Source organism: Chenopodium album, chromosome 5 (genome assembly GCF_948465745.1).
Source record: "Chenopodium album chromosome 5, dcCheAlbu1.1, whole genome shotgun sequence".
Taxonomy (NCBI): Eukaryota; Viridiplantae; Streptophyta; class Magnoliopsida; order Caryophyllales; family Amaranthaceae; genus Chenopodium; species Chenopodium album.
Window position 1 is genome coordinate 69871914 of NC_137838.1, and position 72089 is coordinate 69944002.

At 37.5% G+C, this 72089-nt stretch overlaps 1 protein-coding gene across 2 annotated transcripts; it reads right to left on the minus strand.

The window, feature by feature from the left end:
• Nucleotides 1-27995: 27995 nt before the first annotated feature.
• Nucleotides 27996-40080, minus strand: LOC145632205 (cyclin-T1-3-like). 2 transcript variants are annotated; one of them, XR_014112522.1, is made up of 8 exons: nt 39905-40080; nt 39567-39793; nt 36981-37062; nt 36699-36833; nt 35582-35757; nt 35348-35499; nt 33989-35122; nt 27996-28250 (listed from the first exon to the last, which is right to left on the minus strand). XR_014112522.1 is itself a non-coding variant. In XM_081684520.1 (7 exons), exons 2-7 carry the CDS (start codon nt 39776-39778, stop codon nt 34086-34088), a joined length of 1794 nt encoding a protein of 597 aa, XP_081540646.1. In that variant the 5' UTR covers nt 39779-39793; nt 39905-40080; the 3' UTR covers nt 33493-34085. The 2 variants fall into 2 exon arrangements, 1 of the variants encoding a protein (XP_081540646.1); XM_081684520.1 differs by lacking the exon at nt 27996-28250 and having other exon boundaries at nt 33493-35122.
• Between the last annotated feature and the right edge of the window lie 32009 nt (nt 40081-72089).

Below are 72089 nucleotides of genomic sequence, written 5' to 3' on the forward strand. Positions count from 1 at the left end.
TGAATTCCCAGAGGGTTATGTCCATATGTAGAACACATATGGGTTACAGAAAAGTGAGAAAAAATTCAATCAGGAAGTAGGATCGAGCAAACAATACGAAAAACCGGTCGAAATTAGAACGCATATTTCTGGCTCGGTATTGGGGGAAATTGGCGCCAGCAAACAGAGACTGGCGCCAATACTGGCGTCTGGCGCTACGACTAAAATGCTGGCGCCAAGCTTTGGCCCCTGATGCTACTTCCCACATGCCTCAGCAGCTTTCTGTGCTCGATAAAATTTTCCAGTTTCGCGCGGTGTTATTTCAGTCCTAGTTGTGAAAGATATTTCTCAAATTTCCTGCGTGTAAAATCCTATGTTTTTAACTCATTACGGATGGTCTTTCCAATGAGATCTTTTTTATGCATATGACAATAATGTTAATCAAAATTACACACATGAAATACTTAGAACGTTTCGAGTCTCATCCACTTATTCTAAATCATTGCCAAAACAAATTCAGGAATTAAAATTGAAATCCTCCCCAGTGGAGTCGCCAAAAACTGTAGGGAATAATTTCAAGCTTTAATCCCACTAGCTTGAACCCCACTGTGATCATACACTAAAGTATGGTGGTGTCCAAAAGGGAAGAAGATAGAGCAAAAGAGTCGCCAACAAGTTTTAGGAACTTGTAAACTGTTCACGAGGTGAAGGTTACACCCCTTAACGATCCAAGAGATCGTCAACTCCATAAGGTCTAGAACCAAACACTAGTAGAAAAATTGCATTTGGCACCCCCCATATGGCACCGGTTCAGCCCAAACCGGTGCCAAAAATCAGCCCAAAATTGGGCGGGTTTTTAAAAAAAGGGAAAAGGCACCGGTTCAACTCAAACCGGTGCCAAAATTTTAAAAGGAACCGGTTTGAACCGGTGCCAAATGAACCGGTGCCTAATTCAAACAATAAAAAACCGCGTCTTTCTTCCTTCTTCCTTCTTCTTTCTATTTCTCTTTTTTTCATTTTCGCTGTTCGCTCTTCTTCACTGTTCCATTCTCTAAACCCCTCACCTCACCTACGAAACCCCTCACCCCTCACCTGCACTCTTGCCGCAACAGTCCCCGGCCACCATCACCGCCGCCACCCCTGGCCTTCTCTTTCTCCCCTGACATTCTCTTCTCCCCTGCCGTGGTGTTTCTCCCCTCAGCTCAACCCCCTCCACGCCGACCTCATCTCTTCGACGCCGCACCACCGCACCACTGACCACTACATTCTCAATTTGAGTGTTTTAGGTATAATTTTTTTTTTATTCTCAATAATTTCCCATTTATGAACTTATATTAATTTGTTTTGCATGTTGAATAATTGTTAGGCAAATTAAAATTTAGGTTAGAATATAATTTTACTTCAATTTGTTTCAATAATTGGTTTTTTTTTTATTGGGAAATTGTGAAAATATTAGAAATTAGTAACTTTGTTACTCATTTAGTTGGATATTAGTATGTTTTAATGGTTAATTTAATTTGTTTTGATGTGTACTTTTGAATAAAGTAGAGAATATTAGCCTTGTTACTTAATTAGTTGAATTTTGGTTTGGTATAATGGTTAGAGATTAGTAACCATTTTAGTTTAGCAATTTTAAATAATTAAAATGAAAAAAATTAGAGATTAGTAACCTTTTTATTAGTTTAGCAATTTTGAAAAAAAAAAATGAATTTTGAACAAATTAAAGTAGTGAATACATAGTTTAGCAATTGTTAGTTCGATGAATGATGTGTTTTAGCTTAGAAATAAATTAGTGAATTGACATGTTATGAGAAGTACATACATAATATTTAACATAATTTTTGTTTTTTGTTTTTTTAATATATAGATTCATATGTGAATTGACGCAAGAGTTTAATTAGCTTGAGGACTACATATTGAGCTCAAGTGGGTAGTTGCTATATTGGTATGACTACTAAACTTTACTTAGCTATATTTCTTTCTATTCATCCATTTAATAAAAGTTTATTCATGAAATTGCAACTTGTGTATTGTTTAATTGCAAATAAATACAACAATATATAGAATACTTGAATTGCATCATCATATGCCTAGATACCCGTTCAAGGCTTTCTCATTAGGAGAAAGTCTTGAATAGTCCCTGGTTGGGACTGTTCTTGAATGTGTACTCTCACTTAGGTGGTGAATGTATGTTTTCTTTTCAATTTTAAGGAACATCTTGGCTTACCATTTCCTCACTATGTTCTCTGGGTACATATGTGGGTAATTAATTATCTACATCGTGTACTTAGAGAACTAGGGGGAAATGCTGCCGGATTTTCCTTAAAATTGGAAAGTTGACATACATTCACTAGTGAGAGTAGACATTCAAGGATGGGTTAGGTTGGAGTGATAAGGACCCTTTGGAAACATGCATTTTTTCACTATATGAATGGTATATTCACGTTTTGTACTTGAATTTGATTTACATAAAATATGTAGCACTTACACATTATAATTATATGGTGCTATATATATGTTTAGAGACAATTTACTAAATGGAGAAGGATCGTGGTTGGATGTATGGTAGACGCGATACATTGGAATTTTGGAATGGGGTTCAAGAGTTTTGCGAGAGGGCTTTAGCTTATCAACGCACACGCACACTGGGAGGCAAAGGCCTTTATTGTCCTTGTGTTGATTGTAATTGTGTGAATGTGGTCGATAGTGTTGAAATCATTAGAGATCATGTATTATGTCGTGGGTTTAGGCAATTTTACCATGTGTGGATTTGGCACGGAGAAAGTGGAGAGTACAGTGGGGATCTTGATCGGAATGATGTGCGTGTTAGAATCACTGAGATTCATGTGGACGAGGAATACGAGAATGATGAGTATATTGTTGATAATGGTGAGGATGGAGCTGATGAAGATCAGGCGGATGAGGTCGAGGATGAACAAGTGGATGAGATGTTGCAAGGTGTTGAAGGTGAAGTGTTTGAATTATTATTAGAGGCTTCCTAAAAGCCTTTGTATCCCGGGTGCAAAAAATACTCCAAACTATCGGCCGTGCTAACACTTTTCAACATTAAGTCGAAGCATGGGTGGACGGACTTCAGTTTTACTTCTTTGTTGACTGCATTAGGTGATATGTTGCCTGATGGGAATGAAATTCCTAAGTCTTATTATTACGCAAAGAAGCTCATGTGTCCCTTTGGTTTGGAGTATAAGAAGATACATGCATGTCCTAATGACTGTATTTTGTATCGAAATGAGTATGAAAAACTGCAGGAGTGTCCACGATGCAAGCGGTCGCGGTACAAGCGCATGAGTTGCAATCCTGGCACGGAGGGACCTCCTGCTAAGGTGTTGTGGTATCTTCCCATTATTCCAAGGTTTAAGCGTCTGTTCTCAATACCAAAAGACGCTAAAAACTTGAGGTGGCATGCAGAGGGAAGAAAGAAAAACAGAATGTTGAAGCATCCAGCTGAATCTCCACAGTGGAAGAACATTGATTTGAAGTTTGAGGAATTTGGTAATGAAGTCAGAAATTTAAGGCTTGGGTTGTGCACGGACGGGATGAATCCATTTGGCACTCTTAGTACCCAACACAGCACATGGCCGGTACTTTTAGTGATTTATAATTTGCCTCCTTGGCTGTGCATGAAACGTAAGTATGTAATGCTTTCATTGCTAATAACTGGTCCTAAGCAACCTGGAAACGACATAGATGTTTACCTTGCGCCGCTTATTGACGACTTGAGAAAGATGTGGGACGAAGGGGTTTCCGTTTTCGATGCTCATCAGAACGAGATGTTCACATTGCGTGCAGCCCTTATGTGGACCATGAATGACTTCCCTGCATATGGCAACTTGTGTGGGTTCAAGGTCAAAGGGAAAAAAGCATGCCCCATATGTATTGATGACACATCAAGCGTATACCTGACTCATTCTCACAAAGATGTCTACCTACGGACTCGAAGGTTCCTTAGGCGTGATCACCCGTACCGTAGGCAGAAAAAGGCTTTCGATGGAACCGTGGAAGAGGATACTGCGCCTAGAACATTGACTGGTGCTGAGATTAGTGCTCGGGTGAAAGGGATACAAACGGTGTTTGGAAAATCAGAAAAAATTGTGGTCTCAGCTGCTCTGTTTAAGAAAGAATCAATCTTTTGGAAGCTGCCGTACTGGAGAGAACATGACGTTAGGCATTGTCTTGATGTGATGCATATAGAGAAGAATGTGTGTGATGCTCTTTTGGGGACGCTTATGAATATCCCAGGCAAAACAAAGGACGGAAAGGGTGCACGGTTAGATTTGAAAGAGATGGGGATTCGTCCAGAATTTTGGCCTCAAGAAAAGGTTAGAAAGGGGAAGGAGCCGAGAATAGAAGATGAAAGTGTTTCGAAAAAAGGGAAGGAGAAGAGCAAGGGAAAGGGAAAGGCCAAAGATGCGTCAAAGAAGAAAGTTAAGGGTAAAGGGAAGGATGAAAAGAATTATTTACCCCCGGCTTGCTATACATTGTCAAGGGTAGAGAAACGTATGTTTTGTGCATGTTTGTACGGCATTAAGGTTCCATCAGGGTACTCATCTAACATGAAAAGATTTGTAACCTTAAATGGAGAATTGAAGCTGACAAGTATGAAATCCCATGATTGTCACATTATGATGCAAGTATTCCTACCGATTGCAATCCGTGGTATTCTACCGAAACACGTGAGGGAAGCGATTACAAGCCTTTGTTCGTTTTTCAATACAATTTGTAGCAAAGTTCTTGATCCTTGTACACTAGATGCTTTGCAAGCAGATGTGGTTGTGACTTTGTGCAAATTTGAGATGTATTTCCCACCCTCATTTTTTGACATAATGGTTCATCTGGTTCTTCATTTGGTGCGTGAGATTAAGTTGTGAGGTCCAGTGTTCATGAGGTGGTGCTACCCTTTTGAAAGACACATGGGTACATTACAAGATAAAGTACGAAACCGAGCTCACCCTGAAGGAAGTATAATGCAAGGGACAATGGGTGAGGAGATAGGTAACTTTGTGGCGGACTACATAGCCCTTGCTCAACCTATTGGTCTTCCTACTTCTCGACATGAAGGTAGACTTGATGGTCATGGCACAATTGGGTCGAAACAAATGTCACCAGACCGAGATCAGTTCTTACAAGCACACCTTTATGTGTTGCACCATGTTTCAGATGTGCACCCATATTTAGACGAGCACATGGCTTGTTTGCGTGCCGAATTTCCATCCAAAGGTGAAAGGGCACTTATGCAGTTGCATAATAAGAAATTTGTTGATTGGTTTCGTGAACGAGTAATGAGTGGATTGAATGATACTAATGTGACCGATACAGTACGGTGGCTTGCGTATGGTCCTAGGGATGATGTCCGTTCATTTGAGGGATATGACATCAATGGGTACACTTTTTGGACCGAGGCTCGTGATTTGAAATCTTCCTCCACCCAAAACAGTGGTGTAACTCTTGTGGCATCGTCAAGGGAGTTTGCAAGTTCTAAGGATAAATCACCTGTCGATGCAGAGTTGTCATACTATGGTCGAATTCAAGAAATATGGGAGCTTGATTATTGTGACTTCACGGTTGCTCTTTTCAAGTGTAAGTGGGTTGATAATATCAGGCGTAACGTCAAACATGAGGACTTTACTCTTGTAGATCTTGGCCACTTGAATGATAGTGCGGAACCATTTATCCTTGCATCTCAAGCTAAGAAAGTGTTCTACGTAACTGACCCAATGGATTCAAAATGGTCTATAGTGCTAGCTGGCAAAAGAAGAATCCTAGGCATTGGAGATGTTGAGGATGAGGAAGAATATGATGCGTTTGATGATTCAGCACCTTTCACTGTTCCTAGACCTGGAGTACTAAATGACATAGACAACGAAGCAGGTTATATGCGATCAGACCACAACGAAGGAATTTCATAATGAGGTAGTTTGATTAAAAGTTAGTAATGGTTTCATTGCAAATATAGTTTAGTTATCATGTATATAGGAGCATAAGTAGGCGAAAATGATATATTTGTAGTTTAAAATTGCCTAAGTGTAGTCATTATCATGCATATACAAGGTTATAGGACCATAAGTAGGTGAAACTGGCATAAATAGCTTCTACTTAACCCAACTCCTTTGTTTTGTGTATGAACTAACATTTATTCATTCTAACAACCTATTTTCCATATGTAGATTGAAATTGGCATTTTGTACTCATTATCATGCATATACAAGGTTATAGGACCATAATAAGTAGGTGAAAATGGCTAAAATAGCTTCTACATAACCATAATAACTATCATGCATATACTTTACTATACACTAATATTGTTTTATGATTGCTTTGACAGGTGCTTATATCTCATGGCGGACGATCATGATCCTCGTTTGGTAGAGGACATTGACGATGATGAGTATGAGTACGAGTACGAGGATGACGACTCCGATGATAGTGATGCTCCTTATGATGTGAATAAGGAGGATGACTTGGGTGAGCCAGAGGATCAGGCTCAAGATGAGTTCGAGCGTAGGCTTGACGATTTTGAAAAGTCAGTTGAACGTGCACCGGCCATTGTAAATACAACACGTGAGATTGTTGGTGAGAACCCGACTCCTGAAAGTCAATGCCAAGGACAAGATGAAAACAACACAGGTGGTGGAGGGGGGGAAAGGCACCGGCTGAAAGAAAAAGAAGGGGTCCAACGAGAAGCTTTAAGAAACCGGACGGTCCCATGGTCTTGGAGTATGACAACAAAGGCCAACCCGGGCCCAAATGGCGTCGACAATATGCTAATCAAGTTGGCTTATGTTCGCGGAAAATCCCCATTACACTTGTAATGCGGCAAGTACCTCCGGGTTTGATTCAAGCATTTTGGGATGATACAAGGGTAAGTGTGTTTTTGGCACATTTAGACAATTTAAGATACCTTAACCTTATGATTGTTTTTAAATAGAAACTAATAATCGGTTTTAATTTGTGCTTGCAAAGGCAGTTTTCTATTCCTAATGATCCGGAGAAGAAAAGGGTGTTTGTCTCTTTATTAGGGGAAAGATTCAGAGGCTTTAAGACCAAGTTGACTAATCGGTGGATCCATAAGAAGAAGAAGGTGCAAAAAAAGAAGAAGAATGCCAAAGAGGATAACCGTCTCCTGTGGCAAATATGGCCGACCGTGTCAAAAGATGATTGGGAAGAGTTCGTTAGAATGAAGAGTCAAAAGAAAGCCATTGTAAGTTTGTGTAAATCTGATGTCAATTGAATAATAGCTTGACACTTTTTGTATTAATGAGACTAACATTTTTTGTTTTGTAGGAACTTCGAGAGCAAAATCAAGCGAATGCAGAAAAGAAGGAATACGTCCATCGTATGGGTCCTAAGACTTTTGCTGAAAAGAGACCTGAGTGGGCCGCTTCGGGTTTATACCCTAAAGCGCTTCTAGTGGCATCGAAGGAACCCTCTAGTTCCACGATCACTACATTGGTGAGTCGTGCCGGTGATTTCTTTTGTTCTCTCCATTCGTTTGATAAGAAAACCGGAAAATGGTTCATCAAGGGTCCGGAAGCCAAAAAACTGGCGGATAAGCTAGTAAGTTACCTATGAATTGTTGAAATTAAGTCACTTTTGCATCTAATCACTGTACAAACCATTAACTGTTTTACTGACCTTATTTTTCCTTATGCTATAGCTTGAGCACACTCAAGAGATGGTGGAGGGCAAATTTGAACCAAGTGTGGAGAATGACCCTTTCACCATGGCTTTGGGAAGGCCATACCATCCAGGACGAGTAGTAGGTTCAGGAGGGTCATTGCTTAGATGGAATAAGGTGATGGGTCACGAATACACAAAATCGGGTAGATCTCGAGCCAGTGTTAACTCACCGGGGGAGTTGGATGCCAAGGTGGCATCAATTAAGGAACAAGTACGCAACGAGTTAGTTGGTGAATTGAATGCTTGGGCGAAGCTGATGAACTTACCGACTTTGCCGTTCCTCACTCGTACCCCGGCCGACTCATGTTCTGAACCAAAAGGACAAGGAGAAGGTGATAGACATGGAGGAGATGAGATACGTGGTGAAGATGTGCCACCTGAGGTAAAATCAATTGGGTTATTAAAAGTTTTAAAATACCGAGTTAATTGAGATTTTAGGTGCAATGATTGATGTACTGTTGCAGGTTCCTACTCCTACACATGCGGACTCGAGGGAGCTTGAAAATCCAACACCGCATGAATTTCCAGAGTTACAGGTGATTTGTAACCCTCTACCTTAATGAATTTTGTTATATCTATGTTGTTATAAAATTCCTATTTAACTATCTTCTTTTTATATATATACTTGTGTAGGAAGACACCCGGTGTGCACTTCTAGCCCCGGGGCATGCAAATAGTACCGTGTTGAGTTTGGTGGCGTATGGTAGTGCCCAACCGACGACGGGTGCTACGGCGGGGCCACATCATTACTCGGTTGGGATCGATTCAGTGGTTGCGGGGTTCGAAGACATCCCACTACCCGTACCGATAGAGGAGGTTGAGATAACAGCGCTTTGGCAAGCTGTAGGTAGCTTCGTTGATTGGCCACGTGCATGGGTGAAGTTGATTAATAAGGAGGTAAATTATTTACTTACTTGCCTATTTTCTTCATTTCTCAACTTATAAACTCCTTGCATCTCAAAACAACTCATAATCACATATTTATAAGTGTTTGTCATTTGAAATTACATTAAAATCGCTAAGTTCTAAGGTTTTGGGTCCAATTCATCAAACTAAAGCCACTTTGAGCCGAAATGGCTACTCAGTTGCCTATTTTCTTCATTTCTCAACTAATAAACTTATACATTCTCAAACCATATCATAAATACATATGTATAAGTGATTGTGACATGAAATTGCATAAAAGAAGCAAACTTCTAATGTTTTTGGCGCATTTCATCAAAATAAACCCAATTCGAGCCGAAATGACTACTTACTTGCCTATTTTCTTCATTTCTCAACTTATAAACTCCTTGCATCTCAAAAAAACTCATAATCACATATTTATAAGTGTTTGTCATTTGAAATTACATAAAAATCGCCAAGTTCTAAGTTTTTGGGTCCAATTCATCAAAATAAAGCCATTTTGAGCCGAAATGGCTACTTACTTGCCTATTTTCTTCATTTCTCAACTTATAAACTCCTTGCATCTCAAAACAACTCATAATCACATATTTATAAGTTTTTGTCATTTGAAATTACATAAAAATCGCCAAGTTCTAAGTTTTTGGGTCCAATTCATCAAAATAAAGCCATTTTGAGCCGAAATGGCTACTCACTTGGCTATTTTCTTCATTTCTCAACTACTAAAATTATACATTCTCAAACCATATCATAATTACATATGTATAAGTGATTGTGAGTTGAAACTTATTATTTCTCAAACTATTTCAGATTTCCAATGGAAGCAAAACTTCAAAGAGAAAGAGGGTGGAGAAGCCTAAAAGAATTGATCAACCTAAGAAGAAGCTAAGTGAACAACAGTCCAAGAGTGAACAAGCGTCGAAGTTGCACTCTTCGAAAGGTTCACCCATGCCACCTACTCCACTTGTTGAAGACATTGTTCTTCAATCGCTCTCTACTGACATGACCTTTCTTCACAACCGTGCTTGTCATTTGGTCGATCCCATGGAAGTTGCACTTCCTAAGGCAATGTTCCACTATGATGAGGATGCAATTGCATGGATCAGCAAAGAAGATGTGAAGGAATTTCTACGTGGTGCAAAGCTTAACATTTCCCTCATTCAAACATTCATGAGGTACTTCAATGCCCACATAATCTATACTTTTTTCAAGTTATTTAAATTGATGGTGATTATCCTACATCTGATAAATTATTCAATGTTCATGCACGCATAGCACTACAGGAGCACTTAACTGACACTGATTCTCCTTGTAAAGTTGGGTGGTTATGCCCCGAGCAGTTATCCACTACTAAAATCATAGGCAACCCCCATGACGTGTTGTACTATGTTGAACAGAGTATAAGGGAATCAGTGCGTGCGGGAGACAAGTTCATATTCGCCCCATGTTATAGAGAGTAAGTCTAACCATGTCAAATTCAATCGATTTGGCCTCATTATATGTTGACTCCTAAATATTAATTACCTTGTCTATTGTGAACTTATGTAGGGAGCATTGGAGCCTCATGGTGATTTGTAATTCCACTAACACAATTTATCACCTTGATTCAGCTCAATCATCGGAGAAGTGGCTCGTGAAGTCTATATTGCAAAAGTAAATATAAATAGAAACCTATAGTGATGATTATTGCTAATAATAACTAATTTAGTAATCATACGACTAATCAAATTTGAATGTATTTTTTTATACTACAGTGTTATGAAGAAGCTACATTGTCGTGCTCCAAAGGGTCCAACATGGAAGACACCGTTGGTAATTTACATGATATTATTGTGATTATCTTGAAAATCTATGGTAGTAAATATTTGCTCATTTCCTTTGCATGTTTCACTGATGTGATTTGTTTGTCATATGCTAGTGCGCACAACAAGAGAATGGACTTGATTGTGCTTTGTATGTGATGAGATTCATGCTTGACATTGTGACTCATTGTACGGACACTCAACAGCTTGATGAGGTAAGTCCTAAAACTTCTTGAAATGCTATATTGATGTGATTTCACGCCTTAGACACCTAATATTACCCAACAATGGCATGTTATGAGAAACAAAAAAGTTATTTCACAAGAAAGGTAGAAAATGAGCTGAATAGAAGTCATATGGGCCATGTTAGGGCCATTTTGTGTTAATATGCTCTTTTGATGTGATTTCTTTCCTTATACACATATAACTAGATAATATTGACATGTTATGAGATAAATAAAGTTCATTTAATAAGAAATGTAGGAAATGGGCAAAGTAAGGTCATATAGGCCATATTCGGGCCATTTTGAGTAAAAAGTGTCATAAACCTTAATAAAATGCTCTCCTATACAATTTTAGGGCTTACACACATACAACTACCCAACATTGACATGTTATGAGAAAGAAATAGTTCATTTGATAAGTAATGTAGAAAATGGGCTACATAGAATTCATATAAGCCCTATTTGGGCCATGTTGAGTAAAATGCGTTGTTAAACTTCTTGAAATGCTATATTGATGTGATTTCTAGCCTTAGAAACCTAATATTATCCAACAATGACATGTTATGAGAAACAAAAAGGCTATTTCACAAGAAAGGTAGAAAATGGGCTGAATAGAAGTCATATGGGCCATATTAGGGCCATTTTGTGTTAATATGCTCTTTTGATGTGATTTCTTTCCTTATACACCTATAACTAGATAATATTGACATGTTATGAGATAAATAAAGTTCATTTAATAAGAAATGTAGGAAATGGGCAAAGTAAGGTCATATAGGCCATATTCGGGCCATTTTGGGTAAAAAGCGTCATAAACCTTAACAAAATGCTCTACTATACAATTTTAGGGCTTACACACATACAACTATCCAATATTGACATGTTATGAGAAATAAATAGTTCATTTGATAAGTAATGTAGTAAATGGGCTATATAGAAGTCATATAGGTAATATTTGATAAAATACATATTGTTTGCCTAATTAATTATTTTTAAAATAATGTTTTTGTATTTCAAGTTTTGCAAGGTCCAAAAGGATGGTCCGTTGACAATCAAGGAGCTTAATGAAGTTCGTGACATGTTGGCGTCTTTCATCACCTTCAACATGTAAATGGCATTGTAATTGTAAATTATTTATGTTAACTTTTGAACTATATATATAACTTATTATTTATTATATATGTGTACTTACTATTATTTGTATATGTAAGCAACTTTTTTTTTTTTGTATTGCGTTTGGGAATATTTATATCTATATATATAATTGAATTCTTGTTTCTAATATTATTTTTGTATATTTTTGTATATAATAATTAATAATATTATTATTAGTTATTATAATAATAAAATTATTAATTATTATATTTAATATAATTTCTGGAATTACAGGTTATTATTATTGCAGGTTTTTTTAAAAAAATATTATTGCACCATTGGAAAAAAAAAACGAAAAAAAAAAATTACATAAAAGGCACCGGTTAGGCAGCAACCGGTGCCTAAACTATCCACCACCAAAAAAAAAATTGGCGGGAGAGCAGTATTAGGCACCGATGCCAAAAAGCATGTTTTTGGCACCCCTCAAATAGGCAGCGGTTCAAACCGGTGCCTTAGACCGGGTTTGAACCGCTGCCAATTGCCTTTTTTCACCTAGTGAAATAAGGGTTCAGGGATGAAGGTACAAATCCAACCTAAAAGAGATTGAACCTGCCCTAATAATAGGCCTCTACTTTATTCTGATCGTATTCATGTGCGCTTTTCAATTAACATGCAATCAATAGGATTACCCCAAACCTGTTTAATCTATGTTGGTTGAATTTAATGCACAAATAAACTATTATTGGCGATCACTTGAATTATAATCAAATTAACCCTAACAAGATTATTAATTATCTTATTAAGTGTGATTACAAGTACCAAATTCCCTTTAACCATGCATAAAAGGTGTGATCAAGCAAAAAATATAAATATCAAGCAACATAATAAATAATCAATATCATCACAAATATAATTAAGAATAATCATCATGAATTATAACAATTATAATCATAATCATGTTCATGTTAATATTAAAGCATAATAATAGCAAGATCCTAGGCATGATACTAACAAGATTAATAACAAACCCTAGCATGTCACTAAGCAATAAAAATCAAATCTTTAACCCTAACATGATACTAACAATCATAAATGTTAGGAAGAACATAAGAAGCATCATAACAATCATATTTAATATTAAAGTTACCCTAGACATGATACTAGGAATAACATAATAACAATGTAAGCATGATTTCTACATCATAACATCAATTAATCAATCAAAGTACTTACTTTGATGCCTCGTACCTCTTTCTAATAACAAAATACACACGTTAGTAACTTCAAGGAAAATAATAAATCAAACAATTAAATTAAATAATTGAAAGAGAGATTTGGGACCAAACCCTCAGAAATTAAACCTTTCACGTCTAGGGCGAAGGCAACTTCGAATATGACTAGGTGTTTCTAGATCTTGTGAATGCGGAATTTTGTATGAAAAGCAAAGTAAGAAAAAGAATTGAATGAATGCTAATTAAAACTAATTGTAGGTGAATGATGGATGTAGATGATGAGAATCGGTGAATGATTAGTGAGAATAGGTGAATGAAAACGGAGTTTTTACTACGATATTTATAGAAAAAATCAGCCAAAAAGATAAATTAAACAAAACAGAGTCTGACGCATAGAAAACAGAGCTGGCGCCAACCCTGGCTAACTGGCGCCAGGCACCAACACTAGCGCCAGGCGCCAAGGCCTGAGGTTAGACGCGAAGCTTAAATTTAACGCGTTTTCGAAAATCAGATAAGTTTACCGTACTGGAGGATAAAATCATATAATTTCCTCAAAAATGCTATTTGATTTTGATTAAAATTCTGAAAAGTCAACAAAAGTCAATTTATCAATGCTAATTGAATTAGGAATGAAATGAACCTTCTAGAAGAATCTAGAAGACTAAAACCATTCCTAATTGCATTAGGAATGATAAATCATATTAGGCCCTCCCCTAGATCATTGGGCCGTACATAAAGCTCAAACCGGGCCCAGTTTGGTAAATTGGCCATAATTTCCTCAATATTCATCGGAATTGGGCTTATAATATATCGTTGGAAAGGTCTTTGCAAACCCTATCCAACTACACTACTATTGGACCCATATCATGGACCAACCAAACTGGATTGGCTGTTTTCTTAAAATAAGTTTTCAAAAACAGAGAGAAGCTAAGAGAAAAGAAAATTAAAACTTTCCGCAACACTAGACTTTTCCACACTTTCACTTCATTCGATTATGATTCGACGTGAAAGGCACTCATCACTGGGTTTGGTTTTGGGGAGACACAAATGGGTGTCTACAGTGACCGAAGTACCGTTCTCAGGTCCGAGGTTCACATGGAGTAACAAAAGGGAACAAGATGGTTTGATTTTGGAAAGGCTTGATCGAGCCTATATTACGGAGGATTGGTTCCATCATACTCCGGAGGGAAGAATTTTTCATGAGCCTATAATATGTTCGGATCATGCAGCTATCACATACATTCCGCATCCTAGTGCTATGAAGTCTAATAGGCCGTACCAAATTGATAGTTGGTGCCTTAAATTTCCGGAAGTCAGGGAATTGGTGGTTAATGCTTGGAAGATAGAAGCTCAAGGGTCATGTATGTTTCGACTATCCAAGAGTTAAGGTTCTTAATAACTAAAATTCAATATTGGTGTTTGGATAACAGGAAATTCTGGGGTATTAATTGGAGGGTGCTAACTAAAGACCTCAATAACTCAAAAATGGGTGTTACTTCGGTTCAGGAGGGAGAAAGTTATATGTTATCATATTAATAGCCGTATTCCTGAGTGTCAATTGAATTTTGATTATTGGAGGCAGAGAATGAAATCTAAATGGATCAAGTTGGGGGATTGTCCTACTTCTATGATGTACAGACGTGTGAAACAAAGGCAACTCAACAAAGAAATCCTCACGATAAGGAATGATGAGGAAATTTGGGTGGAGGGTCAACATGTAGTGGAAGAGGTAATTTTAAATTCGATTAAAGATGTTTTAAATCCCAACATCCTTAATAATCATGAAGAAGACATTGATTTACTTCTTTGACAATTGGATATTCCGGTGATTTCGTCAAAAGATAGGGAATGGCTTGATAGGCCATTTACATATGAAGAGATTAGGAAGGCTATGTTTGGTATGCATAGGTCTAAATCTCCGGGGCCTGATGGTTTTACAACTGATTTTTTCCACATTTACTGGAAAGAGGTAGGGCAACTGGTAGTGGACAATGTTCAACAATTTTTGAGAACATGAGTTATGCTAAAGGAGTGGAATCGATCTCTGTTAGTCTTAATTCTGAAGGTCAAGGTGCCAAAACTCGCGAATCAGTTTCAGTCTATCAGTTTGTGCAATACAGTGTACATTCAAGTGCATTTCTAAGTGCCAGGTAAATAGACTCAATACTATTCTACCAAGCATTATCTCTGAGAATCAACATGCCTTTATCCCAAGAAGGTATATGGAAGATAATATTCTTCTAAGTCATGAGCTTATGCATCTTATAAACTCAAAGAAGGGCTTTAACTTCACAGGGGTGAAGATCGATATGTCAAAAGCTTATGATATAGTCGACTGGCCTTTTCTACTTAAGGTATTACAGGCTTATGGTTTCTCGGCACATTGGTTCAAGATGATTGCACAGTGTGTCTTAATGGTCAGCTTTAAGACTATCATCAACAGGAAAATTACTGCAGCTTTTACTCCGCATTGTGGTCTAAGGCAAGGGGACCCATTATCGCCATATCTTTTCATCTTTTGCATGGACATTCTTCCAAGAATGTTAACTCTGGCTTAAGATATCAAACAATTCAAAGGGTTAAAGGGTGTCAAGACGCTCCCCTTCTATTTCCCATCTTTTCTTTGCAGATGATGCTATGCTCTTCTTCAAGGCAACTGAGGATTCTTATCGATGCATTAATGACATTTTTCACAGATTTGGTAAGGCTTCTGGTCAACAACTAAATCTACAAAAGTCATTCGTGAAGTTTTCTCGGAGTTTAGATGAGGGAACGAATTGAAAGTGGTTTTAAAAGGTATTTATACATATTTTTATTCCCCGTCCCACATTCATATTTGTGCTTATTTGAGCTCTACGGATCTATTTTTATTACTAATATACGTTTTTTAGTATATTTGTACAGTTGGTATTATTTTGTGGGAATTTGCAGATTTATGACAATTCCTGAGTTTATTAGCCACTACAAAGACATTTGAGTCGGATCGTATTTTTTTTATCCAATAGTATCTTCCCAATACCGAGATGAAGAGATTTAATTTGATGATTAAGGGCTCGGTTTGTTTGGAGTACTAATTTTATTAGTGTAATACTTGGATATCAAGAAGAAGGAAATTGGGCCAATTTATATAAAATCACAAGCTACAGATCCGAGTATCAAAGCAGCCCAACACGTTGCCCAGTTGACCAGGCTTGATCGGATAGCACACTGTTGTGTTTGGTCCGTTATATTTTAATTGGGCTTAGATGTAAAAAGCCTGCGTATTGCGGATGTTGGACGCAGTTTTACTTCTAGTGGGAATAGATGTTGATTAGGAGTAAAACTCATTATTCCTATCTTATTTTAAAGAGGGAGTTACGTAGGAGTTAGGCAGTAGGTAGTTTTCTTGAGTTTTAGTCTTAGTTTAGTTTTGTTTTACCATTAGTTTAGTTTAGTTTAGTTTTAGATTAGTTTTTAGTTTAGTTTTCTTTTCTCTTTCTCTCTCTCTCTCTCTCTAAAACTTTTCTCTCTCTCCTTTTAATTAAACTCTTAGAATTATTTCTCTTGTTTTCTATATATACACTTTTGGTTTATGCAATTTTATATTTCTTTTGGTACTATCTCTTCTCTCCTTTATTACTTATTTTCTTTGCTTTGATCTTAATCATGTATCCTTTAATTGTTTTGTTTAGTTTAGATTTAATTATGTGTGAATAGTTTTCTTTCTAGGGTTTGTGGGGGTCCATAAATAATATGAAGGGGTGACTTATTGTTGTTGATTGTCAATTCTTGAATAATTTCCTATTGATTGATTTAATGCTATGCAACTAGATTTGCGCAGATCTTTTATGTATGAGTTTAGCAATATTGATTCGAGATTCGGGAGATGAGAATTGATATTTAGGCTTAGTTTCAATAGGCAGGTTAATTTATAAATGGTTAAGTCGAGATTCGAGAGATGGGATTTAATACCGATAGATTAACTCTGTGATTGTAATACGTAGCGAAAGCCCTTTATGATCTGATTAATTGATGCATTGATGATTGATTATTATGTTTTACCCTGAAATATTATTTATTGGTGAACCTATACCCTAAGCCTTTATTAATTTATTTCTCCCTACTTTTATCTCCTTTAGTTTAATTTTATTATATCTATAATTTAGTTATTCTATAATCTAGATTATATTAATTAATTATAAATAGAAAGACTCGTTTCCCTGTGGATTCGACCCTACTTCCCTATCTATTTTAGTTAGTGGTTTTAGGAATTACTTTTGATTAGATGATAAGACTTTAACCTGTTAGTATCCTCTCGATAACTAAGACTAATAACATGGGAACTCATTTTTGGGCCCCAATTGATATACAAGGAAGGAGGAGAGACTTGTTCCAATATCTGGTTGACAAGGTTTCAAAGAAAATTCTATCTTGGGCTTCTCTTAATCTCTCTTAAGCTGCAAAACTAATTCTTATCAACACAGTTTTGGTAAGTATTTCAGCTCATGTTATGAAATGTCTTAAGTTGCCTCAGAGTATAGAAAGCAAGATTGATTTGCTAATCACAAGATTTTGGTGGTCAAATAACGGAAACAAGGGGTTGCACTGGGTTAGTAGGGTTGTTACTCAGCTTCAAAAGAGCATGGGAGGTTTAGGTATTAAGGGTTCGACCACCCTAAATGATGCCTTGCTTTTTAAACAAGCAACGAGAATGCATCTTAATCCGTAGTTGCTACTTTCAAGGGTTCATGAAGGGTGTCAAAAATGTGGCATTTGCAATATGGCAAGGCCATATAAGGGCTTTGGTCATCCCTCCTTAGGCAGATCTAGCCTCCATAGATCCATTGGCTCCTTCAAAAAGGGTTTTGCTTGGAAGGATGGTAATGGTATCAGTATAAAGGCTATGAGATCACCTTGGGTTCAAGGAAACATTCCGACTGTTAACTCAACACAAACCTTGAGAGCAGCAATGCATTGGAAGGTTAGTGATTTCATTGATACTGGTACTATGACTTGGAAGGTAGGGAAGGTAAGAGAATTCTTTGAGTGGAAAAGTGCTAAGGCCATCTTATCAATGGAGCTCCATCCAAATCTCGAGGATGACTACATTTACTGAAAGCATCATCTATCGGGGAATTACAATGTGAAAACATGATACTATTTTCTCTCCAAAGGGAAGGGCCTAGAAAGGAACAACTTTTTGTCTATAGATCAGGACTTTGTGAAGCTGATATGGAGGTTAAACGTCCAGCCAAAATGGAAGCTTTTCATGTGGAGGCTTTTTCATGATGGTATAGCAGTTAAGACAAACCTAACAAACAGGGGGATACATGTTGAGGAAGCCTGTGATTTTTGTGGGGTGGAAAGAGAGGAAAGCCAACACATCTTTCGGAGTTGTGATCTAGCAAAGGAAGTCTGGGGAAATGGCTCCCTGACTATTTGCTCTAAGTCTCCTAAGTTCAATTCTGTACGGAAATGGATTCAGCATTATATCCTGCTCTTTTATAGCGAAGATGGTAGGCATAGTATGCGCATGACGACTTTTATCGCGACCCTGTGGGGGGTTGTGGAAAGCCAGAAATGAGAAGGTCTTCAATGGGGCAAGGAGAAGTACGAGCCTGGCTACGAAATTCATCAACAGGGCCTTGCAAGACCACAAGACCTTTGTTTAGTCAATAGAGCATGAGAATGGGTTAGATGGTGATACTAGGAATGAGCCTAGTCACCCCTCAGGTTTCTTTCAGGTAAATTTGGGGAATGACAAGAGTGGTTATGATAGGTTCATCGTGGAGGTCGATGGTGCATGGGACAAACATTCTATTAAATCAGAGATAGGATGGGTTGTCACAGGTAATGGAAGCGCCAATACAGTCATACAAGGGAAAGGCAAACATGGGGCTTCTTCTTCTGCACTACAATCCGAGTTTTTAAATCCACCCAAACCATGGAGTCGAGTTCGATTTCATCACGAACTCGCGGAGCCGCCCGTTGGCATACACTCTCAAGGGAGGCTTCCTTGCTAACGCGTCCAAACTCTTAACCATGGTACCCTTTGACACCCAAAAGCTTGACCATAGTCGAACATAGAACTTGACTTTAGGTTGCGAACTTCATTGCATCATGCGTGACAATATGCTTATATGTGCATTTTTTTTATTGAATTTTTTTAATTATTCTTTTTCTCTTATCAAACCCTTTTTATTTTTTTTTTATTTTTTTATTATTAGAGTCGAGCCATAGATTTTGTTTTAATTTTTTAGTCACCCGCATTTTTATTCCCGTATACTGCACAAGAGTCAACTTGTTTTGGTCATAGCCGGAGTTCTAGAAAGAGTTACGTGTCGTGCAGCCTATGGATCTGTAGCCCCGGGTTTTATCTTTCATTTGAAGTTGGTTTCGTCTTAATCAGAGTCACAGATCAAAAGTTATAACCGATATACTACAGCCTGTCAAGTTTAGATGTCTTTTTAGCGTTACCTTTTTTTATTTTTTATTTATTTTTTTTTTAAAAAAAAATTCGTGTCAAGCTAGTATTAGCCAAGTCCTTTAATCTGTGTCAACTCGTATAACATAGGATTATAGATTTTTTTTTATTTTTTTATTTATTTTTTTTATACCCATGAGTCATAACTCTTCTAGAATTCTAGTCCTCTTCCTAGTTTCTTGTGATCGATTTTTGTGTTAACCTTAACATGTGTTCTTTGTCTTTGATTGTGGTTGATCTTATTTATGACTAACGATTGCCAATGGACCGTTTTCACCTAGTAAATAGCATAAACATTAAAATTGGACAAAATTAATCAAGTTAGTTTGTCTTTTAGTCTTTCGTGCTATTTGGTCATTAGGTCCTTTGTTTTTCACAACGTCCTCATGTCTAGCCATGCGATCATACCACGAGTCTTAATATACTCACCTAATCACACATGTTGAGTCATTGCACATACTTTGTTTTCGAGTAATGCACTATATTGTTTATGATCGTATACTAGGACCATGCATGCATCGTTTTCCGTCGTAATAGGAATGAGTGGAGTATTTCTCATAAGTTTTCAAAATCGTTTCATACACTCTTCCTTTTCAATCCGAGTATTGAGTGAATGCATTAAGTGAGTTCTTCTTTACACAATATTTGAGTCTAAAATCACTAGGCAATAGTTGGAAGAATAAGGGGAAGGGGGAACGTCACTCCTTCCTTCTTTCCTTCCAATCAAAGCATCAACAACAAGAAACTTTTTTCCTCAGCAGGTGGCAAGAAGTAACTCATAAACAGCCATGAAGACAAAGCACGATTCAAGATTCTCACCAAGATTTCATGTTTTCTTCTTCTTTTGTTTCAAACTGTTCCCCTTAAAAAGTCTAGCATAGGTTCTCCTTATCCATGTGTCTATGCGTCACATTTCTTACCTTCTTCATAAATGAGCATCTCTTTCTTACATTTGATCATGTGATTAAAAGAAAAAAAATCAATTACCGAACTAAACACAAGGTACACCAATGATTTTAGGCACCTTTGCAACCATATCATTCCCTGTTAACCATTCAATCACATTCCATTTCTTCATCAACCACTTTGAGCCTCGTCTAACGTTTGGCCTTCATTTCTTCAACCCACATTCACTTAACCTTGGGATTGGAAGATGTGTAATTGTATAACATTCAAAAAGCAAGTAAAAAAAAAAGAAAAAAAAAGCAGCAAAGCAACAATAAAACAATGTCTAAAGGCAAGTGTTCCAATGTCTTTGATATGAACACGTCTCAAATTGCGTCTCTCATCGAGTGCTTGGTACCGTGCCTGATAAACATGAATGCTAAGTGAGTGATGGACCGCATGATCTGAGATTGCCTACATTGATTCAAAAGAATGAAAAAAAATTAAAGAAAAAATATATGAAAAATAAAACTTGCAAAGTCTAATACACAATTACACATCTTGGGGGCTTCTCTCGGGTCTTGAGCCTTTTACCCCTTTCTTCCTTAAACCTTCAGCTTAACCACATTACAACCCTTGAAAGACCTCTTTGAGGTGTACACACACTTGTGCAAAGTTCAGTTAGAGCTACGTTCGGCCTGATTCCTAACGGATACGTAGGCAACCTCACATCGAGGTGCGGCCACATTCATATCCATGCATGATCGAATCAAAGAATATTTAATGCTTACCCCTACCCATTTAGAGCTAGACTTGGGGGCTTGAACCCACATCATTTAGCCTACTTAGCCTAAAGAGTCATCATCTTTGACTCTTCTCACATCTCTTTCCATCGCCATAACCCTTGCAGCCAGCCTTAGTATCACATTCACACACTTCACTCACACATCCATATCCATATCAATCATCCTTCCCTTTAAGAGGCCTTTATCATGAAATCTTGTTTCAACACTGTGCATGTTTCATCATATTTAAAGACAACATTCATTAGAAGAAACATTGTATACTTGCTTAGCTTCCTGACCTGAGCAATATTCATTGTTTCATGCATCGCATAATGTGCTGAGAAACATTTATATATCAATGATTTGTAATCATACAAAGCATATCGTTCTTAGCTCCTTGACCTAAGCAACATTCATTATGCAATAATCACTTCATCTATATACGTGCTTAGCTTCCAGACCTAAGTGACGTTCAAGATCGTTTCTTTACACCATATATGATGCTTAGCTCCATGACCTAAGTTCATTCATCTATAGTGTCACATGATGTAATTGTCCTCGGCCTCCTGGCCTAAGAACATGCATCATGCATACATTATTTTCAAGACAAGCAATTCAATCCATACGATTCATTTAGTCTTGCTCAAGGAGGAAGTTCAATACTTCTTCCCCTTTTTCATTATTTTCTTTTGGGGAAAATCAAAAAGTTTTTCAAAATTTTTATAGAGGGAAGTTCGAAAATAAAACTTCATTTTTCACGTCTTTCTTTTTCGGGAGAAAGTCGATGTCCTCCACTCATGACAAAAATTGACGGAAAATTTTTGCTTTTGCATCTTCGTTTGCTTGTGTCTGCACACACACTCACAAGTCATACACATGTCATGTCACATCAAGTCAAACTTGGTCAAGTCAGTCACATGTCATGTCACATCAAGTCAAACTTGGTCAAGTCAGTGGTCAAGTCAATCACAATATATACGAGTCCATTGGAAAATTTATTTTTGCAGGTCTCATCTACAGCCGACGTTCGGGGACAAGCGAACCAACTATAGCCCACGTCCGGGGACAAGCGGACCAACTACAACCCACGTCCGAGGACAAGCGGACCATCTACAACCCACGTCCGGGGACAAGCGGACCATCTACAGCCCACGTCCGGGGACAAGCGGACCATCTACAGCCCACGTCCGGGGACAAGCGGACCATCTACAGCCCACGTCCGGGGACAAGCGGACCATCTACAGCCCACGTTCGGGGACAATCGAACCACCATCATTTCATGACGCAAGGTTCTTGATACACAGAGACTTGCAATCTCATCATTTGTCGACTTTCCTCAAGCATGGAAAGTATTATCCGGAGGATTTCTTCAAGCATAGAAAATCGCCAAATTCCTTTGTCGGCTTTCCTCAAGCATGGAAAGCATTATCGGTGGATTTCTTCAAGCATAGAAAAACGCCAAAATCATATGTCGACTTTCCTCAAGCATGGAAAGTGTCATCCGGTAGGTTTCTTCAGGCTTAGAAAGCTACCAAACTCATCTGTCGGCTTTCCTCAAGCATGGAAAGCATTTCAACAAACGTCATCCAGTGGATTCCTTCAAGCATAGGAAAATACCAAACTCATTTGTCACCGATACACTGGTGTCAGATAAGCGTTCTATCCCTTTACTCTTTTATCTGTAGAACTAACATTTTTCTGCAGGTATCGGCGTATACAGAGTGATTTAAGATCGCATAACGTCTTAAATCATTCTCCGTCCCTATCGACTACTTTGACTATCATTTTCGAAACTGACGTTTCTACAAACTCGGTCAAAGTGGGGGCTTCTGTAGACACCTAAAAATGTCTCCCCAAAACCAAACCCGATGATGAACAACCTTTCACCGCCATTATTGGTCGAGTTGAGTATTTAATTTTTGGAGTGCTTAAATCCATATTTCCATTTCATAAACCAACCCAATTCCTAGCCCATTTCCCCAAACCATAACTTATTTTCCTCTTTTCGTGCCTTTAAACCCAAAATAATTCATTTTGTGTCCTTTAAAATCATTCATTTCGTGTCCTTTTTATAAAAACGTTTGATCCAGTTTATTTTGGTCCATAATCTGGGTCCAATGATTAAATAGTTGGATGGGTCTTTAAAAGATCTTTCCAAAGATATATTATAAGCCCAAATCCGAGTTATAACGAATAAGTTATGGCCAAAATATTAAACTGAGCCCAAACCGAACCTAAGCCCACCTTACCTACGACCCAATGATCATGTGAAGGGTCCAAATTATTTAATCCTATTCCTAAACCAATTAGGATTAATTGGAAATTTCTATAAGTTTCTAAAAGATATTAATTATCCGTTTTGAAAAGATAAGATTAAAGAGTTTGAAATTGAATAAAACTCCTTTTTTGAAAATCCTATTTTTATTTGAATTGAAAGACGTTCAAAGATAGACAGATATTATTTTCGTGCCTCATAGTTTTTATCCAAATTTTATATGGTTGGATAGAACTTGAAATTATCTTTCCAATGATATATTATAATATCAATTCCGAACTATAACGGAAAAGATATGAATAAAATGTCAAACTCTATCCAAAACTGACACCGTCTCACTATTTCGGCCATATCTTTTATTCTATAAAATATTTTAATCTGATTCTAATTGGGTTAGAAAGTAGACTTCAATATATTTCCAAATATATCTTATTTATCTTATTCCGATTTCTGGATCAAAAGATATAATAAAAACAAAACCGCAAAAACTGCAGTCTATCGAGTTTTATTCTGATTTAATTCGGATCTTATCTTGTTTTCTTCGACCCTTCTTTTTTCTCTATAAATAGAGGTCATATCTCCCCTTTTCCATTCATCAACAATCTTGATCATAAAATAATTTTCTTCTCCCTCTCTAGCCTAAATACTAGCAACCCTATTCTCTCAAAATATTTCCCCTAATTAAGCACTCCAAGGAATTCATACAATACCCAAAGTTCTATACTTAAACCAAGGCGTGAAAGGTATAATTAACTGAGGGTTTGGACCAAATCAAATATAATCTTTATTTAATTTAATTTTCATTTGATTTATATTTTTATTGAAGTTACTAACAGTTTATTCATGATGTAGCAGTTCAAGGAAGCGCGGAAAGTGAGTAGTTAATCACTTAATTACTCTTATTTTTATTTTTGTTGCTAGAATCATGATTAGGTTTCATATTTGATTTGACTAACGTTATTATTGTTGAATTTCTTCCAATATTAATGTTTATTCTATTGTTATTATTGATCACCATATTGCATGTTTAAAGGGAATATGTAATTGAAATCACGCCTAATAAGATAATTTGGATAACCGGTTTAGGATCCTTTTTAATCTTGTTGTTAATCAAGTGGTCACAATATTTTAGGATTATATGTTGCATTAATATTCAACCAATTTAGCTTAATAATAGTTTGGAGCAAAATGAATATTTTGTTTGTATGCCTTTGAGATCGCAGGAATCATTTTTCATTATAAGAATCGAGTATAGGCCAATACGGGCGAATGTGACTCCATGACTCACTTCGTACCATCATCCCCGATCCTCCTTTCGTGGTTCCAAACCATATGGAGTTAGTAATCTCATGGATTATGAATGGGGTGTAACCTTCACGGGTCAATCGTTGTTGCCTTTCGTTGTCACTTTATCGTGGTTGTCTTTATGATCCGTGAACGGTTTACAAGTTCCTTAAAAACTTGTTGGCGGCTCCCTACTTTCCTTGTTTTCTAATCGTATATGTCAATTCCCACTTCCTAAGAGTGCCAAGCATATTCACACATGCTTAACGTAGGCGCACTTCATACGACGCCTACAAACAAGCACATGAAATATCAGCCGAACCAGTGTGCCAGAACAAAGGAACCATGGCAGCGATATACGTATATGTGAGAAGGCAAAGGTAACCCTTACGAGTAGCTTCCCTAAGAGTGGCCCACAAGCAAGCTTGTAGCTCCGCCTGAAGAACAGACATAATTCTACTAGCCCTATCACTCAGACACAATGGCATAGAAGCTCTCCGAGGGGAAGATCAACACATGTAGGAGGAGGAGGGGTGATTTTGAAAAACTCCAGCCTGAGTATAACCCAGTCCGCAAAGAGGTGGAATAGTGGTCACGATTGAATGTTCACCGTAAACAAATAAGTAAAACATGTTTAATATTGAACATGTTTAAACAAATTAGATAAGTAAAACATAAGATGAGGTGAATTAGGATTTGAAGCTACATACTTTAATATTTTTAATGTCATGACTCAAATTCAAGTCGTTGAAATGGATGATTATATATCACAAGTTATAAGTTATATAAAACAAATAAAATGATTCAAGGTAATACATGAAAAAAAAAAGGTATTATTATTTTTAGGCTACGTGTTACAATCAAAGCAACAAATCAGATGAAGGAACCACGGGCGGTCATTTTAAGGGTTTTTAGCAAGCTAAAGTCGTATGACCTAATCAAATGTAATCCTAGAATCCACTAACAAGATAGTCAGGAAAGTATGGTTATATCAACTTTTAAAACAGTGTTCTATACCTAATTAAGTAATACTTTGTATAATCTAAATTATTCTTCAACTTCATTACCCAAGAATTAATATTTTGGGATAATTAAAGGGAAAATTTTTAAATTACCACCCAAAAATGTAGCCATTTTTTAACTAACCACCTGCTTAACTACCTCCGAATTTTTTTAGTTTGAAATATTTTATATCTCACAAATAATACTCCAAATTTGCAACTAAAAAAACTTGGAGATAGTATTTTGAATTACCACCCCTTAAATTAAATGAATGCTCAGATTACCACCCATTTCAAAAATCCGGTAGATTTTTCGTCTGCGGGCCCCACCAAACGCTCATTTTGACCCTTTTGATTGATTTTTCCCCGATTTTTCTTTTTAAAAACGCTCTCCTAACTTCAATTCACATTTTCTTCACCAAATCCTACCTAATTTCACTATGATTGGGGTAAATATGTAGATTTGGGAATTAGGGTTCATGGAATCTTGGGATTTCATAGCGCTCTAAACATTCTGTCTCTTAGATGAAATTGGATGAAAATTGGAGCGACCACATCTTAATAAGGGAGCGCCCGCTTTGAATTCAAATTGAATTGGGGCTGAAATTGAAAATTGCGGCGACTGCGATTCATTCTTGCCGGTTCTTAGCTGCTGTAATTAGCTCCTTTTTGTGGGTTGCTATTACAGTTGGAGAGGGGGATGCGAGTTGTTGCGCGACTGTTTGCGGCTGCAGATGAAGTGGGGTCGAAGGTGGATATTGACTGGGTTGAGAAGTTCAGTGCTCCAGAGTTTTTGGTGAGTTTTTTGCCAAAGCCGCCATCTTCAGCTTTGTTTCGTAGTGCAGACTCCATTAACAAAACTTCAAATTCTTCAAATCAAAGATTGATTGAAGAATAAATTTGAATTTGAGTTTGTTTCTAGAAATTTTGGAGGGGGGGAGAGGAGAAGAAGAAGAAAGGTTTTAGTAGTGAGGGGAGGAGAGAGAAAATGAATGAGAAGGGTGACAATGTAATGGTGGTGATATATTGGTTTTTTGTCTGAAGTTGTAAAATTTGGGGGTGTAAAAATGAAATTAAATGGGTGTGTTGAATTCAATGAAGGAAATGATGACAGGTTGAGTGAAATATATCAGTGAGATGATTAAATCGAGAGGAAAAAAAAAGGGGGGGGGGGGGGGGGGTGGGAAGTTAGTTATGGAGCCCAAAAAAGAAATTTCACCGGATTTTTGAATTTTTGATATGGGTGGTAATCTGAGTATTTATTTAATTTAAGGGGTGGTAATTTAAAATAAAAATTAAACGGGTGGATAGTACGAAAATGGTTACATTTTTGGGTGGTAATTTAAAAATTTTCCTAATCAAAATGTCATTTTTTTTTCTCTAAAAAAATGTCATTTTTTTATTAATAGACAAAGGTACTCCGAGGATGCCCCGTTTTCTCATAGAAAGAAACAAAGAGAAACAAAATTGTTTCTCACATGGTATTTTCGTAAATAAACCAACTTTATTCAATTTTGGAGCCCACCATAATGAAAAAGTTGTTGATTTATTCACGAAAATGTCCACATGAGAAACAAATTTGACGCAATATTATAACCATCTATCATCCATACTCCCCAAGGTGTAACTTAGTTAGACTTATACCTTATCTTCCCTTACGGTATGGGTAGGTGAGACCCATTGGCAACTAGGGTTTGGTGATGTGTGAAATGGCGAATGAAGAGAGGTGAGACTCGTGAGAGGGTGGGTTGTGCGCCTTGTGGCTATGGACTATGGTGGTACGTGCAAATGTGCGATGGAAGGTAAAATAATTGGAGCAGCTGTGACTGTGAGTCTTTGATGTGGCTCTGTGAGTCTTTGATGTTGGTTGCAAGGAATTTCGCCCAAGGTACTTTCGCTGGGATATTACTCTTCGAAGGGTGTTTTTTTACAGAAAAAAACACTTAATTAACCAGTTTGCTCGGTAACATAAAGAGATATACAACACTAACTATATACATATTTAAGATGTATAGGGGAAAAGGAATAAATAAAATAGCCACAAGGGGAAAAGCATTCTAGGACAACTACTAACATTTCAATCCCACAAGACTTCTCCTTGGACATCTAATGTGTACGAAAATGCCAACTGTGAAATAAGTGGAATTATAGATATGACACAATTTCCTTTATTTTATACTAATCATATAAAAAAAAAAAAAAAAAAATTTAAAAAAAAAAAAAAAAAAAAGGGGGTGTAAAATTGTACACATAATGCAATGCCACAACGGTTATACAATAGAAATTGCTACATTTACATACAACTGCAGCTATATCGCCTACTTATACTAAATTAGTTGCTTATATTTTACTGGAATTAATGGCAATTTCGATAAAGGTAGAAACAATGTTTTATTAATTGAATCACAACAGATACTAGTACAAAATTTCATTCCAATGAACTGCTGAAAAGTTAACTAGCATCAAATCATATAATGCCAGAATCCCTGCTTACTGGTTGGTTAATTCTGCAGTGTAAGTTACATACAACATCAACAGAATAAAACCGAAATCTGCTCATGAGCCCAATCCTCATTGCCACGGAAGCAGCACTATGAACTACTTCACCAATCTTCGGGCATTCCTAACTGTGAAATGAACACTTAATCAAATATTTGACCCAAAACACACATTTTAAGTGTAATACTTTAAGTGTTTACAGCAATACAAACACCTTGCAGCATTCCTTAGAAAATCAATGAAGTATATACACATAACAGGCAGAAGAGATGACGCGATCAAATTACTTTAACAACTCCTGCAAACAGTTTTACAAGTCTAGCAGAACTAGAATTAAAAGCACCAATTACATTAAAGGCCATAAATTTGTTGTTTGTGTTTCAAACTGAACCATTTTATTTAATAGCACACGGATCATATTCTGTACATAATATGATCCATCCTAATTGATTTAGAATAAATCATATTCTAGTTTTCACAAAAAAAAAATTAAAAACAAATCTGTACATAATAATTCTGTCAGCTGCTCTTTTTCACATTGGCAATTAATAAAAGATAACAGTAACAACAGGAAAAAGATAGTGTTTGCACTAGTAAACACATCGTACAACTCTCGTCTTCTTCTTGGATGACAGCCATGAACACCAAAAAAAAATAAAAACTTGGAAAATAAGATGGAAAGCTGAGGTTAGGAGTAAAAACTAGATACAGTCCAAGCAACATCATTTTTTTTGGGGGTGAGGAGGAGAGAAGTGGATGCATCATTCTAGTACTACTCAGAACTCTAAAGATTTACCAGACATAAATGACACATAGCTTCCTACTAATGAGACTTGGATTAAAGTCATTAAACTAAGCATAGCAAACCCCTAGCCCCTAAATTCACTAACTCATCAGTCTACCAATCACCCATCACTAGTGGGGGATAGCTCAAGTGGTTAGAGCTTCCTTCCCCGATTTCTGGAGACCCTTGGATTGTTTCTCACCCCCGCCCTTGTGGCTCTCTAACCATCAAAAAAAAACTAACTCTTCAGTCTACCAATCACCTTCCATCAACCTGTATTTTCTTTATTTCTCTTCCATTCCCCCTAAACTATATTATTAATCCAAGCATACCTTGAAGAATCAGATTCAAAAACATTCCAAAATATAGGGTTCTTGCAACTAAAATGATATCTGGCCAGAACAAATCTAAGGAAAGACTAATTACAAAATGAACTCAGAAAATGCACTTGATAAATTATCCATGATCAAACACAATAAACAATTTTTTTCCTCAAACACAATACATTATTTTTTTCCCTCAAAAGATAATCCATATAGGTTCTTGAATCAACCTTCCATTAAAACTGTAGTTGCAGAATATTGGTAAAGCATTGCCAAGCTGGCAAGCTCAGACAATTGAACATGAAAAGTTTACCAGCAGAGAGAATCCAAACAATAAAAGCAGCAGCATGGCACACAAAATAGACAATCACAAAATGATGAGCACAAATTAGGTTGCCAAAAGCTAAGATAATAACAAAGACATGACTCAACTAGGACAGAGAAGTCGTTGAAATGAATAAGGGCAGCATGAGTAACAGCAAATAAAGTCAAATAAGTAAATAACAATACAAAAGGCTTAATGGAACTATGGAAATTCATAGCTGCCAGATCGAGGCAAGGAATATACTTCCTCTAAATTTGATATTTTCTGTGAAGATGAGGGAATTGAACATCAGCTTACAGTGTGTTATACACCTCAGCAAAATATTTTTTTTTTTTTTTGGGAGGGGGGAGGGTTTTGAGCGAAAGAATAGAACGGTGATAGAGATGGCTCACTGTATGTTAAGTGAGAAAAATCTGCCAAAAAAATTCTGGGCAGAAGTTGTTCGCACATCTGTTTATTTGTTGAACAGGCTGCTCACAAAAGCGGTTCAACGCAAAACTCCAATTGAAGCATGGAGTGGAAGAAAGCCAACAGCAAAACACTTTAGAGTACTTGGATCAGTTTGCTATGCTCATATTCCATCTCAAAAGAGAAGCAAACTAGATGCAAAAGCCGAAAGAGGAATCTTCCTTGGCTATGATTCACAAGCCAAAGAATATCGACTCTTCAATCTTAGTAATGAAAAGATCATGATTAGTCGAGATGTTGAATTCGATGAAGATGCAAGTTGGAATTGGGAAGAACAGAAGGTTGAGAAGAAATTTTTTCAAGTTGGCAGTGAAGTACATGATGGACCTAGAGATGAGAATGCTGAAGAAGCTCCTTCCACACCTATACAAGCTGGAAATGGCACTTGTGAAACTAGTGATGATAATAATGCCACGGGTCCTAGAGGTAAAAAGTCTCTCTCAGATTTGTACGAGGAATTTCCAGTCTTTCACCTAGATCCGGAGGAATGTGAACGATGTTACCTTGGTCTTGAAGAACCCCAAACATATGAGCAGGCTTTTGAAGACAAAAGGTGTCAGCAAGCAATGGAATATGAAATCAATATGATCAAGAAAAATCAGACTTGGGAGTTGGTTGATAGACAAAGTGATTGGCGTCAAGTGGGTCTACAAAATCAAATTGAATCCTGATGGGGCCATAAGCAAGTTATTGGTCGTCAAAGGATACTACCAACAAGCAGGAATTGATTATGGAGATACATTTGCTCCAGTGGCTTGACACACTTAAAACTCTAATTGCTTTAGCAGCTCAAGATAAATGGAAGATTTATTAACTTGATGTCAAGTCTGCCTTTCTCAATGGTGAACTCGAGGAGGAAATTTACATTGAGCAACCTCCCGGATTTGCTATTAAAGGGCAAGAAGAAAAAGTGTGTAAGCTGAAAAAGGCTCTTTATGGGCTAAAACAAGCGCCACGAGCATGGTAGTGGTACAACAAGATTGACTCATATCTACTTGCACAAGGGTTCAACAAAAGTAAAAATGAGCACACTCTCTATGTGAAGAATCAAGGAGAAAATGATTTGCTCATTGTTTCACTCAATGTTGATGATCTTCTTGTCACGGGAAACAATTCAAAAAAAAAAACCTCTCGTTCAAGGAGGAGATGAAAAGGAAGTTCGAAATGACAGACTTGGGCTTAATGAAGTATTTCCTAGGGATGGAAGTTCAACAAGCTGAAGATGGAATCTCTCAAAGGAAATATGCAAATGATGTTCTTAAGAAGTTTCATATGCAAAACTGCAAGCCAGTCAGTACACCTCTTGTAGTGAATGAGAAAAGTTGTCCAGAGATGATGGTCAAAGGAAAGCTGACACTAGGGAGTACAAGAGCTTAGTTAGAAGCCTACTTTACCTTACAGCAATTTCAAGGTTCATGAGTGAACCAAGTGATGTTCATATAGGTGCTGCCAGAAGAGTGCTCAGGTATATAAGAGGAACCTCAGATTTTGGTGCGATGTTTAACACAAGTGCAAACTCCAAATTGTTTGCATGATGACATGAAAAGTACTTTGGGATATGCTTTTTCACTTGGATCTGGAGTGTTTTCATAAATTTCGAAGAAGGAAGAAGTCGTAGCTCAATCCACAGCTGAAGCCGAGTACATTGCAGCATTAGCAACTGTTAATCAAGACTTGAGACACAAACAGGAAGAAGCTACTGAAGTTCTAGTAGACAACAAATCAGCAACTGCTATTTCAAAAAATCCAGTTTGTTTCAGCAAGACAAAGCACATGAAGAATAAGTAATATGCACTTCGAGAAGCTGAGCAAGAGAAAGAAGTGAAGCTGATTCATTGTCCTACTGAGTTTCAGCTCGCTGACATTTTGACCAAGGCTTTACCAAAAAGCAGATTTCAGTTCCTCAAAATCAAGCTTGGTATGATGGCCAAAAGTCTCGAGGAGTGTTAGTAAATGAGACTTTTAGGGGCCGTTTGGTTCGCACGAGGGAATCGGAATGGAATGAACAAAGGGAAAGGAGAAGAATGGAATGAAAATACCCTTTTTTTGCTTTGTTGTTTGTTTTTAAAACAAAGGGAATCAATCCCACCACCACCACCACCACAACCACCACACATTTCAATAATATTTCATCTTTCTCAGCCACCAAAACCCTCGTCGGCCCTCCCCCGCCCCTCGCCGGCTCTCCCCCTCCCCTCGCCGCTGCTAGCCGCGCTTGCCTTGACCTCCCCTCCCCCGAAAAAACCACCCTAGCCCCACAAAACCGCCCCGATCTCCCTCGACCCCGAAACCGTCGCCCCGCTAGGGTTTTGCGGGGCTAGGGTGGTTTTTGCGGGGGAGGGGAGGGCGGCGAGGCTTGGGGGAGGATCGGCGGTGGTCAGGGGAGGAGCGGCGGTGGTCGGGATAGGGGCGGCAGTGGTTTGGGCTAGTTTTCCGGTGGTGTTGGTAGGTGTGAAGGTGGTGATGTGGTGGTGTGAAGGTGGGTAGGGAAAGGGAATGGAAAAGTCTAGGGGGGTGGGGAATGAAGTTGGAAGGATTTGGGGTAATGAGGAGGGTAAAGGGAATGATTAAAAGTGCTAAACAAACATCAACAAAGGGAATCGGGCCATTTGATTCCCATTCCCTTTCCTAATTACCCCTAACCAAACGGCCCCTTAGTGTTCGGCAATTAGTGAAGAAATGAGTGAATAAACTTGAATGTACTAGAGTTATTAGGAGTAGTTGAAATGCCAAAAGTTGTGACTCTTCATTGCATCACAACAACGTAGAAGGCATCCCTCACCCCTATGTAAAGTACTCTTGTACATATCAAAATAATATAAGCAATCTTCCTACTTTCTTTTCTACATACACTTTTCCAGCTTACTCTAACACAATCTACTACCTAGAGTTGTATACAAAAAAGTGAAAAACTAAACATATCGAAGATAATTTTGACATAATTACCCGTTTTAAAAAGTGTCATTCAAAATTCAAATAACTAACTTTCGTAATTTTAAGAAATCCATCTAATATCCCGTCACATGAACCCCAAAGATGTATATTAGTACCAACAAAGCCCCTATTGGTAGTTTTGGTACTAATAAGTGTCTTGTTAGGATAAAGTTGAGTAACTAAGCACTACTTTACTGCCAAAGAGGATAGAATGAGGTCTATGTGGAGAAAATTTGGTAGCTGGGTATTGAATTATAAACTTTGGACTTTAATATATAATAACAAAAGGAAGTTGTATGAATAACACTGTTTAAAATTGGTAGTTACTGACAAAATAAACAAGAAATGATTAAACAGACAAAAGAAAACATACAGAGCCACCTAGCAATAGTACAAACAAGTTTAGCAGAAAAAGTAACCAAACTAAACACAAGGAAACTGAAGAATATCTTCCAGCTTATTAAATATTGCTATTTGCTACTCTTCAAAGAAACAGTACAGGCTTGTGCTTTAAAAAAAGTAAGGAGAAAAGGAACTGTAAAAACTGAAGGTGTGTACAGCTCAAACGTGTATTTATTATCTAAAGGAAAAAGCCTCCGATATAATTATGAAGGCCATAAATAGAAATTAGGAGTTACAATTGGAATGATGAAGATATAATTGTGAAGTTCTGGTTGACGCCCATCATGTTACATGTAAAAATACAATTAACTAAATTGACTATTTCCTACAATTTTTACCATGGATTACAATTTACAAGTCCCCATACTCATTAACACTCTTCCTCCGAAGGCAGACACACAATCCAACAAGACCCAGTTGTCATCAGACATCATCATTGTAGTGAACCACAAGTAATCCAATCAAAAGGGGAAAGAAAAATAGTGGTCAAGCAATATAAATAGACAGCAAAATTTTGACTGATCAGAATGAATTCTTTTTTTTTTTTTTCCTTTTCAACACAAAATAAAGCTCATTGAAACCTAATGAATAACATATAGAAGCACCGAATATATGGCATTCTGGGCGTACCTATAGTTTTTATCAAGCAGCTGCATTCTGCTCTACTACAAATAATATGTAGGTAGCTAACAACCCAAATTATGCTTCATGGAAAAGATAAACAGCTTCAGGCATGATTTTCCTGTACATGCCTTTTGTGATCCCTATCAGGATATCCAAGGCGGCCAATCCTGTTTTTCTCTTCAGCAAAATCTCCTTGCCATCTTTTTCCATCACTTGTTTTGTCCGGTGGGCTTTCAGCCTTTCTCTTCCGATCATTTGACTTGGGTGATTGATAATCCCAGCTAGAATCATCTAATGCAGACACCTCACCTTCTTCTACATTCTCAACATCAAGTCCATGTGATTGCTGACTCTTCGAGCCCATATGGTGCCTATCTCCAGAAGGCTCAAGGTGTTTGCTATTATGGGAGTTATCATTATCAAGCCGAGTGGAGGGCTGAGCCCAGTTTTGCTTTTTTTCCTGCTTTATTTTCTCACTCTCTGCAGCAGCTAACTCAACCCCCTCTTCCAGCTCTTTCACAATGGGATCATACTCATCCATTGAGTCTTTCTTCTTAATCACATCCCCTCGGGACTTCCTTCTCTTTTCACATAATTCCTTCAACTTGGTTGTATCTATCTTCTCAATCATTTCTGATGGTGATTGGGTTTGACCAGCTTCTTTGAATTCTACATTATTATTATGGTATTTATCTTTTGAATCTTCCCCGTCTCTTACTTTATTTCCTCCAATACTCTTTTCTTTACTATCTTCACTGCTATTCCACTCTGGGGCAGATCTCATATTTTGACCATCACCCAAATTCTCAGGGTAAACCAAGGGCTCCACAGCTCTAGGTTCTCCATGGGCTTTGTGATCTGAGTTCACATAGTCATTATTCCGACTATGGGATACTCTAGGGGGCCCAGTGTGTTTGTTTGGAAGATCAGGCAACTGCTGAGCACTAGGTGGCTTCAAGGTTCCGGTCTTAGTCGCAGCTACTGCTTGAGGAATGTTGTTATTTGGTACTTGCTCTTCAGTTGAAGTTCTTGACGTGGGTCGATTAGCAGCCACTCCAGCTACACTGCCTTCAGCTTCACTTCCTTGGTTTTGTGGTGCTCTGTTCTGTTCATACAGTTCTAACATTTGATTGCTAACCTCTGCAAAAGTAGAACAACGAACATGAATACAACAATTGGAAAAACTTATTCATACATAAGAAAGTATCTGCAGCAATTAAGCTCTCCTGATATTACTTTCCTGTTCCTGAATGTAAAATCGGAGGATGAGGCAAAAGAAAATAACTTATAGGATATAAACATATTACAAGAAACAACTATTGGCTGCAATGATTCCATAGCAAGCTCTTAAATTAAAGGACCAACCCTCCAGTTGACGTGGGGTGACATCAAACTCTTGCCACCAGACCTTCTCACCATCCGAAGGAAGTTTGACTTTAAGGAACTTGGCAGCAAGAAAGATGGCACCTGCTGCTATGTGATGGGGCTTAAATTGCAAGCAAAGAGATGTCCGCAGCCTACATGGCCAATTTAAGTGTCAATTAGGGTTTGGAAGAAAGATCTTCATGTCATATTACAAGATTTTCATATGCATCATACCCATCATTGACAAAATTCCATGCAACCTGGGCAAGGGCATTCTGTGCAACCTTGAATTTCTTTATAGCCTCAACAAGAGGTTTATATGGATGTTGCACATTCAGATCAAAGCCAAGAGTTGCTAGTACAACCCTCTCCCCCAATAAAATTAGCTCTTTTTGTTGTTCAAAAATCTCCTGCACGTTAAATCAAACATAAATACATCAAAACATTCACACAAATCACAGTCAAAGTATATCACTTTTGTATCTTTCTAATACTAACAAATGAAACATTTCACTAATAAGGGAAAGGAAAGGAGTATAAGACATAAGCTACATAGATTATGAACAATAATAAAGACAGTAAAGAGCAAACAACTGATTGTCCATCTCCTTCAAAATTACTATTTCCACTTATCTCTGACCATGGCCATACTCATTATTATCTTGTTTAAATATGTAGAATACATATACTTGTTGGTTCAATTAAGAGTAAAATTTTTACTTCAACAAGTAATCTATCCTATATAACAGGGATATGACAACCATCCAATAATAAAAGGACATAAAACAGCACTAATAGATCAGAATACGTTCGCTTATTTTTCAGCAGTGTTTGAAAAAGCACGCCTAGGCGCTGAGGCGCAAGGTGATAGGGGGTAAGCGCTTATTTTGGCCTAGGCGAGGCATTTTTAATTAGGCACACCAAAAGCGCACGAGGCACACCCGAGGCGCACATGAAGCAAATATCTGCCAATTTTTTTACTGTTTATATAGTGCGCCTCACTTCAATGAGGCGCACCTAGGCGCTGCATATCCCTTATCACCTCAGCATGCCTTGAGCTTTTTTATACATTGTTTTTCAGATGAGCAATGTAATCATTACTAATAAAAAAAACTGTGGCCTATTGCAGCAATGTCCCAGGAGGTTCCTTGCCATGCTTTACCGTGTGAAAAGACAGACTATAGCCTCTTAAATATCAAAATGCACACATCTTGCTGGAATACAAAAATTGATTCTAGCAATCTTATAGGAAGACACCAGAATCTGGGTGGCTTAAGCGAAAAATTAAATAAAACCAAGAGCTTCAGTGCAGCCTAAAAGGAACAAAGGAGCAAGCAGTGAAAAACAGTACCTTTTGCTTAATCTTCTGAATAGCAGTAGGATCCTTTTTATGAATAATTTCATAGGAAACCATGATGACATCTTTTAATGGACGTGGGGTTTCTTCAACCTTCCCAGCAAGAAACATACAAGCCGTGGCAATAGTCTACAGCAGATGAGAATCAGTTAAAAGTGGGCACCATATGAGATATTTTTTACCAAAAAATATCAGTAAAAAAACATATTTTTGGTTTCAAGTTATCTTTAACCACCAGAAAGAAATAATTAAAAGGTCACTAGAACCAGTGCATACCCTTCTATCATTCTTGGCATGGGACTGCCGGAGATAAAATCGGTGACAAAAAATAATTGCAGTAGCAATTGTTACCTGAGGTCTGCATTAACAAAAGAAATGTCATGTAAAAGAACTTCACACTGAAGTTTATATAAATGATATATAATTATTTGAAAACACTACATAAGAAATGACATACAAAACTGTACACTAATCAAATTTTTGCAAAAGTAAAGTAGTCAAATATTACACTGATGCCAACATCAATATAAAAGTCTTCATTCGGATGGTAATAAATGTGAAAATTCATTCCTAGGATAAAAATAAAAATAACACAACTCTGTCCAACACATAATATCAACAGAAACTGGTTCCTCCAACCCATTTCTCTATAGCCCTATTAGTCTTCCAGGAGGACCAGGACCATATCCAAAGCCTTGCACTGTTGCACAACACAAAGTGAAAAATAAGCAGCTTGAAAAATGAAGCAAGCATCCTCAAACCCATTCAAAGTTCTCTCCTTCCCAAATTTTACTAAAAAAATAATAACAGTTAGAGTACACTAAGATACTATAAATCAATGGACATGTAAATTTGGTATACCTTCCAATACCAAAAGGTTGTAACAAGCTCATGGACAGTGTTTCAGCTTCTGATTACAATGGATTAAATCAATACTAACTGTTGTGATGACATAGGTCTCATCTAATCAAGACAGCCTCTATGCATCTATAGGGGTTATCTACTTATCTTAGAACAGCCAATTTACAATAATATAACTCTTTAACATGACTGGACAGGCTGTCTTGGAGGCATTGGGGTATCAATAAACTACAAAATTAATTAACAAAGTTCATCATTTCTAGGCAATACACCTCTAGAAACAAAGATGGATAAGTAAAACATCCTCACATACAATAATGCTTCAATAATCACAACATTCTAGGAACAGTAACATGGTACATTAATTGGACTTGTTAGCAGTGTCCCACATGAATGCATCAGTTTCCCCCAGGTTCAATATTATAATTAAAAGATCAATAGCAAGAAAAGATACTTTCAAGTGATCCTTAAAACAAAAGGGTTTTATACATACCAAAGGTAAGAAAGATCATTACTAGACTCTAAGCCCTTAAATACCTCAAAATTACTCTTTATCTAGTTAAAAGCCATTTTTTAAATAAGATAGCCACTTTATAATGTAGAACTAGACTCTAAAAGCTTCAGATTTTGATGTTTGACCTGCGCTGCCCAATCTAATGCACTATAGACTAAATAAGAATCAGTCTTCTATTAGATAGCTAGTTGCTCCCCGGGATAGTCCATTTTAAACTAAGGTGGGTAACAAACTAATAAACCTTTAACAAGTTATGTTTCTGCTTGATCTTCCTAAACTTGGACTACACTACTCTTCACCACTTTACCAATTCCTGAATCCAAGTCCAGAATAAGAGCTCAAAACCACTGGAAAAGAAAGAAAAGTGATTTTCACTTCCAAATCCAAGCACCAGCAAATTTCCTAATCATATGTATAAGATTCTAAAACCAAGAAAAGACCAACCAAAGTGCCTGTTATATCTATTTCCCGGCTATTAAAAACATGTATCCAGTATCAGACCATATTCATTAGCTATGTTCCATGGAAAAATAACGGAAACAAAAAAAATTATATCACTAGATCCCACAAATACAATTTGATCACTGCAATTTTTAAAAAGAATTTTAAGAAAAAAAAAACAATTAATGTAATACGGTGTAGAAAATAACAAGAACTACCAATATGAAGAAAGAAATTTTTTTTTCCTTAAGAAAAAAAGGACTTATTGGCATCTCAAAGATGAAAAAGTAGTAAAGCTGCTATAATGTAGTAATTCCTCTACATACAACCTTGATTAGAAAATTCCAAACATTATATTTCCATTTGACCAGGCCCCACCCTCATCTTTTTCACTTCTCCTTCCCTATGTTGCCTACTTTCAAATCGTTAATCAGCAGGGATTGTCACATGTATTTTCAGGGAGGTAGCACGAATACCCCCATCTTTTTCACTTCTCCTTCCCTATGTTGCCTACTTTCAAATCGTTAATCAGCAGGTATTTTCAGGGAGGTAGCACGTATAGCACTTGAAAAAATGCTCTTACTAAACTCTACACTATGAACTACCCACAACATCCCACCTGAAACAAGTAAAAGCACAGCCAGTTCAAGATTAGGTTGATGCAAGCATCTTATTGGCTCCCATAATATATAATGATCAGATACATAGACTGAAAAAGAAAACATTTTTCCAAGTCTCATCATCCCCTTATAATGAACAAAGCTATATCTCATCACGGCTCCTCCAAGGACCTAGATCGATAAGCAGCTTCCTAGTAATGTGAGATGGCCCTCGATACGACACCACCCATCTCCCAATGTTGGCACCCAAGAACTCTTTGAGTATCACAACAACAACAACAACAACAACAAATATTGTAATAGAATCCCTCCCCACAACAAACAATTAAGAAAATCTAAAGCATAAATCATGTAAACATGGAAATCTTGTAAAGAATAAGAATTAAGAAAGAATAGTGAAGTTGATTATAAAGAATGAGAACTCACACTTTAAGTCTCATTCCTAAATCTTGTAGAAAGGTGCAGTAAGACTTGCGCAAGTATGTTTCCTTTTTAAGGTCAATACTATCACGCCTTGATGGTGAATCCTCTTCAATTTCTTTCCTTGAAAAGTACCATCGTCCTCCATCTTCTTCAGCTGCTGATCTCAGTGACCCCACTTCCGGACCTCCTATTTGCGAGGATTCTCCGGAAGCCATATCAAATCTTCCTCTCTAACACAAATTGTACCAAATTTAGGGTTTCCAAACCCTAACCAAATTCCTATTTTTGATTCAATTATCTCGTAATTTTAGATATGGTGATAACAAATACAAACAAATTACCTCAGAATTCAAGCTGCTTCAATGGGGGTACCGGATACAAGAACTAGATTCAACGGAGAACGCCAACTGCGCTTCAATGGAGAAGGAGAAGGAGAAGAAGAACGTTGAGTGCGCTTCAATACAGCAATTCAATGGGTTGGACGTCTTGGATCCCTATTACCCATGACCCGCCACACTTATTGATGCTCAGATCCGTCTAATAAAGATATGGGTTCAGTCTTTATACATCGTCCTCGTCCAATTAAGGGTTTAGAGTAAACACGTTTTGAAAAATACCGACTATTACTTTATTTTTAGGAAAAATTATCAAAAATAATACAAACTTTTAGCGATTTGACAAAAACAAGTCATATTTTTTATTATTTCTGAATAATACAAACTTTAGGTAATATTCGCTTTAAACAAGTTGTAATTGGTTGGTGACTTAATTAGTAGGTATTTGGGACACGTGTCATTATTCTATTGGTTTAAAAATTTAATTAAATTTTTTTATTTAATGTTTTTAATTTTTAATAGAAATAAAAATAACATTTATTATTATTTTAGAAATTAAAAAAAAAATCAGCCACCTACTCAACCAGCCCCCCACCCTGCCAATACCACCGATAGCCGCCTTTGACTGCTGGCGATCACCGACCACCGACCATGAATGCCGACGACTACCATCACCCACAAAATCATCAATATTTCCGCCGGCGACAGCTTATTGTTGCTGGGAAATGGAGAAAAAATGACTTCCAATTCTTCAATTTCGTCAAATCCCGACCTCAATTACTACGATGTTTACAACTTTCTTGTCAATTTGAATGGTTGGCAGACAAATTCTGGAGAAAATCTTGCATTATGTGTTTCTCCTTCAAACTAGGCTTTACTTTTCAAATTTGGAAATCTGATTACAAATTGAAGGAATCGAAAGAACAATTAGAAAGTAGCTCAGCTTAACCATGGCTAGAAACTATGGCTTTACTGGTGTATGATGTTAGCGGTGGTACCCTAACCCGCTGCTGACTCAGCCCACTCCCTTCCCCTTACCACAAACCGCTGCGATGCCCAAGCCCAAACTGCCGTGAAACCCCATGAAATTAACCCAAATCGTGGGGATCTATCGGTGGTTTTGGTGATGGTGGATTGGTGGTTCGAGGGAGGGATGGAGATGACGACGGTTTGTCGGAATGGGCGGCGGAGTAGATGGGTTGGCGCTGCTAGGGGTGGGGGAGGGGAGTTGGTGGTGGGGAAGAGGGGGTGTCTGGTGATGATCGAGAAAGGGGTTTTTTATTATTTTAACTATTTTTTACTATGATTAAAAAAAAATTAGAAAACCAACTATGATTAAAGCTTTAATTAGAAGTTAATTAAATTTTTAAATGGATTAATTAAAAAATATAAAATATGTTAACCGCTGTAGACACCCATTTGTGTCTCCCCAAAAACCAAACCCAGTGATGAGTACCTTTCACGTCGAATCATAATCGAATGAAACGAAAGTGTGGAAAGGTCTAGTGTTGCGAAAAGTTTTTATTTCTTTTCTCTTCTCTCTGTTTTTGAAAACTTTATTTTAAGAAAACAGCCAATCCAGTTTGGTTGGTCCATGATATGGGTCCAATAGTGGTGTAGTTGGATGGGGCTTGCAAAGACCTTTCCAATGATATATTATAAGCTCAATTCCGATGAATATTGAGGAAGTTATGGCCAATTTACCAAACTGGGCCCGGTTTGAGCTTTATATGCGGCCAATGATCTAGGGGAGGGCCTAATATGATTTATCATTCCTAATGCAATTAGGAATGATTTTAGTCTTCTAGAATCTTCTAGAAGGTTCTTTTCATTCCTAATTCAATTAGCATTGATAAGTTGACTTTGTTGACTTTTCAGAGTTTTAATCAAAATCAAATAGCATTTTCGAAGAAATTATATTATTTTATCCTCCAGTACGGTAAACTTATCGGATTTTCGAAAACGCGTTGAAATCAAGCTTGGCGTCCAACCCCAGGCCTTGGCGCCTGGAACCAGGCCTGGCGCCTGGCGCTAAGGCTGGTGCCTGGCGCCAGCTAGCCAGGGTTGGCGCCAACTCTGTTTCCTGAGCGTCAGACTCTGTTTTGTTAATTTATCTTTTTTGGCTGATTTTCTCTATAAATATCGTATTAAAAACTCCGTTTTGATTCATCAAAGATACACCAATTCTCACGATCATTCATCTACAATCAGTTTTAATTAGCATTCTTTAATCTTTCAATTCTTTCTCTTTCTCCTCTTAAACTCGGTTTTCTCATACAAAATTCCGCATTCACAAGATCTAGAAACACCTAGCCATATTCGAAGTTGCCTTTGCCCTAGACGTGAAAGGTTTAATTTCTGAGGGTTTGGTCCCAAATCTCTCTTTCCATTATTTAATTTAATTGTTTGTTTATTATTTTCCTTGAAGTTACTAACGTGTGTATTTTGTTATTAGAAAGAGGTACGAAGCATCGAAGTAAGTACTTTAATGGTTTTAATTGATATTATGATGTAGAAATCATGTTTACATTGTTATTATGATATTCCTAGTATCATGTCTAGGGTATTTTTAATATTAAATATGATTGTTGCGATGCTTCCTATATTCTTCCTAATATTTATGATTGATAGTATCATGTTAGGGCTAAAGATTTGATTTTTATTGCCTAGTGACATGCTAGGGTTTGTTATTAATCTTGTTAGTATCATGCCTAGGATCTTGCTATTTTTATTATGCTTTAACATGATTATGAATATTATTATTGTTATTATGATGATTATTATTTTAATTATGATTTATGATTGTCATGATTATTGTGATTATGATTATTATTTTTATGATTATTATTATTATTATTTTATTGTCATGATTATAATTATTATTTTTTATTGATTATTATGTTGTTTGATATTATTTCTATGTTATTGCTTGATCACACCTTCTATGCATGTTTAAAGGGAATTGGTACTTGTAATCACGCTTAATAAGATAATTAATAATCTTGTTAGGGTTAATTATGATTATAATTTCAAGTGATCGCCAATAATAGTTTGTTTGTGCATTAATATTCAACCAACATAGATTAAACAGGTTTAGGGTTAATCCTATTGATTGCATGTTAATCAGAAAGCGCACATGAATACGATCAGAATAAAGTAGAGGCCTATTATTAGGGAAGGTTCAATCTCTTTTAGGTTGGATTTGTACCTTCATCCCCGAACCCTTATTTGGTTCATGACCTTATGGAGTTGACGATCTCTTGGATCGTTAAGGGGTGTAACCTTCATCCTATGAACGGTTTACAAGTTCCTAAAAAACCTGTTGGCGACTCTTTTGCTCTATCTTCTTCCTTTTGGACGCCACCGTACTTTAGTGTATGATCACAGTGGGGTTCAAGCTAGTGGGATTTTAAAGGCTTGAAATCTATTCCCTACAGTTTTTGGCGACTCCACTGGGGAGGATTTCTATTTTAATTCCTGAATTTGTTTCGGCAATGATTTAGAATGAGTGGATGAGACTCGAAACGTTCTTAGTATTTCATGTGAGTAATTTTGATTAACATTATTGTCATATGCATAAAAAAGATCTCATTGGAAAGACCATCCGTAATGAGTTAAAAACATAGGATTTTACACGTAGGAAATTTGAGAAATATCTTTCACAACTAGGACTGAAATAACACCGCGCGAAACTGGAAAATTTTATCCCCACCTCCCCCAAAACACCAGCATGAACAATTATTTTAACCACACCCCCAGATGTCGGAGGAGACCTGCCCATAGAGACACACTTTTCACCCCTCCACTCCCCATGTTATTCAACTTTTCCCACCTCATGCCCCTTCGTATTAATCTTCAAAGCATAAGCAAAAATTTGCTCAACAATCGGATTTTCACCCTCAATCATCCATTTGTTCCATGCGCCCCACATAGCCCAACACATGGTAATTAAACTCACCATATCCTCTCCAAAATTACCAAAACAGTGCTCCCACCAATCACCCATACTGCAAAGAGAGTGAGACAAAATCATAGAATAATTGCGCTTACTTCAAATTACACAGGCTAAATTGCAATTAAGCGCATGCATGACATATTCTTCTCCTCTTTGGAAAACGCCACAAGCTAGTAGACAAGGCACAAACTAGCTACAAAAAAATTAGCTTTAAAATCTTATGTGGCCTTAAAAGCTAATTTGCTAATTAGCTTATCATTGGAGTTGCTCAAATACTCCATGTATTCCTTTTATTAGATACATACACCCTAGTGTCCCAACCAGTCCGGCGAACACCCACTCAAACTCTAACTCTAACTCTCGAATCCCATTTAAATTATTTGGCAAACTCCCACCCAAACCCCAACCTTTATTCTCAAACCACACTTATGCGGCGAACACCCACCTAGCCCCAACCTAGCCGATCGACCGAACCCACACAACTCCTACTCACCCTACTCGGCACAAACCTATGACCACCTAGCCCTCCACACCAAACCCAACACCCCAATCTTTTTAAAAAATTATTTATTATAATTAAAATAAAAAATAATTCTTTGTATTTGAAATTAATATTAAGCTATATTTTGTTTTGGAAATTTTGTCTGTAACTACCCTAAAGATAAGGTCATTTGTGAACAACTACCCATTTTTCTTTTATTTGTTTAGAACTACCCAAAAGTTATAAAACGTTTGGATAACACTACCCATTAACGTTTTCCGTCCAATTAAGACGTTATTGGGCCCATCTTTTCACTTTTCCCACTTAATTAACTCCCCTAATTACCTTCTCTCTCCTCTCTAATTAACTTCCCCTCCATTCTCACTCAAAGTTCCAAGAGAACATACTCAATCAATTGAACACAAATTCTCAAATTTTTAAGTAATGTTTTACACTTTCCTTTTAATTCATTGTTTATTGTATTTGTTTGCAAGTTTTAATTGAACGCAATTAACATAATTATGGTGTAAATTAGTGATTCGGATTAAGGTTTATGGGTTCAAATAAATTTAGGGTTTTTGACTTCTAGGGTTTAGGGGTTCAATTGAGTTTTAGGTTTCGGTTATTTTGACTTTGAGATTGAATTCAGTTGCATTATAATTACTAATTGGCCATTGTAATTGTCTAATTGGCCATTGATAGGATGTCTAAATTTGGGGGTTTTAATTTCTAGGGTTTAGCAGAAGTTAATTAGAGAGAAGGTAATTAGGGGAGGTAATTAAGTGGGAAAAAGTGGGCCCCATTAATGTTTTTTTTGGACGGAAAACGTTAATGGGTAGTGCTACCGAAACTTTTCTTAATTAACTTCTGGGTAGTTCTCAACAAATAAATAAAAAAACGGGTAGCTGTTCACAAATGACCCTATCTTTAGGGTAGTTCTAGACAAAATTTCCCTTTTGTTTTTAATTAAGTCAATTCTTATTTAATTGAGAGTTAATTATAGTATAAGTCAATTAATGACTTATTTGACCAATCACAAGTCAAATCTAGTACTAAGATTATTTATGTAATATAGACATCAATGTTAGACTTATTATTTAATTTAGTAAAGTTGACTTAATATTGAAAGATCACCTAAAGTTCGACTTATAGTAGTTATTTTTTTCATTATTTTATTATATTAGACTTTCCTTTTAATAATCATCTATATATACTAGAATGACAAAAAAGGCAAAAAAAAAAAAGGTGCATTATCACAGCAAGAATCAACACGAATTTTTTTGATGCGTCATCGAGTATATAGTTATTGAAATATATACTTATGGATTATTGATTGGTTATTATTTATTGATAGTTATTTATTTAACTAAATATTAAAATATAATATTTAATTATATTTTTTCTAACGGATAAATCACAAAAGAGATCAAAAGAGAAGTATGAATGAAAATGTCAAAATGGTGCAATTAAAGAAAGGGAGAAAGTGTTTAACAAATTATATAAAATTATGGTTTTTTTTTTTTACTTTTACCACCAAAAAAAATCACGAAATTGTTTTTTACTACCAAATATTTTAAAAGTTTTTTTTACCACAAAAAAAATAATAATTGTTTTTTTACCACATGCCGTCAAAAACCTAACGAAATATTTTAAATTCTTCGATTTTTGTGACAAACACATCATATTTAGGGTTTTGGGGGGCTTTTTTGTCCTATGGAACAAATTTGAGGTCAAAATCAACAACAAATGATCGGAAATGAATTTTGTGAATAAAAATACCTCGATTTGCGTGAAACACGCAAAACGAGGTAATTTCGATTATTTTTTGTCAATTCTGACTTCAAATTGGTCCCATGGAACCAAAATGCCCCCCTAAACCTATGAACAACATGTTTTGTGCACGAAAATCGAAGAGTTTTTTTTCAAATCATTAAATTTAGCGGTTTTCTTGATGGTAGGTGGTAAAAAACAAATTTTAGAAATTTTTTTTGTGGTAAAATCAAATTTTAAAATTTTTGGTAGTAAAAAACAATTTCGTGATTTTTTTTGTGGTAAAAGTAAAAAAATCCTAAAATTATTTACGAATAACAAATTACATAACTATTTAACAATTATATAAATAAATGGTTTTAGGAAAATTCTCTTTGGTGAACTCCAACTTTTTAATTTTCTAAGTGGTAAACATTTTTAAAATTTATTATCAATGGTAAACCTTTATTAGCTTTACTAATGCATTGGTAACATTATTGATATAATTAATTGATTCCTTTTTTCAAAAAAAAAATTAATTGATTCCTTACCCATGGTTAGCTTTTAAATTTTTTTTAAAAAAATCGAAATTACTAAGAAGCCCCTAATACTACACTCAACCATTAATAAAAAAAATAAATAAATAAAAACCCAAACTCCTCCCAGACCCCCTAACCACCGGCGGCAGCCCTTCCTTACCGGCGTCCAGGCGCCCACTTACCGGTCGGAGATGCCCGGCCTTCCCCACCCCGGCTAGCGACATAGCCTCCCCCTCCTCTACCTAAAACCACCAGAAAACCCAAACCAAAACCCCTAAATCCCCAACCCGAAACCCGTAATAAAAACCCTCCCCAAACCACTTTGAAATCCGAATCAGGCCCTCCCCCCCCCCCTCGAAACTTTGTCGCCCAGGGTTTCGAGGGTGGGAAAGGGCCAGATTTGGGTTTTAATGTGGTGGGGAAGGATTTATTGAGGTTTCGAGTTGGGTATTTGGGAGTTTTGGATGGTGGGTTTAGTGGGTAAAGGGGAGGGGGGAGGGAAATGGGTCACCGGCGCGGGAAAAGGTTGTCTAGGTGTCGGCGGGGGTAGGGGCGGGCTGGCTGTCACAATGGTGGGGCCGCTTGGCCGCCGACAGAGGGAGGAGCTATTGCTGGTTGCTAGGTGGGTAAGGGAGGAGTTTGTTTTTTTTTTTTTAAAAATTATTTTAGAAAAATTATTTAAATAATTTTATTTTATGAGGTTAGATTAGTCATTAGTGTTGCAGTTAACTAAGGTTAGCCAAATAATTACATAAAATCGTCAACAATGTTACCAATGCATTAGTAAACCTAATAAAGGTTTACCATTGATAATAAATTTTAAGAATGTTTACCACTTAGAAATTTAAAAAGTTGGAGTTCACCAAAGAGAATTTCCCATGATTTTATAATTATCATTTTTCCTTGGGCCTCCAAATGTCAAAAAAGGCTCTGTATATAAACATATACAATACCCCAAATACCCACTAACTTAGCTTCATTCTGAATCACATCGAAATCTCGAACTCTTTACCAATTGACTAATTAAGTAACCAATCCTACCAAAATGCAGCGTCACTAGATAAAAAGAAATAAAAGGAAAAGGCACAAAATCAAACACAAGCTCAAATTCAACTTAATCCTAAGAAAATCACATACAAAAATCAAAAAAGTTGAAAGGAAATCAATCTCATTATTGAAAATAAAAAAAATTGAGAAGGGAGAGAAAATATCTAAAGATCATTAGCGTAAACAGTGAAGGAGGAGAAAAGTGACGATGAAATTGGCGACGAAAGAAGGACGAAGAAGCTGGAAAAGTGGGAGGAGAAGGAGGATGGTGGACGAAGAATTGAAACTAGGGTTTGGGAAAAGAAGACATGGTCAACAACAAGGTGAAGAAAGCAAAAAAAGAAAAGGAGTTTTATTTGCGGGGGACTTTTTTTAGCAAAGGAAGGATGGAGTTTCAGGATCAAATACTCACCTTCATCAATCTATCCACCTTTTTTTTCTTTTTTTTTTTGGATTTTTTATTTAATTTTTTTTTATTACTTACAAGTGTTAATATTTGACTAGTACGTATAAAGAAATAGTGATGTTGGGCGTTATTATGTCGAAAATTGTCAATGCCATAGAGGAGAATTTGGAATGCAAGAGTGCCTCGAAAAAGTGAGAACGTTGATGTGGTGTGTAGCAAATGACAATCTACCTACTATAATGAGTACAGTGGCTCACCGTGGTATGAACGTTGACTCCATTGCGTGTCCTTGTTGCGATGAGACAATAAAGAGTGCTATCCACATGGTGGTGTTATGTAGAAAGTGTGAGAAAATCTAGAAGATCTTCCTTATAGGAGTGAATGCTGGTGAATGGGATTGTAACTCTTTTATTGAATAATAACAAATTAACAATGCATGATATGGAAGACCCAACCACACCCCCTTCTAAAATGAATAGACATATATGTTGTAGTAAGGCTTAAATTGGTCTTGGAATAGTGGCTTGAGACTATGAAAGGGATGTATTAATATCCACTAAAAGGAATAGATATGACACTTTTTCAGTCATGTAAGTCGAACCACATGATATACATTTGGTTTATGGTTTGCCTTTGATGTTGGCTTTTTCTCCATTGAAGTGCGGATCAATTGTTTACTTATTGTGAAGCTCTTGAACTCTGAAATGTAAGCAAGAACTACTACCTACAATATCATTGTAATAATTTATAAATTTAATGCTTGTTATATTAGCTTTTTAATCTGGAAGAACTTGTAACATGGTACTGTAGGAGTTTATAGGTACTACGCAGCGGAAATAACATGAATCATATTCATAAAGCAACTAAACCAAGAATCGCATGCATAACACACAAGACACATAATCATACCTTTGATGCGTGAATTCCACGAAGCTATTCGACAGGCAAATTAGGGAGAGAATAGAGCCCCAAGTGTTGCTCCTCTACTTAGTCCACGAGGTTCGAACAAGTCATCCACCAATACTAGATTGGTCGAGTGATTGAGGAAAACCCGATCACCACCTTTATGGACAACCGACCACCGCACGAACCACCACACCACGAGACACCACCGGCGGTGAGGAGGAGGAGAGAGCCGTGTGAGAGAGAGGACTTTGAGAGGCGTTGGGTTTCGTGTTTTCTAATTAGGGTTTGATCAATTGATCAGTTAATTGCTTGCTTTCAAACCTAGGCACCTAGTCTATTTATAATATCATTATAATTAGACTAGGGCACGAAGCCCAAAACTCCTTCTAGTCCTCCATATGGCCGGCCACCTAGAGTGATGAGGCCCATGATGGGCCTCGTCCTCTAATGCTCGATCTAGCCTCTTTGTGTGACCTTATAGGATCTGTCCAATTGGGCTTTGGGCTATTTTACTAGTCCAAAGATCGTTAGTACCTCTAGCTATGGAAAAAAAACGACCCAAATGTACGAACTTAATTATCTCCATAATTTGATCCATTTATATATCTAGTAATTGCACATGACGAAGACATAACTCCTTCATGCCATTGCTAAGACCCCCCCTCTCTCTCTCTCTCTCTAACGATGAAGTCAAAATATGGATACCCTTTAGAGATTATACACTATGTCAACTATGATAAAACTTTCCTCTATGAATAATAATTTCTCTATTTGTTGTAAGAAAAAAGGTTAAATAATTGAATTTGCACAAATTCTTATATGTGACTGTAGGCGTCGCTCGAAGTGCGCCTACGTTAAAACATGTGGTGAATATGCTTGCCCCTCATAGGAAGTGGGAATTGAATTATTACAATTAGGGACAAGGAAAGTAGGGAGCCGCCAACAAGTTTTTTAAGGAACTTGTAAACCGTTCACGGATCATAAAAAGGCAACCACGATAAGGGACAACAATAGGCAACAACGATTGACCCGTGAAGGTTACACCCCATTCATAATCCATGAGATTACTCACTCCATATGGTTCGGAACCACAAAAGGAGGATCGGGGATGATGGTACGAAGTGAGTCATGGAGCCACATTCGCCCGTATTGGCCTCTACTCGATTCTTATAGTGAAAAGTGATTCCTGCGATCTCAAAGGCATACAAACAAAATATTCAATTTGCTCCAAGCTATTATTAGGCTAAATTGGTTGAATATTAATGCAACATATAATTCTAAAATATTTGTGATCACTTTAATTAAAAACAAGGTTAAAAAGGAACATAAACCGGTTGTCCAAATTATCTTATTAGGCGTGATTTTCAATTACATATTCCCTTTAAACATGCAATATGGTGATCATAACAATAATAGAATAAACATTAATATTGGAAGCAATTTAACAATAATTCTAACAATATAAAATCGTTAGAAAAATAATAGAAATAAAAGGAACATAATTCTTACTTTGATTCTGTTTGTTTGAAACTACAAAATAATAAACGAGTTAGTAACTTCAAGGAAATAATAATAGAACAATAATTAAATTAAATTAAATAGAGTAGAGTTGATTTGGGGCCAAACCCTCAAACAGTTCTACCTTTCACGTCTTGGCTTAAAGACAGAACCACGAGCAAAGTATGGACTCCTTGGAGTGCTTGAAGAAGGAATTTAGAAAGAAGAAGGGTAGGCTAGTGTTTAGGCTAAAGCATAGAAGAGAGGAAAAACTAGAGAATTAATTGATGCTCCGTACATCAGAAATGAGGGGGTATTTATAGAGAAAATGTGCTGAGGGAGCACACGGAACCCTAAAATGATAAAAACCCTAAAAAAGTATCCCGCGACTGGGCAAACTGTACCGTGACACGGGAAATCCCACCGTCAGACGGGAAACATTCCCGTGACACGGTGCAATTTTTGAGTGACGCGGGAAATTTTTAGTAAACGCGTTAAGGGTTTACGAGGAAAGGACACGGAAATACCCGTGTCACAGCAAGTTTCCCATGTCACGGGAAATCCCACCGTCAGACGGGAAAGATTCCCGTGACACGGTGGATTCCTGCCGTGGCGCGAGAATTTTCAGTCCGCTTTTCCGTCTAAATACATTTTTAACCCTAATTTCGTTCAGCATTTTAAGTGCCGATTTATAATTTCGAGACTTTTTCTGATTTATTATTATTTGGGCTAAAATAAGCAAATAAAATAAATAAAAGGTTTGGGCCAAAAACAAATAATAAAACAATAAAATGAAAAAGGTTTGGGCTAACATTAAATAATAAGTTTGGGCTGAAATTAAAACTATGCTATTACCAAAAATCAAGACTAATCCATGGACTATTCAAAAATACGAATTTAATCAAATACGATTGTTTAAGCACTCTCGGGATTAAATACTGAACCCGACCAATAGTAGCGGTGAAAGGTTGTTCATCATCGGGTTTGGTTTTGGGGAGACATTTTTAGGTGTCTACAGAAGCCCCCACTTTGACCGAGTTTGTAGAAACGTCAGTTTCGAAAACAATAGTCAAAGTAGTTGATAGGGACGGAGAATGATTTAAAATGTTTTGCGATCCTAAATCACTCTGTATACGCCGATACCTGCAGAAAATGTTAATTCCACATATAAAAGAGTAAAGGGATAGAACGCTTATCTGACACCAGTGTATCGGTGATAAATGAGTTTGGTAGCTTCCTATGCTTGAAGGAATCCACCGGATGACGTTTGTTGAATTGCTTTCCATGCTTGAGGAAAGCCGACAGATGAGTTTGGTAGCTTTCTAAGCCTGAATAAACCTACCGGATGACACTTTCCATGCTTGAGGAAAGTCGACATATGATTTTGGCGTTTTTCTATGCTTGAAGAAATCCACCGATAATGCTTTCCATGCTTGAGGAAAGCCGACAAAGGAATTTGGCGGTTTTCTATGCTTGAAGAAATCCACCGGATAATACTTTCCATGCTTGAGGAAAGTCGTCAGATGATTAGATTGCAAGTCTCTGTTTATCGAGAACCTTGCGTCATGAAAATGATGGTGGTTCGATTGTCCCCGAACGTGGGCTGTAGATGGTCCGCTTGTCCCTGGACGTGGGCTGTAAATGGTCCGCTTGTCCCCGGACATGGGCTGTAAATGGCCCGCTTTTCCCCGGACGTGGGCTGTAGATGGTTCGCTTGTCCCCGGACGTGGGCTATAATAGATGGTCCGCTTGTCCCCGGACGTGGGCTGGTTGTAAATGGTCCGCTTGTCCCCGGACGTGGGCTGTAAATGGTTCTTTCCCCGGACGTGGGCTATAGATGGTCCGCTTGTCCCCGGACGTGGGCTGTAATTGAGACCTGCAAAATAAAATTTGCCAAGGGACTCGTATAGACTATGATTGACTTGACCAACTGACTTGACCAAGTTTGACTTGACACGACATGGCATGACATGAGTATGACTTGTGATTGTGTGTGTATAGTTTGAGTGTGTGTGTGTGTGCAGACACAAGCAACCGAAAAAGCAAAAATTTTCCATCATTTTTGTCATGAGACGAGTGGAGGGTACCGACTTTCTCCCGAAAAAGAAAGACGTGAAAAATGAAATTTTATTTTTGAACTTCCCTCGATAAAAATTTTGAAAAAGTTTTTGAACTTCCCCAAAACTAAAATAATGAAAAAGGAAAGAAGTTTTGAACTTCCTCCTTGAGCAAGACGAAATGAATCGTATGGATTGAATTGCTTGTCCTGAAAATAATGTATGCATGATGCATGTTCTTAGGCTAGGAGGCTAAGGAAAATTACATCATGTGACACGATAGATGAATGAACTTAAGTCATGGAGCTAAGCATCATATATGGTGTAAAGAAGCGATCTTGAACGTCACTTAGGTCTGGAAGCTAAGCACGTATATAGATGAAGTGATTATGAACGTTGCTTAGGTCAAGGAGCTAAGAACGATATGGTTTGTATTATTACAAGTCATTGATATAGAAATGTTACTCAGCACATTATGAACATTGCTCAGGTCAAGAAGCTAAGCAAGTATACAACGTTTCTTCTTATGAATGTTGTCTTGAAAAATGATGAAGCATGCGCGGTAGGGAAACAAGATTTCATGATAAAGGGTTCCTAAGGGAAGGATGATTGATTATGGATAAGGATGTGTGAGTGATGTGTGTGAATGTGATACTAAGGCTGGCTGCAAGGGTTGTGGTGATGGAAAGAGATGTGAGAAGAGTCAAAGATGATGACTCTTTAGGCTGGGTAAGCTAATGCGATGTTGGTTCAAGCCCCCAAGTCTAACTCTAAATGGGTAGGGATATAGAGATAAGCATTCGATATTGTTTGACTCGATCATGCATGGATATGGATATGAATGTGGCCGCACCTCGATGTGAGGTTGCCTACGTATCCGTTAGGAATCAGGCCGAACGTAGCTCTAACCGAACTTTGCACAAGTGTATGTACACTTCAAAGAGGTCTTTCAAGGGTTGTAATATGGTTAAGCTGATGGTTTAAGAAAGAAAGGGGTAAAAGGCTCAAGACCCGAGAGAAGCCCCCAAGATGTGTAATTGTGAATTTGAAAATTTTGAATTTTGCAAGTTTATTTTCAACATTTTTTTTGCTTTGAATTTTTTTTTATTATTCTTTTGAATCAATGTAGGCAATCTCAGATCATGCGGTCCATCACTCACTTAGCATTCATGTTTCTCAGGCACGGTACCGAGCACTCGACGAGAGACGCAATTTGAGACGTGTTCATATCAAAGACATTGTAACACTTGCCTTTAGACATTGTTTTATTGTTGCTTTGCTGCCTTTTTTTTTTTTACTTGCTTTTTGAATGTTATACAATTACACATCTTCCAATCCTAGGGTTAAGTAAATGTGGGTTGAAGAAATGAAGGCCAAACGTTAGACGAGGGTCAAAATGGTTGATGAAGAAATGGAATGTGATTGAACGGTTAACAGGGAATGACAGGGTTGCAAAGGTGTCTCAAGTCATTGGTGTACCTTGGGTTTAGTTCGGTAATGGAATTTTTTTTTTATTTTTTTATTTTTTGAGAATGAATGAATAAATGAAAAATTCTATGATCGAGATGTAAAGGAAATTTGCTCATTTTATTAATGGAAAAGGTGAACGAAACACATGAAACATATAAAAATTCAAAATGGAAAACCTATGCTAGACATGAATGGGGGAATGGAGATGAATGATAAAAAAAAAAGAAATCATAAAATCTTGCACGAAGGATCTCCTGTGCGCCTTGTGTTCATTACTTCTTGCCGCCTGGAGGGACAGGAAGTTTGTTTGCATCCACCAAATCTTGAATGACGTCCTTCAAATTCCAACATTGCTCCATAGTGTGGCCCCTTCCTTGATGGTACTTGCAATAGGCATTGGGATTCCATTTGGCGCTCCTTTCTTCAGGTTTTGGCTCTGGAAATGGCCCAATAGGTGTGATTAAGCCTTAACCGTAAAGGCGATCAAAGGCCGCATCATAAGTCATTCCTAAAGGAGTGTAAGTTCTTTTCTTCTTGGGCAATGGAGCATCAAGAGCTAACACTTCATTGAGATCAACTTGGCTTATATTGTTGGTAGTATTTTCGTGCTTAGAAGACGAAGAAGAAGGATGGTCGTTCTTCTTTTTTTTCCAAGTGTTATTATTGTTACTACCAGCACTCTTTATTAGCTCATTCTCGATATTGATGCTGATGTCGTATACGGCTTCGAAAGTGTTCAGTGGAAGAAATTTGAGATGTTCCCTATATTTATGAGTCAGATTTTGAATAAAGAGGCGAACCATCTCTCTTTCTTTGGGAGGATCTACCAAGAGTGAAGCTATTTCCCTCCACATGTTCAGGTAAGCGGTGAAGCCCTCATTCTCTTTCTGTTTGAGAATGGAGAGTTCATGTTCAGAAGTTTTAGTTTGAATGTTACACTTGTAACGATTCATGAAACTGTCGGTGACATCTTGCCAAGTCGCAGTATGCTTGGCATCTAAGGAATAAAACCATTGTTGGCAAGCATGTTCTAAGGAAAGAGGGAACACCGTAGGGAAGAGTGTTACGCCCAATCCCTTAAGAGCCATGGTTGCAGAGAACGCCTTCAAATGGAATATTGGATTGTCAGTAGGCTTGAACTTTGGAATATCAGCAGTGGAGAACTTTTTAGGGAGTCTGTCCTTCACATCCAAAGGAGTGGGAGGCCGTTCCACATAAGTGAAATCCTCAGAAATCTTACTCATTTGTTCCTTCAATTTGTCAAGGGTGGAAACAGTGACCTTGTTTTGTTCCATGGTAGTGACCCTAGTGGTAAGGGTTTGCATCATGGCAGACAGTGCCTCGATGGATTTGTTGATGTTCTCAATATCTTCTTTAGTGGCCATTGAAAGGTGACAAGTAATGTGGAGATGGAAAAGTTCTCTTTGAACGCCTATTAGATCTGATAGATTGTTGCGATAATGACTCGAACCGTATTATTCCATTCCTGTTCCTTGACCAAGTACTGTGAAATAAAATAATTCACTTAATTGTTTGACTCATTGCTCAAGATAGGAAAGGAAGGAAGGAAAAAAATAGACATTTGAAAACAGGTGAGAAAACTCTACTCATTTTTTATTATGACGAAAAAAGGGTGCATGAACCTAGTATACGATCATAAACGACCTGGTGCACGACTCGAGACGGAACATAAAGAAAGTGTGTGGACTATACTTGACTCGTGAGTGACTAAGTGATGTTATAAGACTCGTGGTATGATCGTATGGCTAGACATGTGAACAATAACCAAAATGACTGACGCGAGGACCAAATTAACACGGAAGACTTGATTGGACTTATTTCAAGGGCACCGTGACAGGGAAAACTGTACCGTGTCACGGTACAAACTGCCGTGACGCGGTGGTTTTTTTTTTTTTTTTTTTTTGGAAAATCCACTGTGCCACGGTGGAAATTGCCGTGACACAGTGAACTTTCCCGTGCCACGGTGGATGCTGACGTGGCATGGGTTTTTTTTTTTGGAAATCCACCGTGTCACGGTGGAAATTTGCCGTGACCGGTAGAGTTTCCCGTGGCGCGATAAATATTCTCGTGCCACGGTGGATGCTGACGTGGCACGAGATTTTTTTTTTGTTTGTTTTTGGAAATCCACCGTGTCACGGTAGAGTTTCCCGTGGCGCGACAGACTTTTTTTTTGTTTTTTGTTTTTGGATTTTTTTTTTTGCTGCAGGTCCACCGCGCCACGGTGGATTGTACCGTGACACGGTGGACAGTCCCGTGTCGCGGCAACCCTTCCCTTTTTTTTTTTTGCTAATTACTAAGTGAGTACGGTCCATTGGCAATCGTTAGTCATAAAATAATCCACCATAGACAAAGAAAGATCGTTAAGGTTAGGATCAAAACGACCAAACATAAAACACGTAGGCATAATGATGCAAAGAATAGTTCGCAACCTAAGGTCAAGTTCTATGTTCGACTATGGTCAAGTTTATTTGGTGTCAATAGGGTACCATGGTTAAGAGTTTGGACGCGTTAGCAAGGCAACCTCCCTTGAGGGTGTATGCAAACGGGCGGCTCCGCGAGTTCGTGATGAAATCGAACTCGACTCCATGGTTTGGGTGGATTTAATAACTCGGATGAACCCTTATTTCCATGAGCGTTTTTGGGTTGATAGAGATTAAATCCCCCGGGGCTAAGACATATGTAGAACACACACGTTTTTTCAGAAAAATCGAAGGAAGTTGACTGTGAGAAGATAAAACAAGCCACCGGACTGATTTTAGGACTGCCGTGACACGGCAGAGATTCCCGTGCCACGGTACTTCACACCGTCAGACGATGCACTGTACCGTGACACGGCAGATTCTGCCGTGGCACGGCAATCAGAAAATCTGACTGGTGCCCTGTTTTCCTTCGTACGCAATCAAGTTATTCAATTTCTCCTACGGGACAGACCTAAACGCGACGTTAAAACGTCTATGCTTAAGAAAAAAATGCCAAATTAATCACAGGAATATTTTTCAAGAATATTTCAAGTCTCATCCACTCATCTCAATTAAATACCGATCACTCAAATCGATAAATAACCAAGAATCCTCCTCAGTGGAGTCGCCAAATTGTAGGCGTCGCTCGAAGTGCGCCTACGTTAAAACATGTGGTGAATATGCTTGGCACTCATAGGAAGTGGGAATTGACATATTACGATTAGGGACAAGGAAAGTAGGGAGCCGCCAACAAGTTTTTGAAGGAACTTGTAAACCGTTCACGGATCATAAAAAGGCAACCACGATAAGGGACAACGATAGGCAACAACAATTGACCCGTGAAGGTTACACTCCATTCATAATCCATGAGATTACTAACTCCATATGGTTCGGAACCACGAAAGGAGGATCGGGGATGATGGTACAAAGTGAGTCATGGAGCCACAATCGCCCGTATTGGCCTCTACTCGATTCTTATAGTGAAAAGTGATTCCTGCGATCTCAAAGGCATACAAACAAAATATTCAATTTGCTCCAAACTATTATTAGGCTAAATTGGTTGAATATTAATGCAACATATAATTCTAAAATATTTGTGATCACTTTAATTAAAAACAAGATTAAAAAGGAACCTAAACCGGTTGTCCAAATTATCTTATTAGGCGTGATTTTCAATTACATACTACCTTTAAACATGCAATATGGTGATCATAACCATAATAGAATAAACATTAATATTGGAAGCAATTTAACAATAATTTTAACAATATAAAATCGTTAGAAAAATAATAGAAATAAAAGGAACATAATTCTTACTTTGATTATGTTTGTTTGCAACTACAAAATAATAAACGATTTAGTAACTTCAAAGAAATAATAATGGAACAATAATTAAATTAAATTAAATAGAGTAGAGTTGATTTGGGGCCAAACCCTCAAACAGTTCTACCTTTCACGCCTTGGCTTAAGGACAGAACCACGAGTAAAGTATGGACTCCTTGGAGTGCTTGAAGAAGGAATTTTGAAAGAAGAAGGGTAGGCTAGTGTTTAGGCTAAAGCATAGAAGAGAGGAAAAACTAGAGATTTAATTGATGCCCCGTACATCAGAAATGAGGGAGCACACGGAACCCAAAAATGATAAAAACCCTAAAAAAGTATCCCGCGACACGGCAAACTGTACCGTGACACAGGAAGTTCCACCGTTAGACGGGAAACATTCCCATGACACGGTGCAATTTTTGAGTGACGCGGGAAATTTTTAGTAAACAGGGAAGAAAACGCGTTAAGGGTTTACGCGGAAAGGACACGGAAATACCCGTGTCACAGCAAGTTTCCCGTGTCACGGGAAATCCCACCGTCAGACGGGAAATATTCCCGTGACACGGTGGATTCCTGCCGTGGCGCGGGAATTTTCAGTCCATTTTTCCGTCTAAATACATTTTTAACACTAATTTCGTTCAGCATTTTAAGTGCCGATTGATAATTTCGGGACTTTTTCTGATTTATTATTATTTGGGCTAAAATAAGAAAATAAGCAAATAAAATAAATAAAAGGTTTGGGCCAAAAATAAATAATAAAACAGTAAAATAAAAAAGGTTTGGGCTAAAATTAAATAATAAGTTTGGGCTGAAATTAAAACTATGCTTTTACCAAACATCAAGACTAATCCATGGACTATTCAAAAATACGAATTTAATCAAATACGATTTTTTAAGCACTCTCGGGATTAAATACTGAACTCGACCAATAGTAGCGGTGAAAGGTTGTTCATCATCGGGTTTGGTTTTGGGGAGACATTTTTAGGTGTCTACAGTGACCAAAAACACCGTTAGTTAATGGTGTGAATACTTCATACATAGCTATATAAGGAAGTTATTTGTGTAATAAATAGAGTTACCTTGACGTATAAGGGCTGCAACAATAGAAATGAGGTTATTCTTGTATAGAAGTACAATTATTCTGTTAATAATAATAAAAAAATGGTAGTTATATGAATATGCTCTTTCTTAACTAATTGAGTTTCTTTGTATAATAAATTTAGGTTACTTTTATGGACAAAACAAGGTTATATTTATGAATAAATGATGTAATTCATATGAATAAAAAGATTTACTCTTTTAAATGCGTGTGGTCCGGCTAGCCTTGCATAAGACTTATTGTTGAATATATCTCTATTTATAAGTAAATTATAAGTCTATGATCAATAATGGTGTCCCTTACAAATATCATTAGTTGTCATGTCTTAGTATTAATAATAGAAAAATAATTAAGATTTATTCAAGGGGAATTATTAAAATTATTAACTTTTAAAATAATATAAATAATTATTAAGGGCAAAGTTTATGAATAAAAACAAGATTGAGCAAATAATTTGATCATTTGATCCAAAATAGGGTACTTGATCATTTGATACCATAATAGTTCGAGTATACAATCTGAAATCTAATCTAAAAGTAATGTACTTGATACGATAACATAATAGTTCGAGTATCCGACACAAAAGTTGGGTACTCGATTCAATAATCATTATAATTCGAGTACTCTTCGCTTTATTTTGTTTGTCCCATTTGGAATCTTAGGAGATTCTAATGCAAATAGAATCTTGAACTTTAATGTCTTATACGATTATATTGTTTCAAATAGTCATGAAAGATATATTTAGATTTGTCTCTCTTTTTAATTTCCAAATATGTTATGCTATAAATTTTTGTAATACATTACTTGAGATATATTCTCCAAAATTGAAAATCATGCATAAAACAAATGGACATACATTAAAAAGCAGATTAGAGAGAGTATGAAGAGTTTGACTAGAGAAAATGAGAGGAGAGAGATAAAATATTAAAATGATATTTTGCCTATAATGTAAGTATAACACTTTTAAAATGTAATGGGAGTAGGCCTGCATACTTTTTTGAAATGGTGAAAACCCCATTGTTTTTTCATTATTTTTAAATGGCACACGTACTAGACAGTGCGCATACTCGTATAGTTTTAGAAGCTTTGCACCCTTTATTTTTTTAAAGGTGACATTTCAACTTAAATAGAGAGACGTTATTTGCGAGACACTTCATGCCCGACTTTTACGTATTAATTCTTAAAGTGATAATGAATGACTCTTTTACATTGTTTATTTTAATTTTAATTTTAAGGGGTTAACTTGATTAATAGTAATTACCAAGGAGACTTGTTGGCACAATATATAATATGTAAGTAGTGTTATGCATGAGCATTGTCCATGAAAGATTAGCATGACTCCAATATCGCATAATTACTTGGTCTATTATAGATATGACACGACTCGCCTAAGCACAAGACATGCTAACATGGAGCGGTTCCCACCTTTACTAAATTTCCTATGCGCTTTCACTTCATTCTTATCCTTTTATCTTTGATAGATTAAGTACACTTGGGCCTATTCTTTATTTTTTGAAGAAACTTGGGCCTATTCTTAACAAAAAGATATCAGCATTAAGGCCCAATAAATTGCAAACTTGTACCATAGTTGGTGTACATTACTTTCTTTCACTCTCAAGTTCAGCAAAGAATTTTAACTCACTTTTTCTAGTACTCTCTTTGCCCTAGTGGCATATCCAGGAATTTCAAAGTGTGGGTTCGAAATTGTAAAAAAAAAAAAAAAAATATTAATTAAAGATTTGTCACTTTTGCTAGTTCACTCTTTGCCCTTTGGTTCTTTTCCAAGCAGCAAGTTTGGTCACACTTGGAGTCCAGTGCATAGCAGTTGACTTGACGAAAACTCGTAAAAGTGCTCTACATCTATTGAGGAGACACATTGCACGGTTAATTGTGCTTGATATTAGATAAGTTCCTTCTCAAATTTATTTAAGTAATGTCTAACTTTACATAATATGGTGTATATTATTACGTGTCCCTGTTTTATATGCATAATTTTATTATTATGAAGAATTGCAATGCAATGTGAGGGTGAGATGAGTTAGATCTTGATACTAACTAGTATGTTAGTTTTACTCTTGTTCAAGTGTGATTTTGAGGAGGAAGGTTTCCGTAAGAGATTTTTATCTGTGGCTATTTGTTTGTTTACTCGTATTTTTACAAGTAATTTACCTCTGCTAATGTATGTTTTGTCCAATGATAATTTACGTATGCTCATGGAGTTTAATGTGATTTGTCCTAGTAGATTAGGGATGATATGTGTTCTATTTTATGATAGTGATTTTGTTGTTATTTATCCTAATCATGGACAGTGTTTTGTTGAGCACGGAGTATGTGTAAGCTTGTAAGTGACCCTTTTTAGATTAAAAAGGGATTTAGAATTATTATTTTTAATTCTTGTGACCTTAATTAGATTTGTTCACGAACTTGAAATGTATATAATTGCTAGAGGTGTAGCTCTTATTTTTCTTGTTGATGGTCTAGACAAGACCAGTTTTATCTCTGTGCTTGTTAGCAAATATAAAAAAGGTAACTTAGCAAAGCCAAAATGGTTGTGCAAGTTTAAAGTGTAAGTGCTCCATGCGAGGTAAGGATTGAATTGAGATTCCATATGTCCTTAAAATCTATTAATATTCTGTGAATGTTAGTATTGTGGGGGTTGCAGATATGTTTCAGTTGTTTATTTGTTAAGTAGTTCACCAAAAAATTTGGTTGATACTCCCTATTTTGTTACCTGAGTCATGATTATTTTCATCTGGTATATGTGATTTGGGGGTTTCCAATAATGAAGAATTGATTTCTATATATGTTTCACGTAAAGCATGAAGGCTTGTGGGACTGTGGGTGATGTGTATGCTGAATATCTGCTACGTTTTACATGTACAACCTTGATATGTTAAATCATATGAAATATCTCAAGTATATGTGTTCTTATGACATGACATGTTAGTTTTGCTCGTTTATAGAATTTGTTCTTGCTTCCTAAGCTTTATTCTGCCAGTAAAATTGATGAGTTCATCATCTAAGATGTATTTGATTAAAGCTTGAACTAGTTGTGTATCATCTTGGTTTGACTTTCTTGATCGAAAGGTAGAGTGTATGTAGATAGTTTATTGTGTGGTATATATTTATGTAGTGGTGGATGAAAAATCCTGAACCATATGAATAGACCTTGATTAACTAGTTGTGTAAAGAAGCATGTTAATGCGAGTGTGCGCTTCCTTTGAGTCTTATATGCTTGAGAATAGTATATCTTGCCTTGCTATTAGAAATCCATCTGTTGTAAGTATCTTTCAAGGTGAGTTGAAAGGTGGTTGATTGGAAATTGGCTGAAGGTAAGATACTGTGATGTTAGGATTTATTCTATAAGTTTAGTACTGACCCACTTTTATGACTCACCTTGTTTTTTCTAAGTTTGTCGATCTGTTTTTCAGTAAGGTTGCTTAAGCTTCCTACCATGATTGATTATAAATCAAGGGTGTGTATTTAAAATGCATGAATAGGTGATAGCTTAGAAGTCGAGGTATCTTTGCTCATGCTATTATATCCTTTGTGATATGTATGTGAGTGGGGGTCAGATTTGAGTACTAAAACTTGTTACGTTAAGATTTTCTTGGCATGTGTGTTGAACTTCTTGATGCATGTGTGATGTTACTAAGGTTCGCATTGATAGAGTTCACATGCTAGAATGATCATAAGTTATTAACTTCACGTGCATGTTGTTTATTGAGATAAAGATGTATGTATGTCTCAAAGCCAAGAAACAAGTAAGAGATAATGAGATAAGCAGAATGGTTCTAGGTAGTAAGCCAATGAACCGATAAAGGTACGCATCAATCTCATTTTTGTGATGTAGAGAAAGTGTTTTGGTAAATTATATTTATCATGCTTAAGCCAGAATTAATTTTAAGTTCTTAGGCTTTGATGTTTGATTCAAATGTGCTAATACTCTGCATGCAAAATGAGCTAATAAATTATTATTCTTGACACGTAATGTTTTGTTAGGGAATTCATCGTTTATTCTGTTTGTCAACAGAGAACTACTCAACTATTGTTTAAGATTTGAGTAATGCAGGGATGAAGGTTAAGTGGGAAAGATTCTAAAGTACTTGTCCCAGTAGGATCTAAGGACAATGGTTGAATTAACAACGATGATTAGTTGAACCTCTTCAGTGTATGCACTAGTAGAAAAAACGTAATGGGAAGCCCCAAATGGCAAGTGGTTTTAAAAATCCGCTTGCCATTTACCCAATGTGTTTTTTTTTTAAAAACCTCTAATATTGATTGGCAAGAGGTTTTGGCGCGAACCACTTGCCATTATAACAAATGACAAGCGATTTGGGGTTGAACCGCTTGTCATTTGTTATAATGGCAAGCGGTTCAACCCCAAACCGCTTGCCAATTTTTTTTTTTTTTTTTTTAAAAAAGCGGGATACTCCTTATTCCTTGCCTTAGTCGAATTTTTGGGAATTTTTCTACTCCCGCCTTCACTTCTCATTCACTCTCCTCTCTGCATGTCCAAGCTCCTTCCTTTGTCACTCCTTACCAGACGACGACGACCACCACCACCAATCTTTTCACTTCCTTTTCATTTTTTTTAAATTTTCGTCTAAAGTTGCTGTTGTTCGAGGCTGCGTGGGTGTTGGTAGGGCTGCTCGGTTACGGCTGTTCGTGGGTTGTGGGTTGCGGCTGTTGTTGTTGTTTGTGGCTGCTGGTGGTGGTGTTCGTGGGTTCTTAATTTTTGCCCCACCACCACACCTCTCTCTCCTTCCCTAACTCATTGGAGCCACCACCTCAATCTTTCTCTTTCTCACTCTCAAATTAGGGTGAGTTCTTGCTAAATTTTACTTCCATATGTATTAATTGGTATTAATTGTTTGTCTATTCCAAACTTTAAAGTTATGGTTTCAAATGTAGTTAACACAATTTTATCTTAATTATTTTATTAATTGTTTGTTTATTCCATAATGTTAATTTATTCCATAATGTTAATTGTTACTTTAATTGTTTCAATGTTTTTTATATGTGTGTGTGTGTGTGTGTATTTTGTTTGAATTTGAGTAGCTTTAAAGTGAAATTTTTGAATAGAATACTTATTAGTTAACATTTTAGTTTGTTAAATGTGGTTAGTAAATTATAATCTATGAATGAATGGATTGATAGTAACCTTAGTTTGATTGTAGGTAGTTTAATTATTAGCACTATATGAATGAGTGAACTTGTGTATTTTTGAATGTCAAATAAATGCAAATTATTGAATGCTTGTATCATCATTTGCCTAGATACTCATTCAAGCCTTTCTCAATAGGAGAAAGTCTTGAATTGTCCCTGGTTGGGACTGTTCTTGGACGTTTAATCTCACTTAGGTAGTGAATGTATGTCTCTTTTTCGATTTTAAGGAATATCTGTGCTTATCATTTTTCCCACCATTTTCTCCGAGTGCATATGTAGTACCTACATTGTGTACTTGGAGAATTGGGGGGAAATATTTTCGGATTTTCCTTAAAATTGAAAGGTTAACATACATTCACTAGTGAGATTAGACGTTCAGGGATGGGTTAGGTTTGACTGATAAGGACCTTTTGGGAGCATTCATTTTTACGCGATATGGATGATATATATGCTATGTACTTTGATTGACATAATATATGTTACATTTATACATTGTTTAAAATGTATTGGTATGTTTAAAGGCAATTTAAAACGTCCTTGGATCGCGGTTAGATGTATGGTAGACGTGATACATTGGACTTCTTTAATGGGGTTCAAGAGTTTTGCAAGAGTGCTTCACAGTATCAGCACAGCACAGGTGTTAATTACTTTTATTGTCCTTGTGTCAATTGTAATAATGTCACAAGGGTCGATAGTGTTGATACCATCATGGCTCATGTACAATGTCATGGGTTTAGGCCTCAATATCATGTTTGGTTTGGCATGGTGAAAAGGGATCGTATAGAGAGAATGTTATTGGGAATGAGACGCATGATGAAAGTGCCGAGATTCATGTTGAAGAAGAAAATGGGAGTGATGATGGTGGATATGGGGATGAGACCGAGGATGGTGGTGGTGATCACTTGGATGAGATGATGTGTGATTTTGAAGGTGAATTTGGTGACGATGTATTTGAGTCATTAACAGAGGCTGCCAAAAAGCCTTTGTATCATGGGTCCAAAAAATACACAAAACTCTCAGCCGTGCTTACACTTTTTAACATTAAGTCTAACTGTCTAAGCATACTTGGAGCGACACTAGTTTCACTTCTTTGTTGACTGCTGTAGGCGTCGTTTGAAGTGCGCCTACATTAAGCATGTGGTGAATATGCTTGGCACTCATAGGAAGTGGGAATTGACATCATACGATTAGGGACAAGGAAAGTAGGGAGCCGCCAACAAGTTTTTTAAGGAACTTGTAAAGCGTTCACGGATCATAAAAAGGCAACCATGATAAGGGACAACGATAGGCAACAACAATTGACCCGTGAAGGTTATACCTCATTCATAATCCATGAGATTACTAACTCCATATGGTTCGGAACCACGAAAGGAGGATCGGGGATGATGGTACGAAGTGAGTCATGGAGTCACATTCGTCCGTATTGGCCTCTACTCGATTCTTATATTGAAAAGCATTCATGTGATCTCAAAGGCATACAAAAAAATATTCAATTTTCTCCAAACTATTATTATGCTAAATTGGTTCAATATTAATGCACACATTATTCTAAAATATTGGTGATCACTTCAATTAATAACAAGATTAAAAAGGAACCTAAACCGGTTGTCCAAATTATCTTATTAGGCGTGATTTTCAATTACATATTCCCTTTAAACATGCAATATGGTGATCATAAAAAAAATAATAGAACAACATTAATATTAAAACCAATTTAATCACAATTCCAACAACATAAAAATCGTTAGAAAAATAATAAAAATAAAAGGAGCATGATCCTTACTTTGATTTTGTTTGTTTGCAACTACAAAATAATAAACGAGTTAGTAACTTCAAGAAAATAATAAAACAATAATTAAATTAAATTAAATAAAGTAAAGTTGATTTTGGGGCCAAACCCTCAAACAATTCTACCTTTCACGCCTTGGCTTAAGGATAGAACCACGAGTAAAGTATGGACTCCTTTGAGTACTTGAAGAAGGAATTTTGAAGTAGAGAAGGGTAGGCTAGTGTTTAGGCTAAAGCATAGAAGAGAGAAAATTAAAATAAGAGAATTACTCGGTGCCCTGTACATCAGAAATGAGGGGGTATTTATAGGGAAAATGTGCTGAGGGAGCACACGGAACCCTAAAATGATAAAAACCCTAAAAAAGTATCCCGTGACACGGAAAATTGTACCGTGACACGCGAAAACCCACCGTCAGACGATACACTTTCCCGTGTCACGGTACATTTTTGGTGTGACGTGGGAAATTTTCAGAAAACGGGATAGAAAACGCGTTAAGGGTTTACGCGGAAAAGACACGGAATGTCCCGTGTCACGGCAGACTTCCCGTGTCATGGGAAATCCCACCGTCAGACGGGAAGGATTCCCGTGACACGGTAGGTACCTGCCGTGGCGCGGGAAATTCCAGCCCGTTTTTCCGTCTAAATACATTTTTAACCCTAATTTCATTTGGCATTTTAAGTGCCGATTGATAATTTCGGGCTTTTTCTGACTTATTATTATTTGGGCTAAAATAAGAAAATAATTAAATAAAAATAAATAAAAGGTTTGAGCCACAAATAAATAATAAAACAATAAAATAAAAAAGGTTTGGGCTAAAATTAAATAATAAGTTTGGGCTGAAATTAAAACTATTCTTTTACCAAACATCAAGACTAATCCATGGATTGTTCAAAAATATGAATTTAATCAAATACGATTTTTTAAGCACTCTCGGGATTAAATACTGAACCCGACCAATAGTGGCGGTGAAAGGTTGTTCATCATCGGGTTTGGTTTTGGGGAGACATTTTTAGGTGTCTACAGAAGCCCCCACTTTGACTGAGTTTGTAGAAACGTCAGTTTTGAAAATGATAGTCAAAGTAGCCGATAGGGACGGAGAATGATTTAAGACGTTCTGCGATCCTAAATCACTCTGTATACGCCGATACCTGCAGAAAAATGTTAATTCCACAGATAAAAGAGTAAAGGGATAGAATATGTATCTGACATCAGTGTATTAGTGACAAACGAATTTAGCAGCTTCCTTAGCTTGAAGGAATCCACCAAGTGACATTTGTTGAAACGCTTTCCATGCTTGAGGAAAGCCGACTGAAGAGTTTGGTAGTTTTTTAAGCCTGAAGAAAGCTACCGGATAATACTTTCCATGCCTGAGGAAAGTCGATGAACGAATTTGGTGTCATTCTATGCTTGAAGAAATCCACCGATAATGTCTTCCATGCTTGAGGAAAGCCGACAAAGGAATTTGGCGGTTTTCTATACTTGAAGAAAAATCCACCGATAATGCTTTCCATGCCTGAGGAAAGCCGACAAAGGAATTTGGCGGTTTTCTATACTTGAAAAAAAATCCACCGATAATGCTTTCCAAGCCTAAGGAAAGCCGACTTGGCGGTTTTCTATACTTGAAGAAAAATCCACCGATAATGCTTTCCAAACCCGAGGAAAGCCGACGATTGCTGAAATTTGTAAGTGTATGATGGTTCGATTATCCCCGAACGTGGGCCGCAGATGATTCACAAATTTAAGTCAATTATCCGAGCATATTAGGTGCTTAAAATGCCGAAAAATAGACTTTGATGCTTGCTAGGGGTAAAATGGTAATTTCAGTCCCCTTTAAGTATCAGTTAGAATATTCCGCGTAATTCCAGCGAAAAATAACTGTCCAATTTATGCAAAAAATCGTGCAACTTCAGTCAAAAAGTCAGAATATTCACAAATAACTGTACAAAAACCACCGTGTCACAAAAAAATTCCCGTGACACGACAAGGGGCCCCCGTCACGCGGAGCTGCTTCCCGTGACACGGCAAGGGGCTCCCGTGTCACGGGAATCAAATGGCTGAAAAACGGTCAAAAAAGCATCTTGGACTGGTCAAAGCTTGTGCACCACACAAAAATCTGACCGTTATGTGGGAACGGGGTCCGTTGCACGGGATTTTTATGTTTTAAATACCAAACACTTTCCCATTTTGCTCATTCTTTTCCTTCGTTCGATTCTCATCCAAACAGCTCAAAAATTTTTTTTGGTTTGCCGTGCCTCGTCGACTGCTCACCGGCGCTCGGTTTTTGTTCCCATCGGCCGGCTTTCACCACCGTGTCGCGGCGGTTCTGCATTCATCCTCTCTTTTTTTTTTTTTTTTTTTTTTTTGCTTTTGATGCGGGTTGCTGCTGTTATTCGCTCTGCTTACTGCTGTTGCTGTTTACTGCCTGCTATTGCCGTCGGAGTCACCGGAGCTCCGTCGCCTCTCATGCTCACCGTGACACGGACAGACTCACCGTGACACGTCATCCTTCCACCGAGCCGCGGCCAAGCTCAACCGTGTCACGGCGGCTGCGCGGATTTTTGAAATTTTTTGAGCTTTTGGAGCTCAAATTTTCACCGATTTTGCTCTAATTTTCTGCTACTTTCCTCATTTTCGACTCTCTACAAGGATCTATGTAAGTTCCTCTTAATTTTTATCTCAAATTTGCTTCAAGTAATTTCATGAAAAACCCTTAAAAATCAATTTGGGGATTTTTAATTTTGAGGTTTTATGTTGAAATCCTTGCCATGATTTTACTTGTATATGTATGTATGTGTGTTTGTGAGAAATTTGAGACAAAAATTGCATGATTTGATGGAGAATTGAGCAAATCACCATTTTTGGGTACTACTTTGTGAAACAATGTTCATGTTACTCCTTTGTACTTGAAATGGTGAAAAAATGGTGGTAAACCTTGTGAAATATTTCATGATGTGTTGATTCATTGTTTTTGTGCAACTTCGAAACATATTTTGCGTACGTACTATATTGTCATGGAGAACATAGTATCATGCGGCTAGGAGAACTGTAGTATTAGTTTGTCATGGAGAAACTAAATACCATAATTTTGCCAATTTTTAGCCTGGAGGTAAAAGTTTAGCGTATAATTCGATAAATAACTAAATAACTTAGGAAATGATGCTAAGTATTTAGATCTTTATTTTTATAACAATGCAACTTGAATTAAATGTCTTAGGAAATGATGTTAAGCATTTAGATTTTTATAATAGCATGCCTAGGCGACGAGATTGCGATCTTTCTACCCACGGCCGGCGTCGGGCTTTTCGGGAGGACACTCCCACTATCCTGAGGGCATGGACGACGATGTCTTAGAGTCCGAGCCTCGGGCTTCTACGAGTAGGGGTAGGTGGGTTCCACCTCCGTGGACTCCAGACCAGTTGGTTTTCTGCCGTGAAAACCATGTCTCTCATCGCCCACTCTCCGGCATAGTCGATGGCACGCTTCGCCACCACGGTTCTGGAGCCGACGATTTGATCCCTCGACTTCACCAGATCATTACGAGGGATCCTGCTACGAACGCCCTAAGGGAATCGCCTGGTTTAGTAGATTTCTATACGGCGGTTGTAGGGTTTCGCAGCCCCCGGGGTTGCGGTGCGACGGTCGTTCGCGCATTGTTGGAGTATTTCTGGGATACTACCAACACTTTTCATTTTGCTTGGGGGGAGATGACGGTGACCCCTCAAGACTTCAGTATGATCAGCGGGCTGCGCTTCACCGACCGGGCTGTAGCTCAGATGTCTGATCTATCTTGGGGATCGGCTGAGACAGCTGATTTGTTGGGTCCGATCGTTCAGCATATCAGGACCCGAGCAGTGTCTCGAGGTGGTCCTAGGAGCGGACGATCGGAGCTGGCTTCAGTTTTAGCTCGTGGCTTCGACATGGAGGATACGTCGGCTGAGCAACGAGTGCGGATCTTCATCCTGATCCTGATCTCTACGACCCTTTCTCCTGATAGGAGTTCACGCGTACTCCTTTGCTACCTCCCTGCTTTGGTCAGGATCCATGAGATAGGATCCTATAGCTGGGCCAGCCTTGGATACGCCGATCTTCTCTTATCGCTACGTCATGGCTGTCGGCAGCTGAATGACGAGTCTCCCATCACCGTCTATGGTCTGTGGAGAGTCGTAGAGGTGATGATATTTTCCTTTTTTGTTTCACTTTAACTTGTTCGACTCATGTGCTAAAGATTACTTTTTATTGCAGCTATGGTTCTACGAGTACTTCCCAGGCTTGGCTCCTTGCCGGCGTCGTGGAGCGGTCCATGATTTCCCTGTCGGGGCCAGCTGGCGTGATCGAGGAGAGTCGCGGGTGGAGTCCGTCCCTGCACTGCGTGGGCTACTACGCCGAGGCACCTCTTCTGTTGGCGTAAGGATTAGTTTTGTTGCCTTTTATTTCCCTTCTGACGTTGTTTCTGTTTTTTCACACTAACTTTTTATGGTTTTTAGGTTGCCATTGATGTCCAGTATCGTCCTTGGGCCGGGATGACTGATCTACCTGAGGCCTTGCGTCTTTCAGCGCACCGCACCATTTTGGTTAGTACCGGACGTTTTGTCTGGTATTTGGGGGAGTGAGTCGTTCGTCAGCATAACATCGATCATTTTGTGGTGCCCTCATCTCCACCAGAGTCGATGCTGGACTCACGCTTGATCAGAGAGTTGATCAACAGGGGAGAACGCTATACTTTTCCATGGCAGGAGCTTGTACACATGGAGAGTGACTATGCGCGGGACTTGCTTCCCTCTCTGGCTCCTCCATCCCGTCTTCCTGAGGTATGATTTCTTTTGAGGATCTTCGTTACTAGTCTCTGTTTTAAATAGTCGAATAACTTGATTATTCGATCATATTTTCAGACGACTATTCGCCCTGTGGGGAGGATCGAGATTCCTCCTCAGTCTGTCCTTTTTCCGGGGCCGATTGGTATCACCGAGGACCATATTGCTGATGCGCCAGAGGGTTATAGACAGGCGCAGGAGTCTCTGCCCGAGGTCTTTGAGCCGGTGAGTTTTTTTGATGCATTATTCATCTTTTTAACACTGCTTGTTACTGACTTTTCTTTGTTTTATCCTCAGCCTAACTGCTCGAAGATGATGGGACTCATGAAGCTGGTTGACGCCCTGAAGTATTGCATCATCAAGCTTCGGCGTGGTGCGAGTTGTCGGAGCTCTAGCGGCGTTCTTGAGGTATCATTCATTTTTTGTACTTCTACCATTTGTTTAATTTTGCATTGTTGACACCTTTTGATTTTGTATCTTTCAGGAGCAACGGAGGTCCCGCTCGCGCTCGAGGCATAGAGGCTCGGACGAGGAGGAGCTTGGTCGTGGTAGACGATCTCCTGAGATTCACCGGCGTTCTCATTCTCAGCGAGAGCCTCAGGTTACTCAGCCGTTTCAGGAGGCTCAGTGGCAGCAGCCTCAGTCTTCTCGGCGCTTTCCGGGCCAGAGTCAGGGGCAGCGTCTGTCGTTTTCACAGCCTCCACAGCCTGAGCTTGGGTCTGTTTTGACTCCCTTGGATCCTGGTTCATTTTCAGCTCCATTGTCCGGGGTTCCTACACCGGTGTCGGGCTTGTTCTCAGTTCTGATGTATGGGACGATGCCTTCACCGACGATTCTTGTGTCTTTGAGCCAGTCTACACCGTTTTCCGGCTGGACGGGTCCTGCCTTGTGTTTTACTACTGCTGGGGTCACAGGGACTAGTAGGGACACTACTCCCCGTACTCGGATGATGGAGGGACTCTTTGGCTCACCGTTCCCATATTCTCAGGGTGGAGATGATACTGATTCTGGCTCTAGAGACTTTTGACCGAGGGTTTTTATTTGTACATGCTATGATGACACTTGACATGTTTATTTATTATGACTCTTTTGTACATTATTCATAGCTTATGTATTTATTATTGTGTGTTAGTAAGTGCTTGAAACTCATTGTGTGTGATCGTGTATTTATTAATGACGCGACAAAAAGTAAGTGGAGTAATGGAGGGTACCGACCTTCCCAAAAGAAAATAAATAAAAAAAGACAAGCAAAAATAAATAAAAAGAAATAAAATATTAAAGTGATGAAAAAAATACCTTCCCCAAAAGAAAAAGAAACAAAAAGACAAGCAAAAATAAATAAAGAAATAAGATATTAAAGTGATGAATAAATAAATAAAATAAAGATAATAAAAAATAATAATAGAGATAAAAAAG

Excerpts from the sequence above, each read along its gene's own strand:
- LOC145632205 (XM_081684520.1), bottom strand. The coding sequence starts at position 39,778 with ATGGCTTCCGGAGAATCCTCGCAAATAGGAGGTCCGGAAGTGGGGTCA. Across the intron at positions 37,063-39,566 it reads TTAGGAATGAGACTTAAAGT|ACCTCAGGTAACAATTGCTA; the intron begins GTGAGTTCTCAT and ends TTGTTAATGCAG. Across the intron at positions 35,123-35,347 it reads CACCCCACGTCAACTGGAGG|AGGTTAGCAATCAAATGTTA; the intron begins GTTGGTCCTTTA and ends CTACTTTTGCAG.